The sequence below is a fragment of the Syngnathoides biaculeatus genome, chromosome 9, assembly GCF_019802595.1.
Source record: "Syngnathoides biaculeatus isolate LvHL_M chromosome 9, ASM1980259v1, whole genome shotgun sequence".
Classification (NCBI taxonomy): Eukaryota; Metazoa; Chordata; class Actinopteri; order Syngnathiformes; family Syngnathidae; genus Syngnathoides; species Syngnathoides biaculeatus.
This window is the reverse complement of record NC_084648.1, coordinates 22,130,333-22,202,421: the sequence shown is the minus strand read 5'-3', so window position 1 is coordinate 22,202,421 and position 72,089 is coordinate 22,130,333. Positions and strand designations below refer to the sequence as shown.

At 44.0% G+C, this 72,089-nt stretch overlaps 2 protein-coding genes and 1 non-coding gene across 5 annotated transcripts in view; all 3 read right to left on the bottom strand.

The window, feature by feature from the left end:
* Nucleotides 1-16,909, bottom strand: part of galnt7 (UDP-N-acetyl-alpha-D-galactosamine: polypeptide N-acetylgalactosaminyltransferase 7) — a 113,108-nt gene extending 96,199 nt beyond the window's left edge. For all 3 annotated transcript variants that reach the window (XR_009796549.1, XM_061830958.1, XM_061830959.1), the window contains exon 1: nt 16,585-16,909. Coding sequence is in view for 2 of the 3 variants with exons in the window: in XM_061830958.1 (XP_061686942.1) it covers nt 16,585-16,704 (120 nt within the window). In the remaining variant the exon portion in view is untranslated. The remainder of the gene's footprint in view (nt 1-16,584) is intronic.
* trnaa-ggc (transfer RNA alanine (anticodon GGC)) lies at nt 8,337-8,406 on the bottom strand. The gene has a single exon. It is a non-coding gene; the product is annotated as a tRNA-Ala (tRNA).
* A 19,607-nt stretch (nt 16,910-36,516) lies between the features above and the next one.
* Nucleotides 36,517-71,888, bottom strand: LOC133506765 (syntaxin-3-like). Its single transcript, XM_061831214.1, has 11 exons — nt 71,739-71,888; nt 71,184-71,223; nt 70,509-70,583; nt 70,321-70,420; nt 70,032-70,106; nt 63,288-63,358; nt 60,580-60,688; nt 58,620-58,693; nt 43,692-43,826; nt 42,219-42,329; nt 36,517-36,959 (listed from the first exon to the last, which is right to left on the bottom strand). The coding sequence occupies exons 2-11, from the start codon at nt 71,211-71,213 to the stop codon at nt 36,882-36,884; spliced, it is 858 nt and encodes a 285-aa protein (XP_061687198.1). The 5' UTR covers nt 71,214-71,223; nt 71,739-71,888; the 3' UTR covers nt 36,517-36,881.
* Nucleotides 71,889-72,089: the final 201 nt, after the last annotated feature.

Here is a 72,089-nt window from a genome sequence, read left to right as displayed (position 1 = left end):
TTTTGCTCGATACTAAATGGAAAAAAGGAACACCCTGCCAAAAGTCAAGCATGGTGGAGGATCTGTCATGGTTTGGGGCTGCTTTTCTACATCTGATAGTGGAGGGTCTAACTGTATCACACGAATCATGAATCCGTCTATCCATTTTCTTAGTCACTTATCCTCACGAGGGTCGCAGGAGTGCTGGAGCCCATCCCAGATGTCAACGGGCAGGAGGCAGGGTAAATTAATTAATACGACTCTTCCAATTCTGATTCATTTTTTTAAACTGATTCATGGTATACAGTGAAGAAAATAAGTAATTGAACACCCTGCTCTATTGCAGCTTCTCCCACTTAGAAATCATGGAGGGGTCTGAAATTTTCATCGTAGGTGCATGTCCACTGTAAAAGAGAATCTAAAAAGAAAAATCCAGAAATCACAATGTATGATTTTTTAACAATTTATTTGTGTGAAACAGTTGCAAATAGGTATTTGAACACCTATCAGCTAGAATTCTGACGCTCAAAGACCTGTTAGTCCGCCTTTAAAAGTCCACCTCCACTCAATGTATTATCCTGAATCAGATGCACCTGTGTGAGGGCGTTAGCTGCATAAAGACACCTGTCCACCCCATACAATCAGTAAAACTCAAACTTGTAACATGGCCAAGACTAAAAAGCTGTCCAAAGACAGAGACAAAATTGTACAACTCCACACGGCTGGAAAGATTATTGTGGGGTCTCAGTGATCCTGAGAAAGGTGAGGAATCAGCCCAGAACTACGCAACAGGACTTGGTCAATGACCTGAAAAGCGCTATGACCACTGTTTCCAAGGTGACTGTTGGGAAAAACACTAAGATGTCATGGTTCGAAATGATGCATGGCACGTAGGTTCCCCTACTTAAAGCAGCACAGGTTAAGGCGCGTCTTAAGTTTGCCAATGACCACGTGGATAATACAAAGGAGTCATGGGAGAAGGTTTCGTGGTCAGATGGGACAAAAATTGAACTTTTTGGTCATAATTCCACTTACCATGTTTGGAGGAAGACGAATGATGAGTTCAATCCCAAGAACACCATCCCTACTGTGAAGCATGGGGGTAGTAGCATCATGCTTTGGGGTGTTTTTCTGGACATAAGACTGGACGACTGCACTGTATTAAGGAGAGGATGATCGCGGCCATGTATTGTGATATTTGGGGAACAACCTCTTTCCCTCAGTCAGAGCATTGAAGATGGGTCGTGGCTGGGTCTTTCAACATGACAATGACCTGAAGCACACAGCCAGGAAAACCAGGAGTGGCTCTGTAAGAAGCATATTTAGGTTCTGGCATGGCCTCGCCAGTCTGCAGACATAAACCCAATAGAAAATCTTTGGAGAGAGCTGCAACTCCATGTTTCTCAGCGACAGCCCAGAAACCTGTTTGATCTAGACAAGATCAGTGTGTGGAGGAGTGGGCCAAAATCCCTCCTGCAGTGTGTAAAAAGCTGTTGAACAACTACAGGAAACGTTTGACCTCTGTAATTGCAAACAACGGCTACTGTACCCAATATTAACATTGGTTTTCTCAGGTGTTCAAATACTTATTTGCAGCTGTATAACACAAATTGTTAAAAAAGAAAAATCATACATTGTGATTTCTGGATTTTTCTTTTTAGATTATCTGCATCATGCACAGACAATGTAAATTCCAGACCCCTCCATGATTTCTAAGTGGGAGAACTTGCAATATAGCAGGGTGTTCAAATACTTATTTTCTTCACTGTATTAATTATCTTCTGGTAAATAGAGCAGGTAATAACAACCAAAATTTCTTATATATATTGCACAAAATTAAAACACGGTCCATATTTTCACGATTGTTGCCTGAAAAAACCTGCACTTCATGAAAGACACACCCAAATTTTGATCAAACTTGGCTCACTAACCTAACCCGAATCCTAACCCTCTCAATTTAAAAATCAACCGTATTAAGTTTTTTTAAATCAATAAAATTTTTGTACTTTCACAACAAATAATTTTTCAAACGGTTGCAGATGTTTGAGCTACAATCCATGAACCTTTTAACAACATTCAGTAAATGTTTGGGAACCGAGGACACTAGATATTGAAGCTTTGTAAGTAGAATTCTTTCCCATTCCTGCTTAATGTACAGTCTGGAGTTTCCGTTGTCAGTTTCACACTTCATAACACACCCCAGAATTTCAACGGGAGACTGATCTGGACTGCAGGCAGGCCAGTGTCGTACCTGCACTCTTTTACTATGAAGCCATGCTGTTGTAACACATGCATGCTGGTGTAGCACTAGTGACCTCCACAGTGCAACAACGCATGCTGGGAGCGTGTAAATAGTCTTTAAAGTGCATGTTTTGTGTCAATTCTTTTGTGAGTAAATTTTTTGTTTTAATATTTGCTTAGTTTTGTTCTTCTGTTTGCTGTGAAGTTAATATTTTAGTTTCGATTTGACACAGTAAGTGTGTAAAACATCAGTAAGGACCTGCCTATACACCAAGTGTATGGCAATGTAAGCTTCTTCTGTTGACAGATGTGAAATGCAAATTGTTACTCATCGGCTCGTGAGCAGCATGACATGGTAACTTACGTATATGCTAAAACACTTGCTGGCATACATGCAAACAGTGTAACCACAGTGTGTTTATGTGTACTTTGGAAGACAAGTCGTACAACATTTGCAAACCATGGAACTCAGTGTGCACATAAGGTACACTACATTGTTAGGCGGAGTGTCAAATGTGGCACCTTGTCTATGCAGAAGAGAATTTAAGACCTTTACTGTTGTGAAAATGTGGTAAATTAAAAAAAAAACTTGGGAGAATAAAATTCACGAATAAGCGGGGCCGCGAACACTGAACCATGAATGAGCAAGGGCTCACTGTACCTATTTGTTTTGTTACATACTTTTGTGCAAATAATTTGGTATTTTTCCCCCTCATTATTGCTTGTTTAAAGTTATTCTGCACTGTTGTTAATTAAAAAAAAAAAAAAAAAAAAAAAAAAGTTTACAACGCTGGGGGCCGAGTTTCTACAGATACGGGGCAATGCACTCCCAGCCTAGCATATTCGGCTAGGCTAAAGCATAAATTTTAAGCAAAAAATAAATATATTTCTTAAATGATTTAATTATCTAAAGTATTTAAACTATACATGTATTTCTACTATTCAGTTTATTATCAGGAAATGCTAAAAAAAAAAAAAAAAAAAAGTCAAGCCTAAAAATATTTTTTAGGCTTGAACGCATTTCATTTTCCATTCATTCTAATGGGAAAACGTGCTTTGGCTTTCAAACATTTTGGTTTTCAACTAGCCTTCTGGAACAGATTGTGTTCGAGAACCAAGCCACCACTGTAACTACTATCAAAAGTATCCAAGGAACAAACAAGGAACGCACTCACAAGAACAAAGAATAAGAGACATTCAATTCATAAGAACGGTTCCTCATAAGTCACAGATGTGCAAGATGCAGTCTTCATTATTTGGAACAGTTCAGATTGCGTCAACGCCCCACATTACATTAATCTTGTCCCCACATTACATTAAGCTTGTACAGAGTGCACTTACTTGTTCGCAGCTCCATTATAGACCACTGCAAGGCCAATGGCAATTGTGCAAAGACGCAGTCGTGCAGGTCTACAGAAAATAATACTAAGAATAATACTGATTGGATCAGCAGGATATGAGGGTGTGTCCCAACAATGGGACAAGGCAGAAAATAGGTCCGCTGATCAAGAATTTAATGACTTATTTGCCAGAGGGGAAAAAACTGTTTGAACGCCTGCTAGTTTTGACTTGTATTGATCGGTAGCCCTTACGCGACGGAAGGTGCTGGAAGAGCTCGTGGCCAGGATGTGGAGGGTCCGAAAGGATCCTACGTGCTCTGGACCTAGTTCGAGTGGCATGCAAGTCTTCAATAGTGAGTAGAGTGGTGCCGACATTCCGTTAAATGGTTTTGATTGTCCGTTACACTCAGTTTTTCCTTTTTTGTGGCAGCCTCAAACCAGACTGTGATGGAGGTACACAATACTGATTCGATGACTGGTGTGTAGAACAGTCTCAGTAGCTCTTGTGGGAGGCCATGCTTCCTCAGAAGCTCCAATAAGTACATCCTTTGCTGGGCTTTTTTGATAGAGTTGATGTTTATCTCCCACTTCAGGTCCTGTGAGACTGTAATTCCCAAGAACTTGAACGTCTGACACAAGACAGTTGGACAGTGTCAGGGGCAGATGTAGTGAAAGATGTAGTGAAGTACACAATCATCTCCACAGTCTTGAGGGCAGAGGTAGGGAATCTATGGCTCGCGAGCCATATATGGCTTTTTTGATGGTTGCATATGGCGAGCAGAGCCCTCATCACAACATACTGTACGAGTCATTTCAAAGTTATCTTCAGGTACCTTCCATCATACTGAGTCTGCCTGGTCTTCCACAGCCGCCGACTTTGTCTTTGAGCGTAGATCTGTTTTCTTTTGAATTGCTAAATAAAGCTCTGTAGCAAAGCATTTCTTCATTGCACAGCAAATCTGTGATAACTATATTTACAATTATTCCAACAGTGCCTTTCTTCCTCCTGAGTAATCATTGCCACTTCCTGGTCCTTCACTCTTGCCTCTTCTACTCTTCCTTTCTCTCATTTTCTTCATCGATCAACTTCTCAAAGTATTCTTTCCATCCATTTAGCACACTACTGGCACCAGTCAACATTCCCATTGCTATCCTTACCCACCCTTACCTGCTGCACATCCTTCGCATCGCTATCCCTCTGTCTGGCCAACCTGTAGAGATCCTTTTCTCCTTCTTTCCTGTATTTTGGGGTTCCACCACCACTTCTACTTCTCCCCTTACCTCCCAGAAGACATTCATTGCAACTCAACACTTTTTCCCGTTTTACGGTAAGTGTATTGTTGTTGTACCGTATTTTATGGATGACAAGCCGCTACTTTTTTCGTGGGCTGTGAACACCGCGGAATATTTCATGATACCGCTAAAATGTTTTTTTTCTGCGTGTCGCTCGTGCTTGTGAGTTTAAGAAAAAAACTTGTTCACTCAAAATGGTGAAAACATGGCTCAGGTTTGGGCATGCAAAGATTCCTCCATTGTGTACAAGACTTCATTTTCACCGCGCATAGAAAGATCCACCTCAATTGCGCGTAAAAGAACCATCTACCTCAAATGTACTTTAGAAGAAGAACCTACCGCTAGTCTGTGTATAAGAAGACTGCACTAGTATTTGGTTCCTTCAAAGCAGGATGCAGCACGACACACATTAATTTTTTTTTAAAAAGTTTTATTTAATTAATATAAAATCTTACACAGAAATTGGCCAGATACGAAGGAGTTCCTTTTCTGAGGTCTGCCATTGGACCTGAAAAGCATGGAGCTGTCTGAAAGCATAAACCATCCATCCATCTATCCATTATCTAACGCTTTTCTGGGTCGGGTCCCCGGGGAAGTAGCTTCAGCAGGGATACCCAGACTTCCCTTTCCCGAGCCACTTCTTCCGGAGGGATCCCAAGGTGTTCCCAAGCCAGCCGAGAGATAGTCTCTCCAGCGTGTCCTGGATCGTCCTCGGGGTCTCTTTCAGGTGGGACATGCAAAAAACACCTCACCAGGAAGGCACCCAGGAGGCATCCGAATCAGATGCCCCAGCCACCTCATCTGGCTCCTCTCGATGCGGAGGAGTAGCTCGACACTGAGCCCCTCCCGGATGCCCGAGCTTCTCACCCTATCTCTAAGGGACAGCCTGGACAACCTCCAGAGGAAATTCTACAGGTGAGGGTAGGAATGTAGATCGACTGGTAAATTGAGACCTTCGCCTTTTGACTTAGCTGTTTTCACCACAACGGACCGATACAAAGTCCACATTTCACTGCAGACGCTGCACTGATCCATCTGTCGATCTCCCGTCCCATTCTTCCCTCATTCGTGAACAAGACCCCAAAATACTTGAACTCCTCCACTTGGGGAAAGATCTCATCCCCGACCTGAAGAGATCACAGTTTGATGAAGCCAACAGAACCACATCATCTGCAAAGAGCAGAGATGCGATGCTGAGGCCACCAAACCGGACACCCTCCACGCCTCGGCTGCGTCTAGAAATTCTGTCCATAAAATTTATGAACAAAATTGGTGACAAAGGGCAGCCTTGGCGGAGTCCAACTCTCACCGCAAATGAGTCAGATTTATTTCCGGCAATAGGGAACAAACTCTGATAGCGGTCATACAGGGCCTGAACAGCTCGTATCAGGGGATTCGGTACCCCATACTCCTGAAGAACCCACACAGGACTCCCCAAGGGACACGGTCGAATGCCTTCTCCAAGTCCACAAAACACATGTGGACTGGTTGGGCGAACTCCCATGCACGCTCAAGGATCCTGCCGAGGGTGTGGAGCTGGCCCACTGTTCCACGGCCAAGACGAAAACCACATTGCTCCTCCAGAATCCGAGACTCGGCTTCCCAACGGACCCTCCTCTCCAGTACCCCTGAGTAGACCATACCAGCGAGGCTGAGGAGTGTGATCCCTCTATAGTTGGAGCACACCCTCCAGTCACCCGTCTTGAAAAAGGGAACCACAACCCCAGTCTGCCAATCCAGAGGCACTGTCCTCGATGTACAAGCGATCTATATCTTTCTAAAGCATGTAGAGGGTAAAACTTTTCAACTTCAAGTTAATGCGGTAGCACGGGAGAAAATGACCATTCGCATTTAGACAGGGTTCATACTCAGTCTGACTAAAAAAAATTAAGGGCTTTTTAGGGGCATTCTTAGGGGCTGACACAAAAAATTTAGGGCAGACACGATAAATTTAGGGCCATCGTGGGAAATCAAGAGTAGGGAAAAAAAAGACTCACCCAATGGTGCTATCAACCGTTCTTGGTTCATCAAATGTTCCAGTACCTCAGTACCTGTGACAGTGATCACCTGTCGCCCCTTGTGGTAGTTCTCATTGATATGACCATTGTCAATGTCTTCACATAGTCTACAGAGAAACAGATTCTAACTACAATTGCAACTATATACACAAATGTCTTCTACTGATGTCCGTCTCAGCACCCCTACTCTAGCTCCTTGAGCCTACTCAGTGCCTCCTCTATTTGTTGCTGCAGAGGTGCCAACGTTGCTCTCTTGTCCTTTGCTCTGCCTCTGAGTGCATTGACCTCGGTGATAAACCTCAGATTCCTCTTTTCTTCTGCCCCCTCACACAGCCTGTCAGCCTTCTCAATAAGCGTAGATATGTCTCTATTCTGGCTTTGAGGCAGTAGAGATGAAAAGTAGGCAGCGATGCCAAATGTAGCCAGGTACGAAGTCTTCCTTTCCCCACAGTGGTAGTTTTTAGCAATGTCACTGTCTGGGAACATGACTGCAAACACTTTCGAATTATTTTCACAAGATTTGTAACGGTAATGGCTGCAGATCACTTTTAAAGTCCACACGATCTCTGCCTTTAATGAGTCCGTCTTCGTGTATTGAACTACGTTCATAAAGCCTGACTTCTGACTGGTTGAAGTCGATGGCTGGACAACTGTAGTTGCGCATGCACTGCTAGTACCACTGCCTGAAGTTGATGCTTCACTATCTTGATATTTTAGGAACAGATTCATACCAACGGAAGATGAGGGAGTCTTCGCCAAATCAGCGTGTCTCCTGTTTTTCCGGTGCAACTCCAGCGCTTTGATGCCAATCTTTTGGATCTCGACGAACCCAGCTCCCAAACTCCTTACTTTCAACCCAAGCTTCTTGGAAAAATGCACTTCCCCGTGATACAAGTTGGATTGCTGAAAGAACTACGCTACGTCGTAACGAAGACAAAGTGAAATGCTTACTCACGCAAACAAACAATGGAATATCAACAAGATGGCGACTAGTTGTCAACACGGTGACTTCCGTTGACAATTTCCGGCTGTTTTGGACGCCAGACGGATCGCTATCTTTTTTTAAATAAAAGATCAAATTTTTTTTAAGGAGAATTTTGGCGTAGAGGTCCTCCCATTTATTTTTTTTAATTTAAGGCCTTTTAGGGGATTGGCCGGTTTTCGCGGATTTTTAAGGACTTTTAGAGCCCCTAAATACACCTTCGAAAATTTTGGGTTTTTTAGGGACTTTTCGGGCCGCGTGCGAACCCTATTAGATATATGGACAGACTAGTCTAACATTAGAACTTAGATCAAGTCAAAGTAAATCACAATCTCATTTATTATAGTTAGATAGTACCGAGTTTCTTTTGGCTTGTCCTGTTAGGGGTCGCCACAGCATGACATCTCAGATGAACGCTCATATTTGTTTGGCACATCTTTTACACCGGATGCCCTTCCTGACGCAACTCCACTTGGGGAATAGAGGCCCCAGCGAGATATGAACTCACAATCGGTTTGCCAGACCAATGCTCTAACCACTGAGCTATGGGGCCTCTGAGCTATGGTTAGATACTGAAACATTATCTGTTTTTTTTTCTCCCAGAAATGTTTTCAGTGTAACTGAATTTCCTTTGACATGGCTCATGATGTTGATGACTCTCAACGTAAATGCGCTCAGAGTACGTGAAGCAGCTCGGAACGTGTGCATTTGGCATCGCTTCGGAACATGCTCAGTACAGTTAACTTGCATTTCCTATTTCCGGGCGAATACTGACTGTTTCGGATCAGGCTTTTTTGTTACCAACGTTTATGGAATAAACCCGTAAACTAATGTCAAAACCAACGTTCCCTCTAATTGTTACGTGTCTGAGCAAAAACACTACGGCTGTGAGCGCCCCCTTTGACCACCGTGCGCAACATCAGACGTATGCACTGTGGTCAGATCACTGTCATCCATTGAAGTTACATGGCTCATTCAAAGATTCAGATTACAGCATTTACATCAGAACATTTCTAAGAACAATTTTGTTTTTGCAAACTTACAATGAAAATGTCAAACAAAAAAATACATTGCTAACTAAACCAAGCCAACTATGAACTATAAATTTCAAAGGTCGCTTGCAACTTTGTTTCACTTTTTTAACCCAATTATATCCCTGTCTGTTTTTCTTGGTGTAAAAAAACTGAATTATTGCTTCAAGAGTATCTTGAGCAATGCATGTTGAAAGCTGAATGATGCTCCCAAACAGTTTGAAGGTTAATGTTATGTTGCCTCCTATATTTAAAATACAGAATTTGTTTTTTGTGCACTGTATTGTCTGTGCTTTCATCCTCGATCAGGCTGTGCCTAGGTGGAATTTTAACTTCATACACCATCACATCCTGTACTTTCTACTTTGGCTTCAGTCCAGACCTTTTTTTACTGAAAAGAATTCATCCAGTTTCACCACTTTTTCTTCTATTATCAACACAGCCCGATATTCATTAAAGCAAGAGCACTTTTTTTTTACTCTTACCATTATTATTGAGAGTAAACACAAGCAGCATGTCTCACTCTCTGCTCTATGTTGCCGAGACTGTTTGGGTGGACGGTGTTTGTAATTGTGAGTGTACCCCTTTACGAGCCGAAAGCGGGGCGGAGTCAGGTAAACTAGCAGGACACCTGTGCTTCTGTCTTTTAAAAAAAAAAGAGTCAAGCTGTGGTTCACTGCGCTGGATTGTTTTCATGTGCGCTGAGGATGTCTAAGTATTTCTACTCGTAACAAATTTTACGTGCGTGATTTTTCGTGCTCGACTGAGCGGATTTGCGAGTGTGAAATGCCCGTCCAATCACAGTGAATGTAGCAGGGTGCTCAAATACTTATTTTCTTCACTGTATATATTTGTGGCATATGGTCAGGCACAGTTCGCTAATGAGAGTAAAAAAACGGTGCACACTTTTGTCCAGGAAAATACAGTACTTGAGATTAACTAGTAATACTAATACTAGTAGTTATTTGTTTTGTGAAAGTATTTTTTTATTTATTTATTTATTTATTTTTAAACAAAAATAGGTACAGTGAACCCTTGCTCATTCGCGGTTCACTGTTTGCAGCCCCGCTTATTTGTGGATTTTGGTCTCAAAAGACTTTTTTTTAAATTTTTATTTACCATATTTTCACAATTGTCTTAAGGTCTTAAATTCTCTTCAAATACTGTGTGACTTGTCCTACAAACAAACACACTTAAACACACTGGTTACCCTGTTTGCATGTACGCCAACAAGTGTTTTAGCATATACGTAACTTACCATATGATGCTGCAGTGAGTAACAATTGCATTTCACATCTGGAAACAGAAGCAGCTTACATTGCCATACACTGCCTGTGTAGGCAGGTCATTACTGATGATGTTGTACACACTCACCATGTCACATCAAAACTAAAATATTAACTTCACAGCAAACAGAATAACATAACTAAGCAAACATCAAAACAAAAAAATGACTCCCAAATAATCGACACAAAACATGCACTTTAAAGACTATTTAAATGCTCCCAGCAAGCATTGTGGCACTATGGAGGTCACTAGTGCTACACCAGCATAGCTTCATAGTAAAAGAGTGCGGGTACTACACTGGCCTGCCTGCAGTCCAGATCAGCCTACCGTCGAAAGTCAGGGGTGTGTTAAAAGTGTAAAATTGACAACGGAAACCCCGGACTGTACATCAAGCAGGAATGGGAAAGAATTCCTCTTACAAAGCTTGAACAACTAGTGTCCTCAGTTCCCAAACACTTGTTGAATGTGTTAAAAAGTTCAAAGATTGTACTTCGAACTTCTACAACCGTTTGAGAAAATTGTGTAGTTGTTGTGAAAGTACAAACATTGTATTGATTTTAAAAACTTTGAAGTTGATTTTTAAATTGAGCGGGTTAGGATTCGGTTTAGGTTAGTGAATCAGGTTTGCGCAAAATTTGGGTGTGTGTTCCACTAAGTACAGTTTATTTTTTCAGGCAACAATGATGAAATGTGTGTTATAATTTTGTGCAATATAATCAAGAAATATGGTTGTTTTTCCTGTTTTATTTTCCAGATGAGAATTAATACACCATGAAACAGTATCAAAAATGTAAACATAATTGAAAGAATCATATTAATTCCCATCTCTATTTCAAAACAAAACCAGAGATTTAAATGATTTTTCTTAATTTTATTTTGCATCTCAAAAACTTTTGCGAACACAGGTATTAACTCTTATGTGGAAATGTACCCTATGGGTGTCTGTGAAAGAATTTATGACTATTTTAGTTATTGTTCGAATTGTTTTATCATGCATTTGTTAGTCTTGCTCTGAATTGTACTCCGTGAGCTGCGTGCGAGACTTAAAAGTGTGACCCAGTGACACCTGGGAGGCGATGGCCCCCTTGCGACCTCAAGCAGATTCTCCCGTACATTGGGAAGTGATGTCTCCATTGTGACCTCACCGCGTTTTCCTGCTGACCTTAAACAGATACTCCTCAACACGGGGAGGCAATGTTTCCCTTCCACCACATGCGGATACTCCCAAACGCCATAAACATGTCTTTGAACAATGCCCTGTTTTCTTTTGTGGGTTTATCAGGACACTTTCCAACCTTGAAGAAACATGTACCTAGTGTTTATGTTGGGGTGGGTATAGTCATCTGTACTAAGTAACCATGTAACCTGAGAACGCAATAAAAAGAGCAACAATATTTAGCTGACTTAGAACATGGTTTGGTGGTGCAGCTGGTCAGCCAAACCCATTTTCCTCATGAGCCGATTAAAGACCTCTTCATTGTCCCTAATTAATTGCATATTCAGTCCTGCGGTTGGGTGTCGAACCTGACAGTGTTAAACTCATGTTTGTTGCAGGCCACGTTGTACTTATGGTTTCCCTCAGGGTGCCATTATGACTGAAATCATAAATATCTTTCATCACATCATCATATTTACATGTGAAATTTCTAACTAGTATTGGAATCAGAAACCGATTTTTTTTTAACCATTGTTCATGTTTTGCAACAAAAAATACTTATATCTTATATAATATCTTAACATTATCATTTATGACACATAGCAATTTTACATTTTCGTAAACATTTTCACAAGAATCATGGAAGTTGACACAGATGATTTGCTTCACAGGCCACATAAAATTATGTGACGGGACAATTCTGGCTACTGAACCTTGATTTGACAGCTGTTGTATAGAGTCCTGCTCACCATTATTGGTATGCTTTTTTTTTCCATTAACTGTATACTATCTTCAGAAATAAATTGAAATATGCCAAACATCATCAGGATCTTTTTAATTAGAGGTCCAAAGTATATATTTTTTTCATGTTGGACATTGTATATTCCAAGAACAAAAAAGAAAACAGTATCTTCGTCTTTCTTCTTTTCCTTTCGGCTTGTCCCGTTAGGGGTCGCCACAGCGTGTCATCTTTTTCCATCTTAGCCTATCTTCTGCAGCTTCCTCTCTAATCCCAAATGCCCTCATGTCTTCCCTCACCACATCCATAAACCTTCTCTTTGGTCTTCCTCTCGCTCTTTTGCCTTGCAGCTCCAACCTCAGCACCCTACCACCAATATACTCACTCTCTCGCCTCTGAACATGTCAAAACCATTGAAGTCTGCTCTCTCGAATCTTATCTCTAAAACATCCAACTTTGGCTGTCCCTCTAATGAGCTCATTTCTAATTCTATCCAACCTGCTCACTCCGAGCGAGAACCTCAACATCTTCATTTCTGCTACCTCCAGTTCTGCTTCCTGTTGTTTCTTAAGTGCCACCGTCTCTAATCCGTACATCATGGCCGGCCTCGCCACTGTTTTGTAAACTTTGCCCTTCATCCGAGCAGACTCTTCTGTCACATAACACACCAGCCACCTTCCGCCAGCTGTTCCAACCTGCTTGGACCCGTTTCTTCACTTCCTTACCACTCACCATTGCTCTGGATTGTTGACCCTAAATATTTGAAGTCCTCCACCCTCGCTATCTCTTCTGCCTGTAGCCTCACTTTTCCCCCTCCACCTCTCATTCACGCACATATATTCTGTTTTACTTTGGCTAATCTTCATTCCTCTCCTTTCCAGTGCATGTCTCCATCTTTCTAATTGTTCCTCTGCATGCTCCCTGCTTTCACTGCATATCACAATATCATCTGCGAACATCATGGTCCAAGGGGATTCCAGTCTAACCTCATCTGTCAGCCTATCCATTACCACTGCTAACAGGAAGGGGCTCAGAGCTGATCCCTGATGCAGTCCCACCTCCACCTTAAATTCCTCAGTCACACCTAAGGCACACCTCACCATTGTTCTCCTGCCATCATACATGTCCTGTACTATTTTAACATACTTCTCTGCCACACCAGACTTATGCATGCAGTACCACAGTTCCTCTCTTGGTACTCTGTCATAGACTTTCTCTAGATCCACAAAGACACAATCTAGCTCCTTCTGACCTTCTCTGTACTTTTCCACTAGCATCCTCAAGGAGAGTAATGCATCTGTGTTACTCATTCTAGGCATGAAGCCATACTGTTGCTTGCAGATCCCTACTTCTGTCATGAGTCTAGCCTCCACTACTCTTTCCCATAACTTCATTGTGTGGCTCATCAACTTTATTCCTCTATAATTCCCACAGCTCTGAACATCGCCTTTCTTCTTAAAAATGGGAACTACAACACTTTTCCTCCATTCTTCAGGCATCTTTTCGCCCGCTAGTATTCTGTTGAATAAGTTGGTCAAAAACTCCACAGCCATCTCTCCAAATTGCTTCCATACCTCTACCGGTATGTCATCAGGACCAACTGCCTTTCCATTTTTCATCCTTTGTAGTGCCTTTCTGACTTCGCCCTTAGTAATCATTCCCACTTCCTGGTCCTTCACACTTGCCTCTTCAACTCTTCCTTCTCTCTCATTTTCTTCATTCATCAACTTCTCAAAGTATTATTTCCATCTATTGAGTACACTACTGGCACCAGTCAACACATTTCAGTCTCTATCCTTAATCACCCTTACCTGCTGCACATCCTTCCCATCTCTATCCCTCTGTCTGGCCAACCTGTAGAGATCCTTTTCTCCTTCTTTCGTGTCCAACCTGGTGTACATGTCTTCATATGCCTCTTGTTTAGCCTTTGCCACCTCTACCTTTGCCCTACGTCGCATCTCGATGTACTCCTTTCGCCTCTCCTCAGTGTCCCACTTCTTCTTTGCTAATCTCTTTCCTTGTATGACTCCCTGTATTTTGGGGTTCCAACACCAAGTCTCCTTCTCCCATTTCCTACCAGAAGACACACCAAGTTCTCTCCTGCCTCTCTGATTACCTTGGCTGTTGTCGTCCAGTCTTCCAGGAGCTTCTGCTGTCCATCGAGAGCATGTCTCATCTCTTTCCGAAAGGCCGCACAACATACTTCCTTTCTCAACTTCTCTGCTCTACCTTTGTCTTCTTCATCTTCCTACCCACCACCAGTCATCCTACACACCACCATCCTATGGTGTCGAGTTACACTCTCCCCTACCACTACTTTACAGTCAGTAATCTCCTTCAGATTACATCGTCTGCACAAAATATAATCCACCTGCATGCTTCTACCTCCACTCTTGTCGGTCACTATATGTTCCTCCCTCTTCTGAAAATAAGTGTTCACTACAGCAATCTCCATCCTTTTTGCAAAGTCCACCACCATCTGTCCCTCAAAATTACTTTCCTGGATGCCGTACTTACCCATCACTTCTTCATTGCCCCTGTTTCTTTTACCAATATGTCCATTACAATCTGCACCAATCACAACTCTCTCGCTGTCTGGGATGCTCAGAACTACTTCATCTAGTTCCTTCCAGAATTTCTCTTTCAACTCTAGGTCACATCCTACCTGTGGGGCATAGCCGCTAACCACATTATACATAACACCATCAATTTCAAATTTTAGTCTCATCACTCGATCTGATACTCTTTCCACCTCCAAGACATTCTTAGTATACACAACAAAATTGGTCCCCATGTTTAATATTTTGTTTTACACCATTTGGCAGCGATGGCAGCCTCCAAATGTTTCTTGAATCCCTCTATAAGCTTTTTTAAATTTTTTACGTGGTATTTCCTCCCTCTCGTCCTTTGCTGTTTTTTTCAAACTCTTGAAAATTTGAGGGGTTCTTTTCCATGGTGACAGGATTCAGCTCCCCCCAAAGATTTTCAATTGCTTGAGATCAGGACCGATAGCTGGGCATTATAAAAGTCTATTTTTTCACTTTTCAACCATTGCTGTTCTTTTGGGGTTGTTTTGGGTCTTGGTCTGCTGGAATGATCCATGACCTTCACCTGAAACCAGATTTTCTTACATGAGGTAAGACATTTAGCTCTAAAATCTGTTAATAATGTTCTGATGTGGCGGCACAGTGGGTCAGCTCGAAAAGTGTTGGCCTCATTGTTCTGAGGTACCGGGTTCAATCCCGGACCCACCTGTTTAGAGTTTGCATGTTCTCCCTGTGCCTGTGTGGTTTTCCTCCCACATCCCAAAAACATGCAACATTAATTGGAAACTCTAAAGTGCCCCTAGGTGTGATTGTGAGTGTGGCTGTTTGTCTCTATGTGCCCTGCGATTGGCTGCCAATCAGTTCAGGGTCTACCCTGCCTCCTGCCCGTTGAAAATTGGGAGAGGCTCCAGCACTCCTCGCTACCCTTTTGAGGACAACCGGCTAAGAAAATGGACGGATGGATGAATGGAGACATCTCAATTTTAGAACCACTTTTTGTTTTTCTTGTTTATATTTAGCAGAACCAATCTCAATAAGGCTTACTTGTGGTTCATCACCACGTATTCAAGAATTTTGGAGTGTTATTTATTTATTTCCAACCAAACCATGTTCGGGGTTTAAGAATATTGTCGGCAGGCTGAACTCCCCCAATGAAGTCAAACGCTACTGATTTAATTATTATTTTTTGCATGGCACCACTATTAAAAGCGTAACATTGTCATTTTAGTAACATTAAGCAATGTGTTTGTTTTTTTTTTTTTGTATATTCCTAATATACAACAACTGCTGCGGGTTGATGTGATTTTGTATTTATGGATTAAAATATAGTATGCTGTACTGTACTGTATTCAGTTTTGTCTGCATCTACAAGAAAAAGAAGTAACAGAAGTAAAAAGTCTTAAACTCATGGTTCATGCCAAATAGCTGATTCAGATCTGCATTTTTGATTCAACTTCCTGATACAATTTGATTGTTCTTCTATCTTTTTTGTCATGGCCTGTGTTATTTTAAATTAGCATCATATACACATACATTCAGGACAAAGTGTCATGAATAAACAGAATATAACAATGGACAAAGACAAACAACAAAACAAAAACAGGACGTTTTTTTTTTATTAATAACTTCATGTTTAAGCATGTTGTGTCTGTCCGTTGGTTTTAAGCGGAATCCCTTTTATCAAGACAGTCACGGTCTAAAGCCGTTTTTTTAATATTGTTAAAATAAAAAAATGAATAAAAAAATGAAATATTGTTTAATCATTTGAGACGCTGTCTCACTTGACCCTCAATCACACGGCATGTGAGGATGTTAGCAAACTTACCAAGTCCAGTTCAGATAACCATAGGCATAATTTAAATGGGAAGTACTGATCTATCAAGTTTCACTTCGACGGTCTATTTGTGTATTTCGGTGTGATTGAGGTGTGTCGTTCTTGTTTAGGGAATATGAGTTCAATTCATTTACTCACCCGCGCTCCAGAATGATTCTCGGCGATCGGTTTGGTTAATGAAGACCACAACACGACTAATACAAAAAACGTAACAATGAGAAGTAAACAACGGAAGATAAATCCGACTTTTAGTCTCATTTTGGAAGATCTTTCTATGGAGTGTTGAAGTGAACACCTTAACACAAGTTGCTATTCGTTGTTCATGTGTACAGGCAGGTACTGTGTATGTCTCATTTCTATAATTATAACCTCGATCCTCCCTCCTCTGTTATACGTGCACTCTGTGAAACGGGAAAACGTACCATTGCCAAGAGAAATGAGAGGTAATGGAAATGGCGAATAAAGATGACGTATTTCCATTGCCAGATTTACGTCCCGACATGGCGGCCATATTGGAGAGGTGTAGGTTCCTTTCAAAGGCAATTCTTTCATTTAAATTAAAGTTGAACTAAATTCATTGTTGTGTTTTGCTTTTAAATACATGACATATGTTTGAAGGTATGTGCTGAGAACATATGTTAAGACTGAGAACACTATAGTACTGAATTGTTGCGATTGTTGAGGTTAAGTGAAGCCTGATGAAGCATTGATGCTTTCCAAACAATTGTTTCGAAAAAGAGTCAAAGCTTCAAGCCTTCGGTGGCGGTGCCAACTGGTGGACGACTTCAGGCATTCTATAGAACAAAGTTGAAGCAATGTCACTCTTTCCCATCAATTTTAGCTCCGTAAATGCTGTTCGTTCAACTCAGAAAATGGATAGATCATCATCCATGCATCCAGATAGAGCAGTACTTCCCATTAAAATTATGCCTATGGTTATCCGAACTCAACCTGATAAGTTTGCTAACATCCTCACATGCCGTGTGACTGTGGGTCATGTGAGACAGCATCTCAAGTGATGAAACAATATTTTATCAATTTTTTAAAAAACGGCTTTAGACCAAGACTGTCTTGATTAAAGTGGGATTCCGCTTAAAACCAACGGACAGACACAACATGCTGATAGCCTCTTGTCCTCACAAGGGTCGTGGGAGTGCTGGAGCCTGCCCCAATTATCATGGCAAGAAGCAGGGTATATACCCTGAGCTGGTTGCCTGCCAGTTGCAGTGCACAAAGAAACTGAGACAAATCACACTCAAAATCAAACCTAAGGACAATTTACAGTTACAGTTACAGTTTCCAATTAATGGATGTTTTTGGGAGGAAAGGTCCCCTTAGAAACCCCACACACGCACACAGAGAACATGCATACTCCACATAGGAGTACACCATCCCGGTCCTCAGAACTGTAACGCCAATGCTCTAACCAGTTGTTCCACCACTATTATGGACTTGTCACAGTTAAATCGTATTATGATGCAAGTGTATCTGGAAATGTAGACATCAACTAATCCCTGCTAATTCGGCGAGCTGAACAAATAATATGTAGTTAAAGGGCAAGTGTTTTATGTCCATAAGATGACGTTGTAGCGCCGGAGAAAAGGAGTCGGAGGCGGAGTGTCGGACACAGGAACAGAACTTGCTTTATTGTTCGACATCAAAAACACTACTCGCCTAACGGCGGGAACTTTGTTAACCTTTACTCCGGAAGCGCAACAACAAAAACAGTCCGTGCGGAACCCCGCACCCCAACTCAAGGTCCCACGGGTGAAATATGTAAACACCACACAAGCCCCCCCAGAATTCACCCATAGTCAAAATCCTCGTGCCGTGGAGGGATGACGACCCGACCCCGGCGGGTGTGCACTGTAGGGGCCGAGGGGGGCGGGGCCGCACTGTCCATTGAGTCATGGGACAAGGGCCCAGGCGGGGTCAAGGGCACCCCGGCAGGCGCAGGGGCACAGGGCAAAGGGGACGACCCCAGCGCGGGGGGAGGGCCAACCCCAAAGGCTGGGCAATGTCCAGGTGCGCGGGTTTGACTCTGTCCACGGAAACAGTCTCGGGTCTTCCGCCAATGTCCACGAGCAGGCTCTTATCCCCGTGCCCCAGGACCCTGAACGGCCCGTCGTATTGGGGGCGGAGAGGTCCACGGTGGGCGTCATGACGAACAAACACAAAATCCGCAGAGCGCAGGTGACGGGGCAGCCGGGCAGCTGGGGTGCCATGTTGCGACGTGGGAACCGGCGCGAACCCTTTTGCGGCCTCCAGCAGGGAGGACCGTTGCCTGGCTGCGGACCAGGGCGCTGTGGCGTCTGGGATGAATTCGCCGGGGACCCGCAGTGGCTGGCCGTAGACGAGTTCGGCGGATGAGGAGAACAGGTCCTCCTTGGGGGCGCACCTGAGGCCGAGCATGACCCACGGGAGCTTATCCAACCAGTTGCCGTCCATCAAGCCAGCACGCAGGTGGAACCGCTCGCAAAGACCGTTCGCCTGGGGGTGATAGGCGGTAGTGCGGTGCAGCTTGACCCCCAAATTCTCAGCGACTGCGTTCCAGAGTTCAGAGGTAAACTGAGGGCCACGATCTGAGGAAAGGTCGCACGGTGTCCCAAAGCGCGCAACCCACGTGCCGATGAACGCCCGGGCCACGTCTGACGACGTTGTCGAGGAGAGGGGAACGGCTTCGGGCCAGCGGGTTGTCCTGTCCACCATGGTGAGCAAGTAGGTGAATCCATGCGAGGGAGGAAGTGGACCTTCCAAGTCGACGTTGACGTGGTCAAACCTCCTCTTGGGGACAGCGAAAGGCTCCAAGGGGGCTTTTGTGTGGCGATGCACCTTAGCCCGCAGACAGGCCACGCATGAGTCGACCCAGGCCTGCACATCCTTCTTGAGACCGCGCCACACGAACTTCTGGGCCACCAGCCTCACGGACGGTTTCCTTCCGGGGTGGGAGAGGTTGTGGACCGCCTCAAAAACAACTCTTCGCCAGTTTGCAGGGACCAGCGGCCAAGGCTGATCAGCCGAGAGGTCGCACAGCAACCTGACGCCCGAGTCACCAACCGCGACTTCCTCCAGGTGCAAACCCGTGTCAGAAGTCTTGAGGGCCTGCACTCCGTGGTCCGAGGCCTGGTCTGCGCTCATGCGGGAGTAGTCGAGACCCAGATGCACAGTGCCGACGATCGCCCTGGAGAGGCAGTCCGCAACCGCATTGGATCTGCCGGCGATGTGTTGGATGTCCGTAGTGTACGCCGAGATGAACGACAGTTGGCGTTGCTGGTGGGCGGACCACGGCTCGGCCACCTTGGACGTGGCGAAAGTGAGGGGTTTATGGTCCACATATGCCGTGAACTCACGGCCTTCCAATAGGGAGCGGAAGTGGCGGATCGCCAGCCAGAGGCCGAGGAGCTCTCTATCGAACGTGCTGTATTTGCGCTCCCTGGGGACCAGCTGAGGGCTGAAAAAGGCAAGCGGTTGCCAGGCGCCGCCGACCCACTGTTCGAATACGGCTCCAACAGCGTAGTCCGATGCATCGGTAGTGAGAGCGACAGCGGCCCCGTGGGTCGGGTGGGCCAGCATAGTGGCACGACTCAGCGCGGCCTTCGTAGCCTCGAAGGCTTCCATCCTCTCGGCCGTCCATTCAATGTCCCGGTTGGGGGCCTTGTCTTTAAGAGCCTCATAGAGCGGGCGCATGATGTGAGCCGCCCGGCGGATGAACCGGTGGTAGAAAGTCACCATCCCCAGGAACTCCTGGAGGCCCCGAGCCGAGCGAGGTCGGGGAAAAGCGGAGACGGCCTCCACCTTTGCCGGAAGGGGGCGGGGCCGTTCTTGTCTATGAGGTGCCCAAGGAACTGGAAAGAGGGCACCCCGAAAACACACTTCGCCGGGTTGATGATCAGGCCATGCTGCTCAAGTCTTGCGAAGAGGTCGCAGAGGTGCATCAGATGTTCATCCTCCGAGGAGCTGGCGACGAGGATGTCATCCAAATAGACAAACACAAATGGCAAGTCCCTGAGCACAGAATCCATTAAACACTGGAAAGATTGTGCCGCGTTTTTAAGACCAAACGGCATCCTCAGAAACTCGAACAGTCCAAACGTAATGATTACAGCTGTCTTGGGAACGTCTGAGGGGTGCACGGGAACCTGGTGATACCCGCGCACCAGGTCGACCTTGGAGAACAGGATTTTGCCCGCCAGGTGGGCTGAGAAGTCCTGAATGTGTGGAACAGGGTAGCGGTCGGGCGTAGTGGCATCGTTAAGGCGGCGGTAGTCACCACACGGTCGCCACCCACCACTCGGTTTAGGAACGATGTGTAGTGGCGAGGCCCATGGGCTATCCGAGCGGCGAACGATGCCCAGACGCTCCATGTTGGCAAACTCGGACTTAGCGATTGCTAGCTTCTCGGGGTCAAGCCGTCGGGCCCTCGCGTGAATCGGGGGCCCTTGGTCTCAATGTGGTGCTCGACCCCATGTTTAGTCGTGGCAGAGGAGAAAGTGGGCCGTGTCAAGCCAGGGACCTCACCAAGGAGGAGTTGGTACTTGGTGCCGTCCAAGAGCGAACTGGAGACCACCATAAGTCGCCTCATTGCGGACGCAGGCGACCGTGGAAAATGTCAGTGCATCCACCAGACGGCCCCTCTTAACATCCACCAGCAGCCCGTGGGCACAAAAAAAATCAGCGCCGAGGAGAGGGAATGAGACATTGGCAGTGACAAAGTCCCATGTGAAGCACTGACTCCCGAAACACAAGTCCACAGTCCTCATGCCATAAGAGCGGATAGGGGAGCCATTAGCAGACAGTAGGGGTGGCCCATGAGTCCCGCCAGCGGCATCCTCCGCAGTGGCCGTCAGGACGCTCCTCTGGCCGCCGGTGTCGCAAAGGAATTTACGCCCGGAAAGGTTGTCCTTGACAAACAGCAGCCGGCTCTTCGCGCCCATGCTCACAGCCGCTGTAAAGCGTGGGCTTTGGCGTTTCCCGACGCGTCGTAGTTGCAAGGGGCGCAGCACCTCTTCGCTTTCGCACCGAAAAGGGCATGGAAGTAGCACAAGCCTGTGCTAGCACGGCCGTCGGTGGCAATGGGGCCCCTGCTGGATGCCAACCCCCGCGCCCGGAGGCGAGTAACTGCGCGTCGCGGCCAGCGTCTCAGGGGAGAAGCGCTGGGTTGCCAGGAAGAAACGGTCGGCCTCCTCGGCCAGGGCCCGGGGCTCAGTGACAGTACTGTTAGCGAGCGCCGTCTGAACATGCGGTGGCATATGCCTGATGTTGGAATTTTATTTCTAAATCATCATAAACTTAAGTTAGTAATCTGACTCCAATTTGTGACCTTACCCAACTGCCACTCATCCAACGATACGCGCGCTCGTTCTCCAATAGAAAGGTATCAGGAAGCCGGCATTTTCACACACGAGTGGATTTATTCCTTCAACAAACACCTGGGTCTTGGGTCCCTCTCATTACAACACTGTACGTCTCTGTTCCCTGCAGCCGACTTACTCTACATCCGAGTTGCCCAGAACAATTTTAAAGTACAATCTACTAATTCACTATTGGTTCTGTGTCTCCTGCAGGTATCCCTTGGCGCTCTCTCATTGGTCTCCTTTGGTCCGCCGGATGTTGGCCCTGCAGAATCGCGTGCTGGCTCCTCCTGGTGGTGGTTTCCTGACAGTAGTTTTTCCACCAACTGCCTCTGAGTCCTCTCGTCTCCGCACCCTCCTTGCAGTTAGCACCATCTGTTCGAAAACATTCCCTTCTTGCACATTCTTGCACCACATACTGTTTCATTCCACTAGTCACACACTCAGCACTTTACAGTCTCACACTTTCATACACAGGATGCAGCAACATCTAATGAACTACTTTAAGCTCAAACTCTTATATTCCTTTACTGAGAAACAGTTCCATGAAAATGAAATTGGGCTCTTCCTTGCCCAGCAGGTTTAGCATCATTTCCATGAGTTCGCAAGGTTTGCTGTCCCCCAGTCCATTAATAGCCAACAGACGTCGGGCACGCTCTGGCCGTGAAAGCTCAAAAACCTTGAGAAGGTGAGCCTTGATCCCAGCATACTTATCTCGGGGCCGGGGGAGAGGTGATGAAGTTCACTGCTCTGGCCGCCGTTGAGCTCCCGAGTGCTGAGACAACATGGTAGTAACGCGTGGAATCATCTGAGATCCCACGGAGGGCGAACTGAGCCTCTGTCTGTGCGAACCACGCTGCCGCGGACGTCTCCCAAAACTCCGGCAATTTGAGGATGGCGGTTGCCATGTTCGTTTCAGTCTCGAAAACGCCGGGACTGACGTCGGGGTCACCAGTGTAGCACCGGAGAAAAGGAGTCGGAGGCACTACTCGCCTAATGGTAGGAACTCTGTTAACCTTTACTCCGGAAGCGCAACAACAAAAACAGTCCGTGCGGAACCCCGCATCCCAACTCGAGGTCCCGCGGGTGAACACCACAACGTACGTGGGGAGAAGACGCAAAGTCCACACAGGCAGGGGTGTGATTTGAACCCCAGACCTCAGAGGCCAACACTCTGTTAGTTGTGCCACTGTGCCGAGGATGAAAGTCCATATTGTTTTGAAACATAAAACCTTTTCGCATGAGCAGAGGTCCAAGGACATGACTATAAAAAAAAGTCTATTGGTGACTTCACACTGCACGCAGACTTGTCTGGAAAAAAGGACCAGAAGTGGTGAGTTCAATCTAAAATATTCATTAAAATGAGTCTTGATTTCCTTTTCTTCATGTTTCTCTTTGATGGAAATTACTGGCAGTACACTTTCACAACACTACATACAGGTTTTATTTTCCACATTCCATTACAGATACACACCCAGCTCTTCTCACAAACAAAGGTCACGTTCAAAAATACACTTCATGCATGTACACTTCACTCTGGAATGTCTGGATATGTTGTTGGAGTGTGCCCTTTGGTTATTCAGCGCACCACACTCTCGGAGTGCTGGAGTAGATTCCTGCTGCTCTAAGAAGACAGAGTCAGGCCAGACGAGATGTTTATAGGTAGAACTGACACATTCAATATGGGTAACACACTATGTATGTCTGCCAATGGCCAGCATGCCTATTTGTAAATTCATATGTATTGCCAGATTTGTGTTTTGCATACATACCAAATATTAGTTCAATTAGTTCTACCTTCAACTTCATCAGGTTTTATCCTGTTATGGGTTGTAGTTCTCCTGGTCAGGCTGGCTTAAGACGGCGCTAGGGATCGCAACCGGTTACAAATAACCAGTTATAACCAGGGTTGACGATCAAGAAGACGGGAGTGCAGGAACGGGGCATGAGTTGCAATGATCTGGCGAAGACCAGTCGTCCCCTGGGTCCTATAAATACAGGGGTTACTCAACGAGGATGAGGTGCAGGTGTGCGCCTCCGAATCAGCGCTGGTGCGCTGGGACCCGCCCCGACCATGACAACGACATTCATGGCATCTTAAAGCAACACCATTTCTTTTCTTTTACTTTTGCCATTATTATCGAGAGTAAACATTAAGCAGGATGTCTAGCTCTTTACTCCACTTTGCCCAGAGTGTGTTGCTAACTAAAGCAGCGGTGGTGCGCGCTGTCATTAAAAAACATATTGATGGGCTGGGTAAATACTGTAACATTTGTAATTATGAGTGTACCACTTTAAGAACGGAGAGGGGTGGTGTCAACTAGGCAGCATTTCTCGTTGTTAGAGAAAGTTCAGTGTGCTCCGAAATGCCCGCCCCCAAAAAAAAAAAAAAACACGTCAAAACTGCCTGTGTTAAAGACTGACATGCAGCCCCACCCTCTTCTGCGAGGTACTCGCCTGCAGTATTGAAAGTTTGACAGTCACACAAGGCACAGTTTTGCTACAATATGTTGATTATTTGTTTATTGCCACTCTCACCAAAGAACAAAGTGAGATTGATGCAGTTGCTTTGTTAAAACACCTCTCAATCGAAGCCCACAAAGCATCCTTATCAAAACTGCAGTTTGTATCACAAAAAGGTAAGTTTCTAGGACACATCCTCACTCAAGTAATAATGCTTTCTCCAGCTAGAGTGCAGGCTAGGGATCGCAACCGGTTACAAATAACCGGTTATAACCGGTTTTCGTTTTTTTTAAAACTGAAACACTTTCGAAATTGGTTAAAATTTCCAATCATTTCTTCCGGTTCCGGTACTCCACATTGCGCTATTTTTTCAAAATCATTTCCACTTTTTTCAAGTTTCGCTGTTAGAGTAAAGTTGGACTCAAAAGAACATTCAGTTAAATCAAAGAAACATCAAACATGGGATCGAGGAAACGCTCGGTATACTTTCATGCCCTTTCTGAAAGTCCGAAAGAAGAATGTTAACATTAAAACATTTTTACAAAAAAAGTAACAAAAATTTAACTTGCACGAGTGCATTGTTGAAAGACATGAAGACATACACCAGGTTGGACACGAAAGAAGGAGAAAAGGATCTCTACAGGTTGGCCAGACAGAGGGGTAGAGATGGGAAGGATGTGCAGCAGGTAAGGGTGATTAAGGATAAAGATTGAAATGTGTTGACTGGTGCCAGTAGTGTGCTAAATAGATGGAAAGAATACTTTGAGAAGTTGATGAATGAAGAAAATGAGAGAGAAGGAAGAGTTGAAGGGGCGAGTATGAAGGACCAGGAAGTGGCAATGATTACTGAGGGGGAAGTCAGAAAGGCACGACAAAGGATGAAAAATGGAAAGGCAGTTGGTCCTGATGACATACCGGTAGAGGTATGGAAGCAATTTGGAGAGATGGCAGTGTAGTTTTTGACCAACTTATTCAACAGAATACTAGCGGGCGAAAAGATGCCTGAAGAATGGAGGAAAAGTGTTGTAGTTCCCATTTTTAAGAACAAAGGGGATGTTCAGAGCTGTGGGAACTATAGAGGAATAAAGTTGATGAGCCACACAATGAAGTTATGGGAAAGAGTAGTGGAGGCTAGACTCAGGACAGAAGTAAGTATCTGCGAGCAACAGTATGGTTTCATGCCAAGAAAGAGTACCACAGATGCATTATTTGCCTTGAGGATGCTAGTGGAAAAGTACAGAGAAGGTCAGAAGGAGCTTCATTGTGTCTGTGGATCTAGAGAAAGCCTATGACAGAGTAGCAAGAGAGGAACTGTGGTACTGCATGTGTCAGTCTGGTGCGGCAGAGAAGTATGTCAAAATAGTACAGGACATGTATGATGGCAGGTGTGACAGAGGAATTTAAGGTGGAGGTGGGACTGCATGAGGGATCAGCTCTGAGCCCCTTCCTGTTTGCAGTGGTAATGGATAGGCTGACAGATGAGGTTAGACTGGAATCCCCTTGGACCATGATGTTCGCAGATGATATTGTGATATGCAGTGAAAGCAGGGAGCATGCAGAGGAACAATTAGAAAGATGGAGACATGCACTGGAAAGGAGAGGAATGAAGATTAGCCAAAGTAAAACAGAATATATGTGCGTGAATGAGAAAAGTGGAGGGGGAAGAGTGAGGCTGCAGGGAGAAGAGATAGCGAGGGTGGACGACTTCAAATATTTAGGGTCAACAATCCAGAGCAACAGTGAGTGTGGTAAGGAAGGAGAGAAACGGGTCCAAGCACGTTGGAACAGCTGGCGGAAGGTGTCTGGTGTGTTATGTGACAGAAGACTCTCTGCTAGGATGAAGGGCAAAGTTTACAAAACAGTGGTGAGACCAGGCATGATGTACGGATTAGAGACGGTGTCACTTAAGAAACAACAGGAAGCAGAACTGGAGGTGGCAGAAATGAAGATGTTGAGGTTCTCGCTCGGAGTGAGCAGGTTGGATAGGATTAGAAATGAGCTCATTAGAGGGATAGCTAAAGTTGGATGTTTTGCTGACAAGGTTCGAGAGAGCAGACTTCGATGGTTTGGACATGTTCAGAGGCGAGAGAGTGAGTATATTGGTGGTAGGGTGCTGAGGATGGAGCTGCCAGGCAAAAGGGTGAGAGGAAAACCAAAGAGAAGGTTTATGGATGTGGTGAGGGAAGACATGAGCGCAGTTGGGGTTAGAGAGGAAGATGCAGGAGATACGCTAAGATGGCAAAAGATGACACGCTGTGGCGACCCCTAACGGGACAAGCCGAAAGGAAAAGAGAAGAAGAAGAGTGTGTCGTTGAAAGCCACATTCAACAAGCTTGTTTGTCAATCTTGTATACAAACTACCCCTTTACTGCGGAGTAAATTAGCAATCGATGGTGTAGCGCCGGAGAAAAGGAGTCGGAGGTGGAGTGTCGGACACAGGAACAAAATTTGTTTTATTGGCAGACATCAAAACAATACTCGCATAATGGGCGGAACTCTGTGAACTCTTCACTCCAGAAGAGCAACAACAAAAACAGTCCGTGCGGAACCCCCCACCCCAACTCGTGGTCCCGCGGGTGAATTATGTAAACACCACAATGGTACCGGTTTTAAAACCGGTTAATCGTTTTTTTGCTACAGCTGTTCAGTTAAAACCGGTTATGAAAGTAAGCGTTTTTTTGCGATCCCTAGTGCAGGCTATTGTTGACACACCCAAACCACTCAAAAAGAAACAGGTGCAGTTGTTTTTCCTTTTTTCCTTAGATCCTTCATTCTACCCCCCCCCCCCCATTCTCTCACAGGCTTCGCTCGCTTTCTATTCCCACTGAAGATGTTGTATGATGACGTTGTGGGACGACTTTCGAGAGAATTTGGATGGGCCCGGATGGTAAGCCTTCTCTCTCCCGACATCTTTTCTTTCGTCATGCAAAATGACGCATGGGTTGCTGCACAAAGTGGTTGATTCCACCTGCTGGATCCCAAAAAGGCTAAAAGTGCTTCCAAATAGGACCCGATTCCTTCCGGGGGATCCCTAAAAGAATAAACGTGCATAGTCACAACCTCTCGGGCGCCGGAGAGGAAGCTTTCGCTGGGGCACAACTCTGAGGTAGTACAGTATTGTAACTACATAATCAAAAAATGTTATTGCTTGAAAAAAAAAAAACATTATCACAAACACAACACTTAAGATACAAATCATATATGAGCCGGTCAACAGCCTGGACGACACAACGTGCACAACAAGGAAATAGGTTGGACAAGGAAAGTTGCCACTCATGCTCTCATTGGTCGATGTCACACCGGCAACCAATTTATTATCTTTTTTGTTTCATTGTTCCACACTTTTAGTTGGGGACCTGCCTTGTATCAATCCACTTTGTATCAATACGCATCACATGATATAGTACCAACTGTAAGCCAATGTGGCTTTTTTTATCATGGGTTAAAGTGATTTAAAAAAAATGTGATGCACTGAATCTGCAGTATGTGAATTGCGAAGTAGAGAGGGATTACTCTATATGAGGATGCGTGTGCACCCGAGGCAAAGTCTGTCTCTGTTTGAGCTCCTGTTTGCAGGCCCTCTGAATGTTGGACTGCATCCTCCAGGCTTGCTGATGGATACACACCTTTACAAGGGCAACATGATCAGGTATTGCAGATCTTTGTCTAACCGGCTCTCTCTTTTCAGTAAACAGGTTCATGCCGCACTACCGAGGGTGGCAGAAGTACCCCTGCATGACGTCAAACCCGGTGACATCATGCTGAGAAAGAACTTCTGGTGGAAAACGTGGAGGCATCAGCATTGGCTGGGCCCTTTTCTCCTTCTTTTTCTTTGTGACCAACACTGCGATGAAGGTTGCATAAAAGGCTACGTGGGTTCACGCATCACCCAAACTAATGTTTCATTGGCACCCAGTCCACAACAACCAATTTTCACTCATACTCTCCAGCAGCAATGTTCAACATGTGGCCGTCTCATGCTCATGCTTTGGTGACACCCAACCCGGGGCCGTTGCCAGGCTCTCCAGCAGCGGCCACCACCTCTTGCTCCCGTTTTTGCCGCACCAACACCCTTGCTTCACCAGCAACACCCAGAATGTGCAGTTCCCTATGTGCTCATGTCTCATCCATGCCCAGCACTCAGCACTCAGCATTCGCTTCATGTTCATGTTTCGATGGCACCCAGCCCACAGCGCTCCTTTGCTCGTCCACTCTAATGGCGGTGTTCAAACCGTGAGTCTCTTGCTCATGCTCTGTTGACGCCCGCAGGTGGTCCTAAGTCATATGTTGCTGCCTGAGAGTGAGGCAGCGGCCACGTGACTTACAGCCGCCCCCTTTCACTTCTGGTTCGATGGCTCAAGACCAGAAACCAGTCCTTTGTTCACGCTGTAGTGGTGTTGCTTTGCCCCGTGGCCGCTGCTGCCCACATATGCTCCCATTCCTGCTTCTGATCTGGTGAACCCTGCGCTGCGTCTGCCTCTTCCCCCTGCTTCAGCAGTACTGGACCAGCAGCCACTTTTTGCTCCTGCCTTGGCGGTGCCTGGCCCCCAGCCGCCTCTCAACCATGCCTCGGTGGTGTCCGAGCAGCAGCAGCCTCCACCTCTCACCCCATGCCTCGGTGGTGCCTGTCCAGCAGCAGCAGCCGCCACCTCTTACCCACGGCTCGGCGTTGCCCTAGCAGCAGCAGTAGGCACCGCCTCTCATGATAGCCTTAGCGGTATTCAACCAACAGCAGCAGCACCACTCTCCCTCCAATGTTCTCCATCGGGCAGCCAGCTCGAAAGCCTGCTCTCACCACTCCTGTACCTCTTTTACATCAATGACCTAACTACCAACCTCAACAACATGGAAGTTAGCTTGTTTGCAGATGACATCGCTGTTTGGAGCCAAGCTTGGACCTCCACCAGGCAGAATGTTCACTGCAACAGTGAGACATGGAGTCTTCTTCTTTTTGTTTCGGCTTGTCCCATCAGGGGTCGCCACAGCATGTCATCTTTTTCCATCTTAGCCTATCTTCTGCATCTTCCTCTCTAACCCCAATTAGCCTCATGTCTTCCCTCACCACATCCATAAACCTTCTCTTTGGTCTTCCTCTCACTTTTTTGCCTGGCAGCTCTATCCTCTGCACCATTCCACCAATATAATCACTCTCTCGACTCTGAAGATGTCCAAACCATCGAAGTCTGCTCTCTCGAATACCTCCAACTTTGACTATCCCTCTAATGAGCTCATTTCTAAACTTTGCCCTTCATCCTAGCAGAGACTCTTCTGTCACATAACACACCAGACACCTTCCGCCAGCTGTTCCAACCTGCTTGGACCCGTTTCTTCACTTCCTTACCACACTCACCATTGCTCTGGATTGTTCACCCTAAATATTTGAAGTACTCTACCCTCGCTATCAGCTGGCACCCATCTCTTTAGCTAAACGGCCAACTGTTGAAGTGCAATCCCTACCCTAAGTTCCTTGGCATGACGTATGACCGCCAACTGACCTTTAACCACCATGCAGCAACCAGAAGCTGCGACGCCAGGCTGGAGCCCTGTGATGCCTTGCGACAACCAAGTGGGGCTACGAGAAGTGGACTCTACGCTCAACTTACATCGCAATGCATCGGGCACAGGTCGAATACCCAGCAGCATCTTGGCTCCCATGGATCTCCTAACCACGATGGAGAAGCTAGAAATGTGTCAGCGCTTTGCAGGTCGAGCCATCAAGAGCCAACTCAAAACCACACTGGCAGAGGCCATCCTGGCAGAGGCTATCCTGGTGGAGGTGGACATTGCGCCATTGCAATTGAAAAGTCAAAACGGTTTGAAATTGCGCAGAAAGAAGTGAAACAACTAATCAAAAAGACCGCCTGGGGCCAGAAGGATAGTGAGACCTGGAAATCCATTGTTGGAGCATCCAATCCCCCCCATGAGCCAGAACTTCTCCCACCCTGATTGGAGACAGGTGGACTCGTCTTCGAGACCACCACCAGCAAGGCAGGAGATGTGAAAGCTGACAAGAAGTGGGTCCTTCAACGACTGAACATGGTCCTATACACAGACGGAGCAGCAATGAGTAGTACCACATCAGGCAGTGATGGAATCGTCGCCACCACTGGCCATCCAAGTGACCCCTAAGTCCATTGCTCCTTCGCCATTCCAACAGGCTGATGGTGTTCATCCTTCCAGACGGAGATCAAAGCAATAGTCAAGGTGTTGCAGTTCATTTGGGCTGACGACACCATCCTGAAAACCTGAGTGGTCAGTGTCAGCCTTTTCTGCCTCCTTCACATCCAGACAATATACCCGCCGACCACCTTCAAGAACAACGGTGAACGAAATATCCTCATACTCCTGTCAGAGTTTATGGAGCGGGGGTGCTAGGTGACCTTCACCTGGTGCCCTAATCATTGCGGTATTGTTGGTAACAAACTAGCAGATGCCCAGGCAAAAGCTGGATTGGTCACGGACCAGACTGAAGTTGACCACCATTACGACACGGTAAAAGCAATGATCTGTAGGGCGACAAGGGGCATCCCGGCATCCCATGAATGAACGCAGCGAATCTACGATGACCAAGGCAGCTAATCGACCGTCAAGCAGAAATGACCTACTGACGCAAAGACCAAATGACATTTTTTGACAGTTGGCTCCGGTGTGGTCAACACCCTACCCTGAAGTACTGTTTGGTATGATGTTCGCAGATGATATTGTGATCTGCAGTGAAAGCAGGGAGCAGGCGGGGGAACAATTCGAAAGATGGAGGCACAGGAAAGGAGAGGAATGAAGATTAGCCGAAGTAAAACAGAATATATGTGCGTGATTGAGAGCGGTAGAGGGGGAAGAGTGAGGCTACAGTGAGAAGAGATAGAGAGGATGGACGACTTCAAATACTTGGGGTCAACAATACAGAACAATGGTGAGTATAGTAAGGAAGTGAAGAAACGGGCCCAAGCGGGATGGAACAGTTGGCAGAAGGTGTCCGATGTTCTCTGTAACAGAAGAATATCCACTAGGATGAAGGGCAAAGTGTCATGATCCTGCCGTTCCAGCCCGGGCTGTGTGGGTGCCCCTGCAGCCACGCTAATTGGGAGGCACACCCCTGCGCCTCATGTGGGCTGATTATCCCCTGTATATATAGGACCCCGATGACGACTGGTTCTCCGCCAGATCGTTGAGGTTCATGTCCCGTTCCAGCACTCTCGTATCCCTGATCGTCAACCCTTGTGTACCGACCTTCGCCTGTTCTCCGACCGACCCCGTAAACCAGACTCCTTTGACACTTCTGCCTGCTTTGATCGTTCTCCCGTGTACCGACTCCTGCCTGCCCGCTCATCTGCTCTCTTCGCCCGACGTCCCAACTACCGCTGCTGCACCTGACTGCCTGCCCGATCCCCGACCATTGAATAATAAACGTTTTGCCAGATTTACATCTGCGTCTCCCGTGTCCCCCTGCATTTGGGTCCACCCTCCGTTCCGATGGGTCGCGACAGAACGATCTGGCCAAAACAGGACCCAGCAGGAAAGACCCGGCGTCGCCGGGACCGACGCCAGGTAGACCGACTGCTGGAGGACCAAACCTGTCCGATCCGGGTAGGCTCCATGACGTCCTCCGCTTCCGTGTCATATGCTCCACCGGCGAGCTATGAATACGTCCCGACCACGACTCGTCCAGCACCGCATATTCTTTTGGACTCGGATTTTTCGGACTATAAGGAGGACCTTGATTTATATGACCAGCTGCCTGAGTACGACTCAGATTATTTTGATTATGAATCTCTTCGCCTGATCTTTCATCCCAGTCAGTTTGCTTCACCTCCCCGCGTTTCCAGCAACCGAGCGTCTTCGCCCGGTAGGTCCGAGTACACCAACCCGCTTGTGGGAACCCGCTTGGCCATCTACCCGAAACCTCCGCGTGGCAGAAAGTGGAGACGCCCAGGCCGGGCCCTCCCTTGTGCCTCCCGCTGCGCGGCAACAAAGACTCCGTCCTTGTCCTCCCACTCCTCACCGGCAACGGCAGACCCGCAGCTGGTGGCGAAGTTTCCAGCCCAGAGGGAGGAGGGGCCGCCAGATCACGAGGTGTTCTGCCGTGAAATGTGGGCAGAGATAGAGCGGCAGAGCGCCGAATTGGCGGCTCTTACGGCTCAGGTCCAGCAAGGATTAGAGAACCAACCGAGCTACGCTGACATCGCGACTGCGATGGACTCGTCACTGACTTTTGCTCACGCGGCAGTGGCAACGGATCCACTATCGAGCAAGGCTCATGTCGCTGTCGCAATGGATTTGCTGCCGAGACACTCCCACGTTGAAGTTTCGACGGACTCATTACGGATTTTTGCTCACGCGGCAGTGGCAACTGATCGGCGACCAACCCAAGCGCATGTTCCAGTGGGAACGGATCCCCCACCTCGCCACGCCCACGTTGCAATTTCGACGGACTCGTTACTTGACTTATACTCATGCGGTGGTGGTCACTGATCCGCTGCCGAGCAGAGCTCACGTGGCAGGGGAGACCGATCCGCCGCCGCCTCACCTTGGTGTCCAGGAGGTGGCGATGTCTCCCCAGCCGCTTCTCGTCCGTGCCCAGGAGTACTGGTGGCGACCGGTCCGTGTCTGCTCCACGCTCCTGCTTCGTCGGCGACCGGTCCGCGGTCGCCCCCCCCCCCCGTTCCTGCTCCGACGGCGATGGTTGCGCCGCCGCCTTCTCACGTTACTGTCCAGGAGGAGGTGGTGATGCCGCCGCCTTCTCACGTTGCTGTCCAGGAGGAGGTGGCGATGCCGCCGTCTTCTCACGTTGCTGTCAAGGAGGAGGTGGCGATGCCGATGCCGCCGCCTTCTCACGTTGCTGTCCAGGAGGAGGTGGCGATGCCGCTGCCACCGCCTTCTCATGTTGCTGTCCAGGAGGAGGTGGCGATGCCGCTGCCGCCGCCTTCTCACGTTGCTGTCCAGGAGGACCAGCGGCGACCGGTCCACGGCCGTCCCACACGGGGAGTTCTGTTGAGCCACCCCGGAGCTGGAGAGACTTTGGGATGGTTGTGGTCCTTCTCTCCATCATCCTCTTCGCTCCTGATGGATCCCAGCCGCTTCATGATCTGGCCTCGTTGGTGACCAATCCAAGGCTGCCTCCTGACCAAGCCTAGATGCTTTTGACATGTACAGAAGCGAGAGAGTGAGTATATTGGTAGAGGGGTGCTGAGGATGGAGCTGCCTGGCGAAAGAGCGATAGGAAGACCAAAGAAAAGGTTGATGGATGTTGTGAGGGTGGACATGAGAACAATGGATTTTAGAGAAGAAGATGCACAAGATAGGCTTAGACGGAAAAAGATGACACGCTATGGCAACCCCAAACGGGACAAGCCGAAAGGAAAAGAAGACGTCTTAGGGAATCCTGGGACTTTGGTGACATCATTGGAAACTTACCCATAAGAAGTTATCCAGCGAGAAATCGCTTGCATGAGTGTTTGGATTACGAGAGACACTGCAAAGATTTCTCTCAGAAAATAAGTCGCCACCGGCAGCACATTCATTCTTCGACCTCGTCCACGATCACCTGTCTTTGCTATTAAAACAGTTCGAGTGCTACTTCCCAACCAAAGAGGATCAATAAACTGCTAAGGGATGGATCCGTGACCCATTTATCAACAAACCAGGTGAATCCAGCATGTTTGTGCAACAAGAAGAGCAACTGCCTTAGATCGTAAATGACGGTGGGTTTTATATGTATTTTCGAGACAACAACTCTGCCCATGTTCTGGTTTAAAGTCATGGCAGAATACCCAGAGATAGCCACCAAAGCACTGAAAACCTTGTTGCCATTTCAAACATCTTACCTGTGTGAAATGCAGTTTTTTGGAGTAACAGCAACCAAAACAAAACAACGGAATAAACTGGAAGCAACACATTTCGGGTGTCATTGTCTCCCATTATCTGCAGATGAGACCATCTCATTGCAGAGAAACAAGCTCAGGTGTTAGGGTTATGGTGAGTTAAAATTTTCATGCACTTTAAATTCATTTTTGTGGTGTATGTATCTTATTTTGAAGGCATATTTAAATGTTATTTCACTCTGTTGGCGACCAGTCAGAGTGCTCTGGTCGCCAACAGAGTGAAATGAGGCAGAGGGGAGAGGAGATGGTTCAAACTGAAAACTTTATTTAATCTGTTGAAAAATGGAGTTTAATAATCCATCCATCCATTTTCTTTACCACTTATCCTCACGACGGTCACGCGGAGTGCTGGAGTCTATCACAGCTTTCAAGAGGCAGGAGGCATAGTACACCCTGAACTGGTTGCCAGCCAATTGCAGGGCACATGGAGAGAAACAGCCGCACTCAGAATCACACCTAGGAGCAATTTAGTTTGCTCAATTAATTTGCATGTTTTTTGGCATGTGGGAGGCAGGCACATGGAGAACATGCAAACTCCACTGGGTCCTCAGAACTGTGAGTCCAGGACTTTACCAGCTGAGCCACCGTTCCACCGGAGTGTTTAATAATTAAAAAAAAAAAATTGAACTGTTGTGTAGATATGTATAGATGAAAGAGAAAGAAATGTGGAATTGCTTGTTCTTGTTCATTATTTTTACATGTGTATTTTTGTCTCTTATTTTATTTCATTATTATTATTTATGATTATGTTTATTATATTTGATTGTCAATACAAACGATATTCAATATAAAAAATCTAACATACCCCCTGACTCCCAGTCCGCGGTAAAAATTGTATTGCATCGTATTGATCGGTCCGCGGTGATAAAAAGGTTGGGGGTCACTGCATTAAAGGTATTAGACAAGATATCGAAATCAGTGTGCATTTGCATTTACAGCGCAGCAAGAGAAAAGATGAGAGAGAGCTCAGGATGATAATGGTAATGGTTTTCGGAAAAAAGCTCCTCCTTTGTCTGTTGGTCTTTGCTTTTGCACATCTCCATCAGCTTCCAAATAGCAGGAGCTCAAACAGTTGATAACCTGGGTGTGTATTGTCCTTAATAATGTTCTGAGCACTGCTGAGGCACCGAAAGGAATCCATGGACGGGAAAGGGCAGCCAACGATCTTCAGTGCTGATTTTATTGCCTTCTGAAGCCTTACTCTGTTTGCCTCAATGTAACTCCCAAACCAGATGGATACATAGTACATCACCAGGCTATTGCTGGATGAGCAATAGAAGGCCATTTGCAACTTTGTGTCCAGGTTATTCTTCATGAGAACTCTTAGGAAGTGGAGAGGCAATTGAGCCTTCTTAATTTGTGATGTTGTCTCTCCAGGAGAGGTCTTCAGAAATCAGGACTCCCAGCATCCTGAATGTGTGGACTCTCTCCACACACTCGCTGTTGATGAAGAGCGGAGCCAGTTCAGTTTTGTTCTTCCTGAAGTCCACAATGGATTTCTTTGTTTTTGTAGTATTCAGTGCCAGACGATCTTTCCTCAAGTGGAGGACTTCAAATATCATGTGGTCTTGTTCATGAGTGAAGGAAGAATAGAACCGGAAATCGACAGGTGGATTAGTGCAGCATCTGCTGTAATGAGTTCATTGTATCGGTCCGTTGTGATGAAGAAGGAGCTAAGCCAAAAAGCAAAGGTTATATTTACTGGTCAATCTATGTTCCTACCCTCACCTATGCTCATGAGCTGTGGGTCATGACCGAAAGAATAAGATCCCTGATACAAGCGACAAAAATGAGTTTCTTCCGCAGAGAGTACGACATCTCCCTTAGAGATAGGATGACAATGATCTTAACCTGTTGCAGGTCACTGGATTCCTGCCTGGTCTCCTAAAAATTAGTTAGAAAAATGGATAGAAAAAACACGTCAGAAATAACTAGGAGTATTTAATATACATTTGTTTTATATATTTTTTCTTCATCTTTCAAATGTAAATCTAAATTTGTAGATTTCTAGAGTTTTTTTTTTAACAATGCTCAATATGGCTCACAACTGCTGATGAGTGATACCTGCTACAATGATATATTGACGTTGACATTGATGATCTATTCAACCACCAATAGGTAAACTCAGGATCAATGAAAAGATAAAAAAGATTCTGAAAAAAATTGAACGATTAATGCTATGCAACATGAACTCAACAATGTTCATGCCTCACAAATAGGTAGCTTACAATTGTGTGTGAATACAAAGGTGATGCCTTACAGCCCAATACTATATGCTGAAGTTCAGGAAGAAAAAGAACATAAACCAGTTAAAATAAATACTGTAGTTTAATTGGCTGTTATTTTCCAAATATATATTTTAGATTGTTGCATGAAATAGTATTTTGCCAGTTGACAGTCCACAACGGGTGGATAATTTAGGTTTGACTTTAAATTCATGAATACAATAAGGACTCAAAAAAGACAAGATTTTTTTTATTTCAAAAGTAAGGAACTCAACTTGCATCTAAATGTTTTTGTTACATGCAGAAATATATGTTTTTGTTCACTGGACCAGGTCCTTGACTTCATAAATGTAACACATACTCTTTGATACAAAATGGTTAAAAAACAACATGTGCAGTCTTATCCTCACTTGAGATGTCCAAAGGGTTTCCTGGGTCCAGTGTTGTTGTTTTTCTGTAGGGGACGGTACAATTTTATGTTGCTCACCTTTGGTTTGGACTGGGCAAGTCAAAGAAGGCTATTTTATAAAACTGTAGACAAATGAACCCAGGACGACAGCCAATAATACACAGCAACAGAAGATCATCATTTGTTTCTTCAGACCATGAAAGAGAAGATATAAACAAAAGTTATGTCAGTGTAATAAGAAAGATTTAAAACATGTAAATGTACTATGTCAAAAAATACAGTAATATCTTGACTTTGTTGTGTTGTTTTTTTATGTTTTTAATAGAGATAAACAGCACAGGTTGACTGAGGACTCAAAATTGCCCATAGGTATGAATGTGAGTGTGAATGCTGTTTATATACCCCCGATTCTAGCCACTGACCCCACTAAGGATAAGTACGGTATTGAAAAGTTGATAGTTGGATGGATGGATGGATGGATGGATGGATGGATGGATGAATAGCACTTGTGTAAAATGTAAGCACACAAAAACAAGACAATACGATTTTATGACTATAAGTGAGTTGAAAGTAACACTTGCACATGCACGCACACACCAGACACACACTCATGAAGTAGTGTATTGATGCTACCTTAGTCTAGAACAGGGGTCGAGAACCTTTTAGGCTGAGAGAGCCATAAACGGAAAATATTTTAAAAGGTAATTAAAAAAGAGCCATCCAATATTTTCAAAACTGAATACAAGTGTATTCATGGATTTTATGTAACCCAAACACTTTAAGAGTACAATAAGTCTCTAATTTCATTGAAATAACATTATGCCGTTGCTAACCAATGATGACAAAAGTACTTTTTACCATTAATGCGACTTCTTTGCTGATGGCTTAGTTGTCTGTTTCATACGTCATTAAACTCAACTTCATGCGGCCTTTGAGACTTCCATCCATTATTCATGAACGTAAGTTGGTCTTAATGTTTTTTTTTTTATGTGAGAAAGACTTTTCATATGCCTTGGTATAACCAAATATTGTCAGTACAGCAATTCTTACTTCCCGCAGTGTGTGGTTTGTGCCGTTCCAAGTTTTCACAATCAGCTGGTCAGAAAATTGAATTTTTTTCATTTGTCCAGACTTATGTGCGCCTGCCAACAATGGTTGCCGACAGAGGCATGTCTTTATGTAAAAAATGTCCGGTAGTGGGCAGTGCATAAGCACGCTGTCATTATAAACCACATTGATAGGCTGTGTAAGGACTATAACATTTGTAATTATGAGTGTACCCCTTTAAGAGCGGAGGAGGGGGCAGTGCAAGGTAAACTACGAAGAGGAGTGTGTGGCCGACATTGGAGGCTGTGTAGCAGCTCGTTGTTAGAGAAACTTACGTGTGGTGCCAAAATGTTCAAAAGAAAAAAAAAAGATGCTGACGTCTTTTTTTTGCTTTCTTGGCCACGCGGTTACGCGATCAACCACAACTTCCTCGCGGCCGACCAGGGACACATTGAGCACTCCTCCTGTATACAGTATGTTGTTATGAGGGCTCTGCGAGCCATGCGCAACCACCAAAAGAGCCAGGTGTGGCTCGCAAGCCATAGTTTCCCGACCCCTGGTCTAGAGATTGGTGTCTCCCCCTCCTGAGAGCGAAACAATTCCAGCTGCAACTGATGCTACAGCTCTGACTCTTGGTTTCTTTTTCAGGGATTCCAATTATATTCCAAAACGGTATTTGTACTTTGGTCCTCTGTTCATTTCAAGTTTTTATGATGGTCAAAGATTGACATAACATAAACTGCCAAAAAGTGGCTTTTTTTCTAGTTGCAAGTCATGGTTGAAGATTTTAAGTTATGGGTCTGGAAAAGAAAAATCATTCATTTGTTCTACAATTAACCTCTCATGCAGAGTTGGCTCGTGCCATTTTTGTGGGTCTTATTTTTGTCACGTGGAGTTTATGAAGCTGTTATTTTTTTTGACTGAATTGTTTGCCCATGCATCTCATGACAGCAAATTATTACCATCACTAAAATCTGCACAATTCACCCAGATGTTTGCTTGGCACCATTTTATGCTTCAAGCTAGTGTCCCCCCTGGATTTGTCAGGGGTGTGGCCAGGCCACTGCCCTATGCTCAGCTACCTCCAGCAGCAGCTGCTCACCTGCGGCTTATTGTCGCGAATTATGCCATGTATTTAAAGCCCCACTGTCATGTGTGAAAGAATTAATTACTATGTTAGTTATCATGATAAAAGCATATCATTACTTCTATAGTTACTGTTAGAATTGTTTTATCATGCGTTTGTTTCTGTTAGTCTTCGTCTGAATTATTTTCTTTTCGAGCTGTGTGCGTGACTTAGAATGTGACCCAGTGACACCTGGGACGCGATGCCCCCCTGCCGATCTCAGGCAGATACTCCCGAACACTGGGAAGCGATGTGTCCATTCTGACCTCAGAGTGTTTCCCTTCTGACCTTAAACAGATACTCCTCAACATTGGGATGAGATACCCCTCTTTCTACTACAAGAGGATACCCCCCCAAATGCCGTAAACATGTGCTTAAACAATGCCCTGCTTTTGTGCTTTTGTGGGTTTATCAGGACATTCTTGGAGCCTTGAAGAAACATGTACATTAGTGTTTATGTGCTGATGGTGTAGCCATCTGTTTCAGCATTTTTACTAAGTGAGCTTGAAACCATGTAAACTTTTGACCTCAGAAAGCAATAAAAAAAGAGCAGACGGGGACTACCACTTTGGCAGTCTGAGGGAGAGCACTCACGCAGTGGGTCTCCCAGCCTGTCCCTCGCAAGCTCAGAAAGACAATCTTGGTTGGTTTGAGTTTACTCACTACAGCCCTCCAGGCTTGTCTTAGCTGTTTTTCTAGGAACATCTCTGACATCATGAAATGCATGATTTTTAGTATGTTATTAATGGAAAAAAAGGCAGCCAGAATGGACCCATCTGTTTTTTCATCACAAAACATGATTTTGACATATATGGCTTTTTGTAACTCCCGCCATGAAAATCCTCTCGAGGGATTGGTTTTGGAGAAGCTCGTGCGGGCTCATGTGTTTATACTAGTTTTACCTGCTGGAAGGTAGCTTTTTGATCCTATGTGTTAGTCAAAATGCCGACTCGTATTGCTGGATATTATTTGAAAACTTGGGAGAATGGATTTACTCTACATATTTTTCAAAAAGACCCGGTTAGTCATAAAAAATGGATTGCACAGGTGCAAAGGAAAAGCGCTTTGTGGGTCCTAAATGACAGGTAGGTGTGTATAGAGCTATTAAAAAAAAACAATAGTTGGGGGGGAACAGATGTAATTCTCTCAGAACGTAACAAAAGATCCGCGTATGTAAATCAGGTGTGCTAAATGTGTCAACGTTAACCGTCGGCGCCCAGGTGGCTCATACATACTGTCTGTTGTTAGTTAGAAGTGATCTGCATATCATCTAAATATGGCTCAAAACGATAGGGTAATATTGCCCCAGTCACTTCACTCCATTGTGAGATGTTCTCTTCTTTGAAAAGAGCTTCCGTGTCCCATAGCAACTGCCACTCTGTGTTTTCAATGGTGAATATCCCAGTGTAAGATCAGCTAATGACGTCGCAGACTACGTGGCTACCACTTGGATGTCGGATGAGACTTACGCAACTTTACACATGGATCACACACTCTCCGCTCATATTTATTTTTTCATATAGACTGTATTTTTCATGACAATATGTATTTTAGAATGTTTATAGGCATGACAACGGGCTGTTAGCCTTGTGTGTTATATTGCCAGTTGTCAGTTTGTTGCATGAGGCTGCATTAGTCTGCGTGAATATACAAGCCTCTTGTTGTGTATTCGCCTTGTTGTCACGGCCAGCACTCCTGTGTGACCATAGCTAAGTCAAATCTTGTTTTTGCCAAGAAGTTATTCAACCTCGTTTTCATGTTTTTGGACCTTGACTTTTACCCCATGCTTTTGTGCCTTTGCCTTTTTTGGACTGCTTACCTGTGTATGCCTCGGAGTCCTGCATTTGACTCCTACCCCTTGTCACATGATTGTGACGGAACAAACTGTCCAGAACAGGACACAACAGGAAAAATATGGTGTCGCCGGTCACACCACCTCCAAGCACATTCAGTGTGCCGACCAAGCATCCCCTCTCCCAGTGGGCTCTGTCTTTTTGTTCTCTCCTTCCTCGTCCTCTGCGCCACCCATATGTCAAAAAATTATTGTTGGCTTTGCAGTTTATTTTTTCTTCTCCCCTATCAGTTGTATTTATCCTCAGTTTGGTCATACAGTGGTGATTCAAATTGTTGTCTTTTAACACCTGTGTACTACAAGTTAAGCAGACAGGTTTATTGTTAACTTCTTTCAAGAAGTAATTGGCAGTCCATGTTTTGTTGAAAACACAGCATTCATTATCAACTTTTCTTTTTTTTTGTTGTGATTTGACATCTTGAGGGTAGCCTAGCTAGCATCATTTGTTGCTGATTACCTACACTCACCGCTCACACGTGCATCCATAAGAAAGTAAATACAAACATAATGCTTAAAAAAAGCAGCAACACAGCTGTACTGGATGCACGATATACATGTATAGTTTTTTATTTTCTAATTTATGATTGGCCTCATGCGGCCTGGACAGGGTCACCCATTGGGCCGGATGTGGCCCTCGGGCCGTAATCCCCCGGTCTGGAATAGACTACTCCTGAGCTGAGTATTTGGGCTCTTCAGAAGAAACAATTGAATAAAAAAATTATGCGACCGAAAGTTCTCTTCCTCGCTAGCCACTCTGAAGCCACAAACCCAAGAGCAACACATTCCACGGCTTCTTAATAGCACAATACACTGCAATACACAGTACAGTACACATTCTTGGGAGCCATGCAGAGAGCTAATTTACAGCAACCATACAAGATTATTAAATTATGTGTAGTCCAGTGCATGTAAAGGCCATGAGAGAAAAAGCTGAACTGAGTGTGGACGATGAAAAGCATAGTTTGACAAACATCCAAGCAATATTTGTCCAAAATTGTTTGAAAACTGAGGTGCCCCCATTTCTTTGTCCATTTTTATTAACCTCACACATGTGTCTGAATCACGCCGAGTCACACAAAGGGGAAAAAAATCAATTGATGTCAGGCTGGTAAATTTAAAAACACGGAAGTTGGACCATTTGTAAATCAAGGTACCACTGTGTAGAACAATGTTTAGTGTACCATGATACAGTAGTACACTATTTTAAATAGTAGTCTACATTTTTTGTAGAATAACTTTAAATGCTTGTTTTCATAATATTGTCAATGCAAGTGATATTAAAAAAAACACTACATTTGTCTGCAACCATCTGAAATAGTATTTATACATGTTATGATTGTCTGCTTTCATCAATGTAAGATGTCAATTAGCTATAACATATGTTATATGCTATAACTCGATGAAAATCAACCCACGCTCACCCTGCGTGCTTCCTGTTGAAACTTGGCAGCTTTCTTGGTGTCAGCCACAGCTCTTTCTACAAACCCCACCGATTGGTCCATGTTACTTTCAATTCTGTCAATCATGCCACCCTGAGAAATGGCAAGCCAAGAAAGGAATAGAGTGAATACAAACACATTCTGTAATCAGTAGTTCTCAACTGTTGTCACCCTGAGACTTGCATTTTCCTCATGTTATCATGTAACAACCCAATTAATGGAATTTAAGAAGAAAAATGAAAATGCATTCTTAAAGAATAATCTTTGAAAACATACAGTAATCTACAGTATATCATATTGGAACTACATTATTACATTCTTTTATGTTCAAAGTACCTTTCACAGACTAATGATGAACATGACCCTTAGAATGTACGTACAATAAATAATCAAATTAAATATCAAAACTGCCCATAATGCAGACACAGAATTTAAATATCGGAACTGATTTTTTCTTTTTAGGAAAGTCCCTGAACCAAAGTAATAACTTTTAACACAAGTACATGTCAAAATAATGTTTAATTTTGAAATAAAAGGCAAGTCCAACCCGGGATGCACGTTAAATATTTCACCACACAGTGGGAGTGCTCCTCCTACTACTCCAGTTTAACCAGAATTTGTCTGTTTATGTGGAATGAGCCCACAGTCCATCAATGTACCCATATTATATAATATACCTAGATTACCAATATTGTCTATGTGCATCACAACACAGACAAATAAAACAACAAAGACTATTAACTTAATTGTCGACTATTTTGATCATCAACGTAGTCGTGCCGAGAGGACTAATCTTGGCAGCCCTACTGACCTGCCCATTATTGGTCCACAACTTCCCCAATGACCCACCAGTTGAAAATCACTCTTCTAGATGACAGATAATCATGATGCATACAAAACATTTTTTAAGACATTCATTTACGATAGTCAAGACAGTATGGTTGATTACCTTTGATGGGCCATGATAAAATTATTTAACTGAAACATAGACCAAGTGATGATTTTCGTTTAAGCTTTTCCTCGTCACTTTCCTCACTGTGTTGTGTTTCTGCCAATGATTGTAATGGTATAAAAATAAATTTAGTTTAGGCTTTATAGATTCCTTTGGAAATCATTAGTATATGGATGTTTGATTATTAATACCAAGAGAGGAACTGTGGTACTAAATGCTTATGTCTGGTCTGGTGGAGAAACATGTTAGAATAGTACAGGACAGGTATGAGGGCAGCAGAACAGTACTGAGGTGTGCCGTAGGTGTGACAGAAGAATTTATGGTGGAAGTGGGACTGCATCAGGGAACAGCTCTGACAAGACAAGCCAAAAGAGAAGAAGAATACAGCAAATGCATTCGTACAAAATTCTAAACAATGTTTTTTCTTAACAAGAGCTTTATTTATTTATATAAAATGCTAATTTGTTTTTATCTTATCTTTATCTATTTTGTTTGACACATACCTGGTTCTCAACTAGCATAGCGATATCAACAAACATGTCATGGAGCTCCTTGATGCTACTCTCCAACCTAATGATGTCTTTGTGACGAGCCTCAATCTCGTTCACGGCCTGCTGGTTTAACTTTGAATCCATAATCTGTGGAAACAGTTCAAATTGTTATCAAAACTGAAAAAAGACAGTTTATTCTATTTGAGAGCACTATAATGCAAGAGCTACCTGTCTCAAGCGAGTGCCAAGGCCTGGCAAGGGTTGTTTGTTAACTGTTAACAAAAGTGACAATAACATTCCTGACCATGCACAGCAACCTCCATCAATTTCTACTTTTCCACTTCAGGGTATCAACACCGTTTAACTCCCTTGAGTTGTGGCATTTTTCCAGTACAGTTGGAAACAGAAACTAATGTACAGTGAAGAAAATAAGTACTTGAACACTCTGCTATATTGCAAGTTCTCCCACTTGGAAATCATGGAGGAGTCTGAAATTTTCATCATAGGTGCATGTCCACTGTGAGAGAGATAATATAAATAGAAAAATCCAGTAATCACAATGAATGATTTTTTAACTATTTATTTGTGTGATACAGCTGCAAATAAGTATTTGAACACCTGTCTATCAGCTAGAATTCTAAACCTCAAAGACCTGTTAGTCCGCCTTTAAAAGTCTACCTCCACTCCATGTATTATCCTGAATCAGATGCACCTGTGTGAGGTCGTTAGCTGCATAAAGACACCTGTCCACCCCATACATTCAGTAAGACTCAAACTTGTAACATGGCCAAGACTAAAGAGCTTTCCAAAGAGACTAGAGAAAAAATTGTACATCTCCACATGGCTGGAAAGGGCGACGGAGAAATTGCCAAGCAGCTTGGTGAAAAAAGGTCCACTGTTGGAGCAATCATTGGAAAATGGAAGAAGCTAAACATGACGGTCAATCTCAATCGGAGTAGAGCCCCATGCAAGCTATCACCTCGTGGGGTCTCAATGATCCTTAGAAAGGTGAGGAATCAGCCCAGGACTACACGAAAGCACTTGGTCAATGACCTGAAAAGACCTGGGATCACCATTTCCAAGGTCCAAGGACGTCATGGTTTTAAAGCACGCATGGCATGGCAGGACTTGGTCAATGACCTGAAAAGAGCTGGGACCACCGTTACATAATTCCACTAACCGTGTTTGGAAGAAGACCAATGATGAGTTCCATCCCAAGAACACCATCCCTACTGTGAAGCATGGGGGTGGTAGCATCATGCTTTGGGGGTGTTTTCTGCACATGGGACAGGACGACTGCACTGTAGGAGAGGATGACCACGGCCATGTATTGTGAGATTTTGGGGAACAACCTCTTTCCCTCAGTCAGAGCATTGAAGATGGGTCGTGGCTGGGTCTTTCAACATAACAATGATCCGAAGCACACAGCCAGGAAAACCAAGGAGTGGCTCCGTAAGAAGCATATCAAGGTTCTGGCGCGGCCTAGCCAGTCTCCAGATCTAAACCCAATAGAAAATCTTTGGAGGGAGCTGAAACTCCGTGTTTCTCAGCGAAAGCCCAGAAACCTGTTTGATCTAGACAAGATCTGCGTGGAGGAGTGGGCCAAAATCCCTCCTGCAGTGTGTGCAAACCTGGTGAACAACTACAGGAAACGTTGACCTGTGTAATTGCAAACAAAGGCTACTATACCAAATATTAACATTGGTTTTCTCAGGTGTTCAAATACTTATTTGCAGCTGTATCACACAAATAAATCGTTAAAAAAAATCATACAATGTGATTTCTGGATTTTTCTTTTGCGATTATCTCTTTCACAGTGGACATGCACTTACGATGAAAATTTCAGACCCCTCCATGAATTCTAACTGGGAGAACCTAGAATATAACAGGGTGTTCAAATATTTATTTTCTTCACTGTATATCATTAAATGCATCAGTCAGATGCCAGACACGCTAACAAAAATTAACAAAACAAGCAAAAACTAAAAAAACAACAAAAATTAGGATCTTTAGTATTTCAAGACAGGCAACTGTTGAGAATTATCATTTTATCTAGGTCAGTGGCTTTCCAATTGGTGTGTCCCGTCATGACAGGGGGGCTGCAAATTGTTTATTTCAGCCCGCCCGCTTGAAGCCCCCCCCCACCTCCCACCCATGCTTTCAAATTTTCAGCTCAATCACCCACCCCTGTTTGTAAATTTTTTTGTGCTAACACCCCCCACACTCCACACTCCCATCAGACAAAATTTCATGCTGCGGATGGGTGGAGTGTTAAAGGTTCCTCTTCAAAAAGGGGGCGTGTCCAAAAACAGTTTTAAAACTATTGAGCTAGGGTTTGGTTCTGGAGTGGTGGAACGGTGGACAAATGATTAGCAGATCTGCCTCACAGTTCTGAGGATCGAGGTGTAAATGCTTTTGCGCAGTTTGTACGTTATCTATGTGCCTGTGTAGGTTTTCCCGAGGCACGTAGAAAAACTCTGACATCCCAAAAACACACATGAAATGTCATGTCATTATCCAAGCTGCTTATCCTCACAAGGGTTGCGGGAAAGCTGGAGCCTATCCCAGCGAGCTTCGGGCAAAAGGCAGACTACACCCTGAACTGGTCTCCAGTCAGTCACAGGGTAGATATCGACACCATCACTGAGCGTGAATCGATCCCACGCTGCCCGCACCAAAGGCAGGCATGTGTACCCCTACACCATCAGTGACTCCACACTTTACATGAAGACTCTAAATTTCTCATAGGTGTGAATGTGAATCCAACTTACTACCAGCAATGTGGACCAAACTCTGAGACCAGTTATACAGGGACTGAACAGCGTGTATAAGGGGGTTTGGTACCCCATACTCCCAAACGATCTTCAATAGGACTTTGCGAGGGACACAATCAAACACCGTCTTCAAGTCCACGAAACATAAATGTTGGGCGAACTTCCATGAACCCTCGAGGACCCTGCCGATGGTATAGAGCTGGTCCATTGTTCCACGGCTAGGACGAAAACCCTACCTCACCAGGGAGACCAAGGAGTGTGGTCCCCTGTAGTTAGAACACACCCCAGTCTGACAATCCAGAGGCGCTGTCCCTGATGGCCGCGCGATGTTGCAGAAGGCATGTCAACCAGGAAAGCCCCACAACATCCAGAGCCTTTAGGACCTCCAGGTGGATCTCATCCACCCCCAGGACCTTGCCACAGATGAGCTTTTTAACCACCTGGGTGACCTCAACCCCAGTGAAAGGAGAGCACACCTCAGAGAACCCAGACTCTGTTTCCTCATGGGGATGAGTGTCGGTGGAATTGAGGAGGTCTTCCAAGTATTCTCCACACCAACTCACAACATCCCAAATCAAATTCAGCAGCACCTCACCATCACTATTCACAGTCTTGATGGTGCACTGCTTCCCCTCCCTGAGACGCCGGATGATGGACCAGAATGAAATCTTTCTCCATGGCCTCACTTGAACTCCTCCCATGCCCAAGTTTTTGCTTCAGAAACCACCAATGCTGCATTCGGCTTGGCCAGCCGGTACCCATCAGCTGCCTCATGAGTCCCAACTCCAAACATGCCTGATAGCACTCCTTCTTCAGCTTGACGGCATCCTTCACCGTTGTTGTCTACCAACTGGTTCAGGGATTGCTGCCACATGATTTACTGACCACCTTACGAGCACAGTTCTGGTTTGCCGCCTCAGCAATGGAGGTGTGGAAAATGGTCACTCAGTGTCGCCCGCAGCTCCCAAAATATTGTAAACACAAAGTTCTTTTGGAAGTGGGATTTGAAATTCTTTATGACAGAGGAATCCGCCAGACATTCCGTATGTTTGGGCCTCCCATGTCAGACCAGCATCTTCCTTCACCAACGGAGCCAACTCACCCACAGTGATCAATTGACAGCTCAATCCCTTTTCACCTGAGTGTCCAAGGCAGTGTCCAAGTTACCCTTTTGGGCTGAGCAGGCACCATCGAGCACCAACTCCAGGCCTGGCTTTAGAGGGGGGCCCCGGTGACCTGTGTCTGGGCAAGGGAAACCTAGATCCTATATTTGTATTCGTCATAGGAGTTTTTATCAAGCTGCACTTTGTCTGGTCCCTCACCTACGAGCAGAAATGTCACAAAAAGAGGCTGTTGGATGTTGATAAAAATTCAGCTACTGTGGGTTGAAGACAAAGAAGAGGAGGAAAACAGATTCATCGGCAGAAGAAGAAAAGGAATGTCCCTCGGCTAAGCGGCTCAGAAAATGGATGGATGATTAAAAATAGGGAAGGGAAAACCAAAATCTATATCTGAGTCAGAATCGGGCAGGGTGTCATATAACTCAAGGTGCTCCTCAAAATTTGAAAAATCAGAGTAATTAAACTTATGCCAGTGAACATGTCGGACATGGAGGATAATCATCACATATGGGGGACAGGGGTGCAAGTGACAAGGAAGGAGAGGATAAAAAGACAAAGCCCACTTTGAGAGACGATACTTGGTCAGCAGGCTGAGTGAACTTGGAGGCATACCGGTGGCGCAACCAACGGCGGTGCGTTTTTCCTGCTGTGTCCTTTTCAGGCCACTTTGTCCTGTCACGAGCATGGGACAAGGGGTCGGACCCAAATGCAGGACTCTGAGGCAATGAATGTTAAGGGTGGTTTTATTCCAGGCAGAGGTCATACACAGATAAGCAGTCCAAAAAAGGCAAAGGCACAAAAACACGTGGCAAAAGGCAAAGTCCAAAAACATGAAAATGAGGTCAGATACCTACTAGGCAAAAACAAGGCTTAAGTAAACTTGGCTGTGGTGCCACAGGAACGCTGGCCATGACAACGAGTCAAATACACAAGAAGAAGCTTGTATACTCATGCAGATCAAACAATGAACTGGTAATACAACACGTAAGGCTTGAATACATGGCATAATTAGCGAGAATTAGGCGCAGGTGAAGAGCTGCTGGTGGAGGCAGCTGTGCTGACATTATCACACCTAGGGTCAATTTAGAGTCACCAATTAATGTGTGTTTTTGGTTGTGGGAGTAAACCAGCGTGCCCGGATAAAACCCATTCAGGCACGGCGATAACATGCAAATTCCACATAGGGGGGGGGGGGGGGGGGGGCTGTAATTAGAACCCCAGTCCTCAGAACAGTGAAGCCAAGACTCTTCAGCTGCACCACCATTCCGGCTGAAAGATTTTAGATAAAAATGAAACACATATTTTGCGTTTGTGCCTGTTTTGCCACGTTTGGCTTTCAGTGCACAATAAACAACTAGTGCCATCTGTTTCTACACATGCTCGAAGTAAATTCTTATTGTTCTATGTGTGTTTGAAGTAATGTCTTCTTCTTTTACACATTGGAGGCATCAATCTGCACAGCCCCAAACCCGAGAGCATTAAAGTGAACGGACATGTTTTAACCATTACATTAGAAGTTTTTGTTGTACGCTTAAACTTCACAAAAAATATATATTTTCGTTAAATATGCTGCAGGGTTCATAGCGCTGGGAAAAAAGTAATGGCTTTTTTCCCAAAAATATGGTACAACAAAACACAGCTACAACTAAAAACTTCAAGGAAAAAAAGAAACAAACACTAATTATAAAAGAAATAAAGAAAATCAGGTCCATGAAAATGGAAAAGAGGACATTTGGGGCCTCTGGGTTAGGATAAATATGTATTGCCATTTCATATCTTCAGTCCGAGGGGAAGAACGTTAGGGTTTCGTTTGAAGCTAATGATTTCCCCCAAATTATTTGGTACTTCTCTTGTTCCCCTTTAGCAAGAATTGCATTGTGTGACAGCATAAAGGTCAGTTGTTTTTTGGGAGTGGTCTTCCTCACAACCTCTGGAGCATTGAGGAAGATTTGTTCGAAGCAAGAATAATAATGGAGAAAAATAAAACCAAAAACAAAAGAAGCAGAGGCAACATTGTTGTCCAGTTTGAATAGCTCGCTCCAACTATGCCAACCAATCGTGGCCGGGAAAGACAATCAGAGCTGTATGGCTAACTTCTATGATTGAAAAATGCTGCCGGGTTGGCTTCCAGTGGGCGCTCGTGGACGTGGTGATGCCAAATGTGTCCATGGACGACACAGGAAGAAGGGGTTGGAAGTGGGAGGTGTATGGCCAAGGCCGTTCGGCTGGCGGGCTGCCAGCAGGACCAGAGTAGATATTCAAACACAACTAGATGTAAATTAGTTGACAACCACTAAAAGAATCTCCTTGGAGACCATCTCCCAGCAGCACCCGGGATCTGACAGTTTACGTAGTTGTTGTGAGTCTGTGTCACCTCAGTTTGCAGGGTGGATTTCCACTACTACCCCCTTTTTGACAGCTGGATCCAGCTTGATTGGAGGTCCATGCGGCGATTACTTAGAAGGTGGCACAGGTTGGTAGATACACACACTAATACTTAAATACTAAGAGTTCTGGTCACCATTCATCAAGATGCTAAGTCTACATTCCTCATTCCTTTGCCTGGGTTGGGTGCCTTCTGACAACAACGAGACTATTTCCTTAAGTTTGAAAATAAACTTCTGATGTCAATCAAGTTATAGATGTTGTTGTTGTTTATCATTCTTCTACTTAGTTACAGTTCTTTTCCCACACATTCGAGATCGGTTAGTGTGTGTGGGGTCCGGGCTCTGTGCTGTGGGTTCGGGTGGTGCAGTCCCCCTCGCCGATGGTTGCCCAGCCCGGTGGGCCTCACCTTCGAGCAATGCCTCTTAATCACTCATCTAGCACACACTCACAATTCACTCTACATACCTTTCTCACTACAGTGGTACCTCTACTTACGAATGTCTTTAGTAACGATAAATTCAGGTTAGTAAATGCCTCTTCAAAAAAATAGTCTGTAGTTAAAAGGGAAATTCAGAATACGAAAAGGAAAAAAAAGGCGCTGGATTCCACAAATTCCACTAAATTTCCCATGATGAACATCTTTTATCTTGGTTTGTGTGGCGTGATAGAGCTGCTCTCCCATTGACAATCATCGTAGCATCTTCATGGCATCCCAGTGACTAGGAGGGACGTCAGTCTTTACCCATGATGCCCCCTCCTATATCTTGGTTTGTGTGGTGCGATAGAGCTGCTCTCCCATTGGCTCTCACAGTTGTATCCTCCTGACATCCCATTGACTAGGAGGGACGTCACTCTTTACCCATAATGCAGTTCCTGTATCTTGGTTTAAGTGGCGTGATAGAGCTGCTCTCCCATTGGCTATCACCGTTGCATCTTCCTGGCATCCCTTTGAGTAGAAGGGATGGCAACTCCAAAATTCGAAGGTAACCTGCTCTCAAGACGACTGATACCAGATACCTTGATGCTTTTTGATTCTCTTGGACACTTCACTGTCACCAAATCACGCTAGCGCTGTCACACGCTGTCACAAGCTAATGCACAAAGTACAACTTGTTCGTTTGTTTCTTGCTAGTTTATTCATATTATATCATATCACCAATGGCCCAAAGAAACCTTAGTGGAATTCCTTTCCAACAAGTGTGTGTGTGTGTGTGTGTGGGGGGGGTGTTCTCCCGTCGTTGGACTGGGCGGGGACTGTCTACACTTCTGGTCCTTCTAAATACACAAGTTGTTTCTGTACCCCCCACTTATCGTTTTAATTTATAGACTTATATAATTTACTAAATTAATCCTAACATATTTCATCTTAATCGACAGATTCATGACCTTCTTCTGCATGCTTTTTTCCTGTTCTGCTCCTGTCTTCACAGGTCCTGTCACCTGCCGCCAGCATTCCTCTTCTGCTTAATGTCTTTAGTGTGGTCGAAGTTGCCAACTTTTCTTTTGACCTTTCTGTGGCTCACCTTGGCACTGCGCAACTTTACCTCTAGTTTCACCTTGACTTTGCCCCTGGTCATTTACATTCTCGTGTGCCTTTCTTACCTCTGTGGGGCACACTTTTCATCCTCTCTGTCCCCCACAAGAGAAAAGGGGTCACACAAGACTTTGCCTATGAAGCACCATGCCAAAGGATGCTCAACACAGTGAGACCAAACCAGGCAAGCCACTCCAACCTCCGTGACAGCAGCTTTGAACCACCAAGTCCGCTGATACAGATGCAGGTGAAATGGAATGCGCTGCTCAGCTGCAAACCGCTAACATAATGAAAGAAATAAAATGCATCCACACCACCCCACCGGTGATGTGTGTAGCCTTGCTATTATCCCTGACATCTTGCCATGTCACCCCCCTCAACCCTACACATTGCAGAGGAGGTCAAGCAGTTGTCATTCGCCTAGCAAGTCTAAACTAGAAACATAGTTTGGGGATGTAATCCTGGAGATAATAAACACATCTGTCTCAATACCAACCAAGACCCAAATCAATGACAGAACAGAGTGTGAAAGAGTGATAGGAAGATTTGCCATCAAGGCAGTGAGGCCCAAGTGGTGGAATCAGTTCACAAAGGAGAGCACAGCTGAGTACAGTGTAAATGACGGGATGAATAGTGTCCAATTTTTTCTCACATGCATTATTCTGAGAAAGCTACCTTAAAAGCAATGTGGTTTGGCACAGGCGGATGAGACATGAAGGCACTGGTTGGGAACACAGGTAAGCCAGAGGTGACACCAGAGGCAGACAGGCGAAAATTGTACACCCCGGTGTTTAGTTTTTGTCCAGGAGAGAGTAGGGGAGGTCCAAGATCCAAACATTCTAATCCAATTTCCAATTCTAATGATCACCAAACAAGACTGGGTGGCAGACAGAGGCAGCAGTTAGAATAACAAGCAGGGTCAGCGAACAGGTTGGTTCAAACGGGCATTGGCACTGACGTAAATGTCAGAGTTGGTAAAATAGATCAGGAAATGGTTGAAAACAATGAGGTTGTAATGAGGCATGTAGAGATGAGGGACAAGAAGTGGGCCACATGAACTGGCAGTTCAAAATAAAAAGGTGAACAGGAAATGAACAGAACATTTAAAAAAATCAGTCATTTTGAACTGTTTTGGGTTTGAGGCTGCAAAGTGCACCTGAGAAATCTCTACAAACCCATCTTCTATTGCTTTTACAAGGTCAGATTGCAGCGGAAGTAGCTTTAGCAGAGAGACTTCCTCCTCCCCAGCAGATACGAAAAGATACTTGAACTCTTCCATTTGTGGCAGGATCTCATCCTTGAACTGGAGATGGCACGCAACCCTTTTTGTGACTGAGAACCATGGTCTCAGATTTGGAGGTGCTGATTCTCCTCCCAGCTGCTTCACACTTGACTGTGAACCGCTCCAATGAGGGGGGGAGATCATAGCTTGATGAAGACAACAGAACGGCACCATCTCCAAAAAGCAGAGATGCAATCCCACCATCAACTTGGAGCCCTTATATGCCTCAGCTGCACCTAGAAATTATGGCTATAAAAGTTATAAACAGAATTGTTGACAAACGGCAGCCTTGAGATAGTCCAACTCTCACCAGAAATTAGTCCAACTTACTCCCGGCAATGCGCACCAGCCTCACCCAAAGCCCGTATCAGGGGGTTCAGTACCCCATACGAAGGAGGCACCCTCACACAAACCTCCCTGAGGGACACGGTCGAAAGCCTTCGCCAACTCCACAAAACAAAAGTAGACTAGCTGGACGATGATCCTGGTGATCAATGATCCTACATCAGGTATAAAGCTGGTGCTCTGTTCCACAGCCAGGACAAAAAAACCCCGATGAACTCTCCCCTCCGGAACCCCTGAATAGACCTTGCCAGGGAGGCTGAGGAGTGTGATTTCCTTGTAGAACACACCCTCCAACCCCCCTCTTAAAAAGGGGGACCAGTCTGCCAATCAAGAATTCCTGTCTCCAATGTTCATGTGATGTTACAAAGGCATGAGGACAGCCCTACAACATCCAGAGCCTATAAGGAGCCTATAGGAACTCTGGGCGAATCTCATCCACCCCTGGGGCCTTGCCACCAATGAGTTTCAGTAGGTGACCCCAACCTCAGAGATTTGAGAGCCGAGTCAATGTAAGCAGCACCCGATCCTCACTATACACAGAGTTGACGGGCCACTGCTTTCCCCTCCTGAGATGGCGGATAGTGGACCAGAACTTCCTCAAGGCCATATGGGAGTCTTTTTTCCAGGGTCTCACCAAACACCCTCCATGCCTGGGTTTTTGCTTCAGCGACCACCAAGCTGCATTTTGCTTGCCCAGACGGTACCTATAAGTTGCCTTTGCCATAAGTCAAAAATACCAGATAACAATAATGCTCCCTCTTCAGCTTGACGACATGTCTCTAGTTTCGAGGATTTGCTGCCACCTTACGGCCATAGCTCCGATTTGCTGCCTCAGCAATGGAGGCGTGGACCATCCACTCGTCCACATGGACTCAATGTCCCCTGCCTCTCCTGGAACATTAACAAGTTCTTTCGGAGGTGGGAATTGAAACTCCGTCTGACAGGGAATTCTGACAAGATGATCCCAGCAGACCCTCACAATACATTTGGCCGTGCCACATCAGACAAGGCATTTTCCCCCACCATCAGTGCCAACTCACCACATGGTTGTGATCAGTTGACAGCTCCGCCCCTCTCTTCACCCCAGTGTCCAAGGCATGTGGTCGCAACTACATTGACATTAGCACAAAGTCAATAACCAAACTGCAACTTGGGGTGTCCTGGTGCCAAATGCACATGTGGACACCCTTATGCCTGAACATGGTGTTTGTTATGGACAATCCATCATGAGCACAAAAATCCAGTCACAGAACACTGCTCAGGTTCTGAAAAGGGGATGTTCTTCCCAATCACACCCTTGCAGGTATCATTGTCATAGCCCATGTGCGTATTGAAGTCCCTAAGCAGAACAATGGAGTCCCAAGCACGAGAGCTCTCCGGCCCTCCCCTTAAGAACTCCAAAAAGGGTGGGTACTCTCTACTTTTGTTTGATGTGTAGGCACAAACAACAGTCAGGACCCATCCTCCCACCCGAAAGTGCAGGGAGGTTAGCCTCTCATCAACCAGGGTTAACCTCAACGTACAGGCATCAAGCTAGGGGTGGGGGCAATAAAAATACCCACACCTTCTCGGCTCCTCTCACTGTGGGCAACTCCAAATTCGAAGGTAACCCCCTCTCAAGACGACTGATACCAGAGCTCAAGCAGTGTGTGGAGGGAAGCCTGACTACATCCAGTCAAAAATTCTCAACCTCAAATGCCAGCTCGAGCTCTTTCCCTGCCAGACAGGTGACATTCCACATCCCTAGAGCCAGATTCTGTTGCAGGCCCGGCCAACAGGCACTCTCCTTAGAGCCCCACCTCCAGGTCTGGCTCCAGAGGGATGCCCCAGTGACCCATGTCCGGGCAAGGGAAACCTCACTCCATTAGTTTTACTCATCATTGATGTTTATGGAGCAGTGCTTTGTTTCTTCATGGAGCATTTTGCCGTGGGTGACCCCACCAGCGGTCACTCTGCAAAATTTCTCATGCAAAGTTGTAACATTCAGCAGAAACACAACCAATTTACATTTAAAACCACCACAGGCATTTGCATTAGAAGTACTTGGCGAAAAGGTCAGGTGAAATCCTACTTAATATGATGCTCAGGCCCTTTAGTAAACAGAGCACAATTGCACCATCTTTAACACTCTAACTCTGTTTGGGAAGAGCATCTATAGACACCAGATGATAACTATTATAAAACACTAGATTAGCTGGCTCACATAACGATAACGCTGACCATGTCCGTTGGCAAAGAACCGATTACAATGGGTTTCAAGAAGCCCATGAAGAGTCTAGGTCATTGGTTTGATGCCTCCCTCAGTGACAAACAGCAAGTAGAGGAGCTCAAGAAGGAGGTAACCAGTAGCCTGGACAATATTGACAGCAATCTGCTTTATGGTAAACTGAGTGTCTGATCTTCTCCTGTGGCCATTGTGTGGCCTCGATGAAGTCCGCTGTCAAAAGTAGAAAAGGTTGAAAGATTGGTTAACTCATATGGAGGGAAATGGCTTGACCTTTGCACCTGCCCATTTCCAGTCTGGTAGAGGAGTATAAATGTACCAAAGTCAGAGTGGAAATAATGTTATTGGATTCAAATGATTCTGCCTCCATCTTGGCCACTGCGATTTAGTAGACCCTACGTGCTCCGATAGCGCAGACAAGTGCAGCACTCAGACACAAGGACATCTTGGGCCAAGTGCAGGTGGTTAAGAGTGGTCTTGTCCTCTTCAACTCAGAGGCGCACACTGGTTGTCCTGGAGCGCCATCAGGAAGAGGAAGTGGGAAATTATGCACAAGCTTTGATGCAGGTAAAGTAAGAGCAGTGGATGACATGAGGAGTGAAAAGACCTAGGGGAGCTTTACCATCAGGGCTGCCTAAATTTTCTTGACTTTTACTGCAAACCTAATGCAGTACAGTATATTGAAAATCCCATATCTATATGCAGCAACAGGGAAGGACATTCTTGTGGAATGCAAGACCAGCCTCACCCAAAGCCATAATACCGAGCAGCACAACCAACTACTAAAGTGTCTTGCAGCAGCGTTGGTAAGTTGACAGACAAGCCTGAATGCCCTGCTTGCCCTGTCACCGGGTTCGCAGCCAACATCATTCTCATTTGGAGAGGGTCAAGGCAGCCTCACCATGATATGTCCAAACATTGGACAACTGATCAGCAGTGGACTTGAACCTTTTACGGTCCACTGCGGTCTTATAGGATCATGCTTGATGTAGCAGCATATGCCAGGCTTGGACCCAGGTCTGCCTGCTGTGTCTCATCAAGGCCAATGCAGAAGGAACCAAAGAATCTGAGACTATGATAGGGAAAAGAGAGGGTTGGTAACCATGCACTATATGGAATGGTGAAAAACCAGTAGACACTAAGGGGAGTAGTTGTGAGAATACTCAACCCAAACTAGTTTCTGACTCCAGGTGTGTGGATCCTGGGAGTTGAGACATCGGAGCCCCGTCTCCGGGCCCCGGTTTAGTCTTTTGGTCTGCCCATTGAGTTCCACATGGAAACCCAATGACGGACTGACAGGCTCCTATTACCAAACAGAATTCTTTCCAGAACTGCAAGACAAACACGGGACCCCTATTAGATATAGATATATTGGTGGTGCTCAAACATCAGCAGCAGCAGTTTCCCGACCATGCCTCGGTAGCCCTCGACCAGCGTCAGCAGCCGCCAGCTCTCAACCAAGCCGCAGCGGGGTTTTGTCCTCAGCTGTCACCTGCTCCTGTTTGGTTCCTGCGTTGCCATTGGACCCCTTTGTGAATGTCCGCCTGACTCGCCCTGTAAGGACCCTGGTGACCTCCTGAACTACTCAGCCAAGCTCCTAGTTTTGGGTGGCCTGGACGGCCACCAGACAGACTGGGATGGGGTTTGTGCCCTCCTCCGGGCCCCCTTCCGGTCCCCCCTGGTCATTTGTTGTTGTTTTGCCGCGTCTGGGATCCGCACCTCGGGAGGGGGCTCTGTCAGGGGCATGGCTCGGCCACTGCCCTGGGCCAAACACCACACTAATTAGGCTTGGCATATATGCCTTGAGTTTGTCATTCTCAGTTGCCAGTTCGTTGTGTTTGAAACTACAGTAGTCTATGTGAGTATCCGAACCTCTTGTTATGTATTAGCCTTGTTGTCATGGCCAGCTTTCCTGTACCACTACAGTTAAGTCAAGTCTTGTTTTGTGCGTAAAAGTAATTCGAGCACATTTTCATGTTTTTGGACCTTGCCGGTTGCCTTTTGTTTTTGTGCCTCTGGCTTTTTCGGACTGCTTACCTGTGCATGACCTTTGCCTGGAATAAACCCTCCCTCAACATCATGTCACTGCCTCTGAGTCTGGCGTTTGGGTCCAGCCCCAGGTCGTATGATTGTGACAACTACATTCCTTTCATTTTTACTTTTGCATGTGTCATATCCAGTCAGCCATCTGCTTCATAAGAGAAACATTTTTGTTATTTGAGGGTTGTAAATTATTCACAACAACCAGAATACAGTGGTGTCTTCAGAAACAAGTGACTCGACATACGAGTTTTCCAAAATACGAGACACCGTTCAACTCAGTTTTAGCCTTAACTTGGGAGCACAGACTTGAGATTTGAACTTTGTACTTGTAGTGCCAGTGAGCTCAATTCGACACACTTTACAATAAGCAGCAATGTGGCAAATTGTGAACAGGTTACCAAAAAAGTGGTCTTGAACGACACGGCAAGTTGAAGTTTACTGTAAAACTGGTTAAGGAGAAACAGACTTTTACAAATCGGTATTTAAAACATCAATTTCCAAGCCGCTTAACCTCACAAGGATCATGGGAGTGCTGGAGTCTATCCCAGCTGTCAACAGGCAGGAGACAGGGCACACCCTGAACTGGTGGTTGCTAGCCAAACGCGGGCCACATGGAGACAGACAACAGTCGCACTCACAATCACACCTTGGGTCAATTTAGAGTCTACAATATAATACAGGGGATCCCCCAAAAATGTATACATACTTTAACCCTAGAGAACCCAAAACATCCAAGTTCTCTTTTAAAATTTTATGTACTAACAATGAATTAGCTATGATTAATCAATAAGCATCAAAGGAACGCAAAAACATTTGGAAAAATTTACCAATTTATTTCCGGTTTTGGAAGAGGGATCCCTCTGAAATATGGATAGGGGAATCCCACTAGCAGTCACTGTTAGGTGGACACATGTGAGACGTTGGGCTTTAAGGGTACAAAGAGTAACTGTGATGCGTTGTGTTAATAAAGTGGGCCCTTAATTACACTGGGTCATATGTGACCCCATGGGTTCTCTAGGGTTAATTAATGATATTTGAAAATTCTTTTATATGTTGAAAAATATTCTAATTATAATAAACATCAACTTTACAATTACTGGCTATTTTTTGGGCCAGCGTTGGCACAGATTACAATTATCTAAATCATAATCAGAATTAAACTCATATCTGAAGGCACTGCTCTACATCTACAACATATAAGTCAGCCCATAAGTACAACATATAGTCACCCCAGCAGTGAAGACAGCAGAGTTGCCTCCCTCTAGCATCTCTTCCAGTTCCTCATCAGTTGTCACTTTGCCGGCTATAATTGGGTATCAAGAACAATAAAATAAAAGTTTAAAAAATACAGCAGCCTGGACCCTATTCTGAACAGAAACAAGAAAAATGGATATATCTGCTTTTGCTTCTGAACTCTTCATATACAGTGAACAAAATAAGTATTTGAACACCCTGCTATATTCCAAGTTCTCCCACTTAGAAATTAAGGAGGGGTCTGAAATTTTCATCGTAGGTGCATGTCCACTGTGAGAGAGATAATCGAAAAAGAAAAATCCCGAAATCACAATGTATGATTTTTTTAATGATTTATTTGTGTGATACAGCTGCAAATGAGAATGTGAACACCTCTCTATCAACTAGAATTCTGACCCTCAAAGACCTCTTAGTCCGCCTTTAAAAGTCCACCTCCACTCCATGTTTTATCCTGAATCAGATGCACCTTTGTGAGGTCCTTAGCTGCATAAAGACACCTGTCCACCCCATACAATCAGTAAGACTCAAACTTGCAACATGGCCAAGACCAAAGAGCTGTCCAAAGACACCAGAGACAAAATTGTACAACTCCACATGGCTGGAAAGGGCTATGGAGAAATTGCCAAGCATTTTGGTGAAAAAGGGTCCACTGTTGGAGCATTCATTAGAAAATGGAAGAAGCTGAACATAACCGTCAATCTCAATCGGAGTGGAGCCCCATGCAAGGTATCACCTTGTGGGGTCTCAATGATCCTTAGAAAGGTGAAGGATCAGCCCAGGACTACATGACAGGACTTGGTCAATGACCTGAAAAGAGCTGGGACCACCGTTTCCAAGGTGAGTGTTGGTAATACACTAAGACGTCATGGTTTGAAATCATGCATGGCACGGAAGGTTCCCCTGCTTAAACTAGCACATATCAAGGCCCATCTTACGTTTGCCAATGACCATTTGGATGATACAGAGGAGTCATGGGAGAATATTTTGTGGTCAGATGAGACCAAAATGGAACATTTTGGTTATAACCTAACCGTGTTTGGAGGAAGACGAATGATGAGTTCCATCCCAAGAACACCATCCCTACTGTGAAGCATGGGGGTGGTAGCATCATGCTTTTGGGGTGTTTTTCTGCACATGGGACAGGACGACTGCACTGTATTAAGGAGAGGATGACCACGGCCATGTATTGTGAGATTTTGGGAAACAACCTCTGTCCCTCAGTAAGAGCATTGAAGATGGGTCATGGCTGTGTCTTTCAAAATGACAATGACCTGAAGCACACAGCCAGGAAAACCAAGGAGTGGCTCCGTAAGAAGCATAGGTTCCGGCGCAGCCTAGTCAGTCTCCAAATCTAAACCCAATGGAAAATCTTTGGAGGGAGTTGAAACTCCATGTTTCTCAGCGACAGCCCAGAAACCTGTTTGATCTAGACAAGATCAATCTGTGGAGGAGTGGGCCAAAATCCTGCCTGCAGTGTGTGCAAACCCGGTGTACATTTACAGGAAACGTTGACCTCTCTAATTGCAAACCAAGGTTACTGTACCAAATATTAACATTGGTTTTCTCAGGTGTTCAAATTGTTATTTGCAGCTGTATTACACAAACAAATTGTGAAAAAAAATCATACATTATGATTTTTGGATTTTTCTTTTTAGATTATCTCTCTCACAGTGGACATGAACCTACGATCAAAATTCCAGACCCCTCCATGATTTCTAAGTGGGAGAACTTTCAATATAGCAGGGTCTTCAAATACTTATTTTCTTCACTGTATATATAATATTTTATGTATTTATTTATTTATTTATTTATTTATTTATGGGGGGGGGGGTTGATTATGACAAAAATTGTTGAAACTAGCATTCTCATGCGTTATGCATCCTGATGCTTTATGAGCCTTATCTTTAACGTACCTAGACAGAGAAAGTCACTTACTGATCTCGAGCTGTCGGGCAATCCGTCCTTTACTCTTGTCTCTGAAGTCAACTTGTGCTTCATTGTATTTTGCCATTACCTCTACAAATTTCTTCGCCAGGATAGCATGCTGGGAAATTTAAATAATTCCATGATTAGATAATAACCATGAGCATTTTAATGAGTGAGAAATCAAGACTTGATGGGCCATATTATCCCATTTGTGCTTAGAGTCTTTTTATGCACTTGACTTGCATGCTGTCAAGGTGCCCTGATTCACCAGTAATGACTTTTGTCACCTCCCCTGTCCATTCTGGGTGAGTATGTGCCCAACCGGCCATGAAGCAGGACTCAGTGAAGTCTTCGAAAGTCTTCAAATCTGGCAAGTGGAGTTTCCCTGAGTTTCCCTAATATCTTGACACTTTCAACATGAAATTAAACGAAATAACAGATCCAGAGGTTTGCCATCGTCAGCGAGACGTAAGCACCACCCGTCTAACAGGCTTCTTTGAAGGAGCATGTGTTTTTGTATTCCCTCTCAGATTACTAATGTTATGTTTTAACTATGCTGATTAATGAGCACAAGTTTGTATAGCCAGCTATCATGCCATCAACAGGAAAGTGAGTCATATGTCAGTCTTGCCCACCATACGAGCGCCATAAAAGCACAGCCAATGATGACATAGATGAACGAAAAAACGTTTTGAAAAACCAAATGATTCCAAATCTAACACACCATTGCACCTTTAAAAATACTAGAGTCGTGCAGTGTTGTATGTGCCACTTTAAGACAAGCTCCAAGCAGTCATGGAGCTTGCTTGGAGCAAAAATGCCCCTCTCAAGTGGTGTTGGTGCTGTATCTGTCTTCGCCAATTGATAAAATATAACCTGCGGAAATTCATCTATCAATCGGTGTCACAACGTAGGAACACATTTAGGGGGGCTGGGCAGTCAATGAGCCTATTTGGGTGTGGTGGCAACCCAACATTAAGCAGTGCCAACCATCAGAGGGTCAGAGCATGGGAGTAAACCACCTTCTTAGGGTCCTAAACTTACTCAAACCTCTGGAATACGGATGAAGAATAGCCCTTAAAGTCTATAGCAGAATGAGCGTTCTACCAGATATGAGAAGAACTTACCCATACTGAATTTGTTGTTATGTTATTTAATCCAATGTGCGTAAATGACAGGAGTAAAGGCACAACACCACGCTTTTCTGACTTAAACATGCGGGAAAATATGCCCTGATATCAATATATTGTCTGAGACAACACTGACAAACTCAAGTAAAGGTCACTATGGGCCTGATTTTTTACTAAGATCCTAAATAGCTAAATTGATTGTCTGCTGTTGTGCTGTTGCCCATGATCTATTTAAATTGAAATCTTCTACTAAGATTCAAATCAGTGGGTGTTTAATCTTTAATCTTCATTGATCAATTATTCTTGAGAAATTGCCCATGCTGGTGGAAATGGGTCCGAAAGTGATGGAGACCACCTCAAGAGTTTTGCTCTTTAGGTCGCTCTTTTCATGATTGATGTTTTGGGAGAGCATCGCAGGCAGAAAATGAAGTTTGAAGTCATGGAATTGGAAGTGTTAGGATGAAGAAAAGAAGTGTATTATGTATTGAGTTATTGAAAAGAAATTCATCCATCCATTTTCTTATCCACTTATCCTCACAAGGGTCGCGAGAATGCTGGAGCCTATCCCAACTGTCAACGGGCAGGAGGCGAGGTAGACCCTGAACTGGTTGACAGCCAATCGCAACGCACATAGAGACAAACAGCCTCACTCACAATCATACCTAGGGGCAATTTTGAGTGCCCAATTATTGTTGCATGTTTTGGGGATGTGGGAGGAAACAAGAGTGCAAAGAGAAAACCCACGCAGGCACGGAGATAACATGCAAACTCCACTACATTACTCTGATATAGAAGCCATCACATCAATCCATGTTTCGTTTTATTTAACGCATCTTGAATGTGTGAAAAATATAATGAAATGCATTTGTTCCTCCTGTGTAAATTTGAGATACAAATTTGAGTACACCACAAAAAAATGGTCTGGGAAAGACCCACATCATTTTATCCAGTGCACAAAAATTTGTCAAACAAAATGCTAAGTGGAAAGGGAAGCTTGTCAAACGTGTTCTTGTGATCGGCTCCAATTCGGCTCAAATATCATTCAGAAACCCCCAAATTTCTTACTGAATAGACAATGTCATGCTATTTTTTTTTTTTTAATTCTGGTATTTCAAAAATCTTGACACAAGCAAATTTCCTTTCATTGTACTTGTGTCACTATGGTGGGGCATTTTTTTCATCTGGCTCTCTATTGCTATTTAAAGAAGCAAAATCAGACATCTCAAATTCAATTGTCAATCAAGTTTGACAAGAAAAAGAGATTTCATGTTTTTGTGTGAGGAATCAGTGCATCTCTTTCCCCAAATGTACCTGTGAATTATTGAACCAAACAAACTTACTTGTGCCATTAATTAAAAGAGGAAAGACAAAGAAAATGGATCAAGAAAATATACTGTCATATGTGACATAAATCATGGAAACACATCAAACTGTTCTGCAATCACATCATTTGGTGCATCATTCCAATGTTTGAAAATCATAGTAGCAGTAATGGGTTACACATACAGAGAGTGATGCAGCACTGATTTTTATTGTTCAATTTCATTAGATCATGTTGCTTTTCTTTAGAAATTTGATTTTTCTAACCTGTGATTTTCTTATCCTGAGGTCAGCAGAGGCCCTCTCATCTTTGTTTGTCTCAAGTTGGTTTTCGATGCCTGTTTGAATATTGGGGCATACTTTCCATGAGTACTCAGACAAACAAGCAAGCAAAAAGACATTTTCAAAATTTTTCATCAATCAACATGAAGATCACCACATTTCTGGTAGAATTACTGTTGTGTACATAGAGATGATGGTAAAAATTCTACACAACTCTGTTCAAATGCTAGGTATAAAATAAATCAAACCACAATAAATAATTTCAAAACTTTTTCTACTTCCGTCACCAATAGCTCGTGGAACTTTTTCTTCTTTTTCTTTCGGCTTGTCCCATTAGGCAATTAGGCAGCATGCCGTATTTTTCCATCTAAACCTATCTCGTGCATCCTCCTCTCTAACACCCACTGTTCTCATATTCTCCCTCACAACATCCATCAACCTTTTCTTTGGTCTTCCTCTTGTTCTTTTGCCTGGCAGCTCCATCCTCAGCATCCTTCAACTAATATACTCACTCTCTCGCCTCTGAACATGTCCAAACCATCTAAGTCTGCTCTCTCTAACCTTGTCTCCAACACATCCAACTTTGGCTGTCCCTCGAATGAGCTCATTTCTAATCCTATCCAAGCGAGTACCTCAGCATCTTCATTTCTGCTACCTCCAGTTCTGCTTCCTGTTGTTTCATCGGAGCCACCGTCTCTAATCTGTACATCATGGCCGGCCTCACCACTGTTTTATAAACTTTGCCCCTCATACTAGTGGATACTCATATGTCACATAGAACATCAGACACCTTCCGCCAACTGTTCTTTTAAATAAGTTGGTCAAAAACAATACATTGCCCAAAAAGCAAATTCTGCATTTTAAATATAGGAGGCAACATAACATTAACCCTAAAACGATTTGGGAGCATCATTCAGCTTTCAACATGCACTGCGAAAGATATTCAGGAACCAGTAATTCAGTTTTACACCAATAAAAACAAAAGATATTCTGGAACCGATAATTCCGTTTTACATCAATAAAAACAGACCGGAAATATTTTTTGTGGGTTAAAAAAAATGAAACAAAGTTGGAAGCAATATTTCACATTTATAGATAATAGTTGGCTTGGTATGTATTTGTAATGTATTTTTTTGTTTGTTGACATTTTCAGTGTAAGCTTGCAAAAACATAAAATTGTTCTTCAAAATGTTCTAATCTGAACCTTTTAATAAGCCTTCTTATTTCAGTGGATGACATTGATCTGACCATAGTGTTTGATGTTTCTCACAGTCATCAAAAGGAGCACTCATGGCCTTTGTGTGTTTGTTAAGTTACGTAAAAAATGAGAGGGAACATTGGTCCAGACAAGGGAAACCTATTTCCATTTTTTTTAAATCTTCATAAGGATTTTAGGATATGTGCTTTGTCTGGTCTATCACGTAGGACCTGTTTGTCATGGGTGACCCTGCCAGGGGCACGAAGCCCCAGCCAATTTAGCTTTAGGATTATTACGACACACTAACCTCTCCACCAGAATAAGGTGATGGCTCAAAGAGAGGTTTATGTTTGTAGTGTGTGTGTGTGTGTATGTGTGTGTGTGTATATATATATACACACACACACATACACACACACACACACAAACACACAGCCTTGTGAAAGTATTCGGCCCCCCTGAACTTTTCAACCTTTTGCCACATTTCAGGATTCAAACATAAAGATATAAAATTGTCATTTTTTTGTCAAGAATCAACAGCAAGTGGGACACAATCATGAAGTTTAACGAAATTGATTGGATATTTTGAACTTTTTTAGCAAATAAAAACCTGAAAAGTGGGCCGTGCAATATTATTCAGCCCTCTTGCATTAATACTTTGTAGCGCCACCTTTTTCTACAATTACAGCTGCAAGTCGCTTGGGGTATGTCTCTTTAAGTTATGCACATCGAGAGCCTGAAATTCTTGCCCATTCTTCCTTGCAAAACAGCTCGAGCTCAGTGAGTTGGATGGAGAGCGTTTCTGAACAGCAGTCTTCAGCTCTGCCCACAGATTCTCGATTGGATTCAGGTTTGGACTTTGACTTGGCCGTTCTAACACCTTGATACATTTATTTGTGAACCATTCGATTGCAGATTTTGCTTTATGTTTTGGATCATTGTACTGTTGGAAGATAAATCTCAGTCCCAACCTCAAGTATTTTGCAGACTCCAACAGGTTTCCTTCCAGAATGGTCCTATTTGGCTCCATCCATCTTCCCATCAATTTGAACCATCTTCCTATCCCTGCTGAAGAAAAGCAGCCCCAAACAATGAGGTTGCCACCACTATGTTTCACAATGGGGACGGTGTGTTCAGGGTAATGACCTGTGTTGCTTTTATGCCAAGCATATTGTTTTTCATTGTGGCCATAAAGTTCAATTTTGGTTTCATCTGACCAGAGGACCTTCTTCCACATGTTTGGTGTGTGTCCCAGGTGCCTTGTGGGAAACTTTAAATGAGACTTTTTATGGATATCTTTGAGAAATGGCTTTCTTCTTGCCACTCTTCCGTAAAGGCCAGATTTGTGCAGTGTATGACTGATTGTTGTCCTATGGACAGACCCTCCCACCTCATCTGTAGATCTCTGCAGTTCATCCAGAGTGATCATGGGCCTCTTGGCTGCATTTCAAATCACTCTTCTCCTTGTTTGAGATGAAAGTTTAGAGGGACGGCTGGGTCTTGGTAGAATTGCAGTGGTGTGATACTCCTTCCATTTCAATATGATTGCTTGCACAGTGTTCCCTGATATGTTTCAAGCTTGGGAAATCTTTTTATATACAAATCCGGCTTTAAGCTTCTCCACAACAGTATCTCAGACCTGCCTGGTGTGTTCCTTAGTCTTCATGATGCTCTCTGCACTTTAAACAAAACCCAGAGACTATCACAGAGCAGGTCCATTTATACGGAGACTTGATTACACACAGGTGGATTCTATTTATCATCATTGGAACATTGGATCATTCAGAGATCCTCACTGAACTTCTGGAGTGAGTTTGCTGTACTGAAAGTAAAGAGGCCGAATAATATTGCATGCCCCACTTTTCAGGTTTTGATTTGGTAAAAAAGTATAAAATATCCAATAAATTACGTTCCACTTCACGATCGTGTCCCACTTCTTGTTGATTCTTGACAAAAAATGAAAATTTTATATCTTTATGATATTTGTTTTGAAGCCTGTAATGGGGCGAAAGGTTGAAAATTTCAAGGGGGCCGAATACTTTCACAAGGCACTGTATATATATATATATATCCACCCATTTTCTTAGCCACTTATCCTCACAAGGGTCGCAGGGAGTGCTGGAGCCTATCCCAGCTATCAACGGCCAGGAAGCAGCGCACACCCTGAACTGGTTGCCAGCCAAATGCAGAGCACATCAAGACAAACAGCCACACTCACAATTTTTGGGATGCGGGAGGAAACCGGAGTGCTCGGAAAAAACCTACGCAAGCCAGGAAAACCAAGGAGTGGCTCCATAAGAAGCATATCAAGGTTCTGGCATGACCAAGCCATTCTCCAGACCTAAACAATAGAACATTTTTGGACGGAGCTGAAACTCCAGTCCAGAAACATGTCTGAGCTAGAGAAGATTTGTGTGGAGGAGTGGGCCAAAATCCCTCCTGCAGTGTGTGCAAACCTGGTGAACAACTACAGGAAACATTTGACCTCTGTAATTGCAAACAAAGGTTACTGTATCAAATATTAACATTGGTTTTCTCATGTGTTCAAATACTCATTTGCAGCTGTATCACACAAATAAGTCGTTAAAAATCATACATTGTGATTTCTGGCTTTTTCTTTTTAGATTATCTCTCTCTCACAGTGGACGATGAAAATTTCAGACCCCTCCATGATTTATACGTGGGAGAACTTGCAATATAGCATGGGGTTCGAATACTCATTTTCTTCACTGTATTTTCTTCACTGTATATGCGTGAATGAGACGTGAGTAAGAGGCCTGAGGTTTGCTGACCTCCACTTATTTTTTCGCTTGAATTCTGAACCCAACTACTTCCCAGTGATGAGTGTGTTTCTTTCAATGGAGTGGAGGTTCTAAACACATGGTTGCATGCACACAGACAGCCACACACACACACTAACTTATCTATATCTATCTATATATATATATATATATATATATATATATAATATATATATATATATATAAAATGATGAACAGTTTCCTGTATGTTTGTCAAATTCTGACATTGTAAAAGAACTTTCCCTGGGTGGCTTCAGATGCCGTTTCATTGTATCATTTTACTGATTTGTGGTGATATTTAACCTGATGGATAGTATTTTTTTCACAAAAATACCTCATTGCATTTATCAGCAGTTTGGAGTTCTGGAGCTATCTGATTCAGGGAGTGGGGAGTCGGGGGTGAGCTTGTCCATCACAGCAACCAGAGTGCGAGTATCGTTGAGGTTTTTACTGATGATTTCAGAAGTGTTGCTGTCCAGCCCTTGCTAACTCTTGTTTAAAATTACAAAGACGCTGCCTGTAGACATCATGGTCAATTTGAAGTTTAGTTTCTTTCTACTTTCGTTCTGCTTTCCTACACTTTGATTGAGGGATCTTGAACATCATTGTGCTCCTCCATGGTGTTTTACGTCACTTCAAGATGGTCTTGGTTTTAAAGGGAACGACAACATTCACGGCATTTGAGATTTTCAAGGTGAAAAAGTGCATCAACTGTCTCAGCATTCACAGTAAGTGGCAAAGTTACATTCTCTATAAATTAAGTGGTAGCACTCTCATTTATGTACATTTTCTTAGTAGAAATTCAAGTTTTCTGAACTTTTAGAAAAATCTGTAGTTAAAAAAAAAATAAGGTGGCATCGTAAGGCAGCTGCAGAGTTTTGACGTCACAGTTCTGAGGACTGGGGTTCAAATCCCAGCCCCACTTGTGTGGATTTTGCATGTTCTACCCGTGCCTGCATGATTTTTCTTCTGGCACTCTGGTTTCCTCCCACATCCCAAAAAGATGGATTAATTGGCAGCTCTAAATTACCCCTTGGTGTAATTCTTAGTGTGACTGTTGTCTGTCTCTATATGCCCTGTGATTGTCCGTCAACCAGTTCTGGTTGTACCCCACATCCTACCCAATGACAGCTGGGATAGGCTCCAGCACTCCTGCGACTCTCGTGAGGATAAGCGGCTCAGAAAATGGCTATATGAATGGTCAGAAGTAGCCATATCATTTATATGAAGTGATAGAATCTCAACATCCTTAGAGATGACCAGGTCTAATGTGACCTTGAGTGTGAGTTGGACTTTTAATAAGTTCAGAGAGGTCAAATGTGTTTTTTCTGGCAAAGAGTATCCTGTTATGACAACATAGTTGTAGGCAGTAAAAATAAGTGACAACAGTTTTGAAAAGTCTTCCATAATTTTTCTATGATATCTTGGAGGTGTATAAATTATAACAACAATAATCTCTGTGTCCTCCCACATCGCAAAGATATTCAAAGGAGCTCAAATCACCAAGTATAATTTATTTATACAGAAATAATGACTAAAAAATAACAGCTATACCACTGCCCTTTTTCCCTATTCGACACTCATTCATGAAATTAAAAAGACCTCCGAAGTCCTGCAAAGAATGCTGGAAATGTGTAAATTGCATTTAACGTGCATATTTTGTGTTAATTATTTATTTTTATTATCATTCTTTTATTATTTGTTTGATATGCTATTGTTTGCTGTGGTGTCATAATTTTTTTTCAATCTTACACCGTGAGTGTGACCAGCATTGTCAGTAATGACCTGCTTACACAGGCAGTGTGTGGTGCAATGTACTGTAAACTTCTTCTGCTGACAGATGTAAAATGCAATAGATCCTCACTTCTGTGTGAGCGCCATCATATTGTAACTTTTGTACAGTATATGTTTAAGTGTATTTTATTGGATAAGTCACACAGCATTTGCAAATGTTAAAGGTGCACCACATTGTAGGGCACCATGTTAGACATGGTGCCTCATCTATTTAGAAGAGAGTTTAAGACCTCTGTCATTGTGAAAACACGTTGCCTTAAAATAAAAATATTGGAGAGCAAAATCTGCAAAAATGCAGGGCCGCCGAAGTCTAATCGCTCTAACTTTCTCCAAAACATCTAACCTTCGCTGTCTCTTTCATGAGCTATTTTCTAATCTAATCCATCCTGGTCACTTTTAGACCAATTTTCAAAATCTTGATTTATGTAACCTCCAGCTGTTGTTCCTCTTGTTGCTTCAGTGCCACTGTCTTTAATGTGTACATTATGGCCACTGTTTTATAAACTTTGCCCTTCATCCTCACAGAAACTCTTCCGTCACATAACACACCTGACACCCTCCGCCAGCTGTTCCAATCTGTTTTGACTAGTTTTTTCGCTTCCTTACCACACTCACATTGCTCCAGATTGTTGATCCTAAGTTTTGAAATCATCTACTCTTGCTCTCTCTTCTCCCTGTCGTCTAACTCTCCCCGTTCCACACCTCTCATTCATTTGACTTGGCTCGTAATCGAACCCAGTGCTCTGTCTTAAAAGTCTGATGTGATACAAATAGGCAAATCGACATTTCTCTTGCATGACATCGTGCATTTATATATCACTAACCCGACTCTAAAGACATATATTTATCAATTTAAAATTCATTCACAAATATGCAGATTTGTAAAACGTCTTAGTTAGTATCCAAACATACATAATTACAAGGTAAAGTACTGACTCTTGAGTTTGTTTCTTGCATTGTTGGCAGATTTCTTAATCGCATTGGTGACTGCTTCAAGATCATCTTGTGTTTCTAAAAATATAAATAGGGTGGGAAAACAAAATGATCAATAACACTGAAAATTCAAAGTATTATCAGGAGTAAAGTACAAAGTACGATAAGTATTCGTAAGATTATTAGATATAGATAATGAATAAATAGATCAATGAGGTTGAAAGTGATTGTGAATTTTAGCCTCTGGATGTGTGAGCGTGTGTGCATTTGTGTAAAACCGAAGGCAGTTTACTTTGGTCAGATGTGGGGGCGGACAAGATGGTGGAGTACAGTTTTTTAATTTCTGTTACACTCTCATCAATCTTTTCAATACTGGAGCGGATATCCTCGGTCTAAAACAAATAGAACCACATACAGCTCATAAAAATTATATCTTAATCAAACTGACATTGAGTGAGAAATATGTTGAGATTATATTACCTGAGCAAAAAAATCTTCCATAAAAACCTCATTCTCCACTGGAACCTCAATATCATCCCCTCCAACATCACTAGTCTGTTCAAAGCACATATTAATAAAATAAAGAAGAGATAAGGATGCAAAAGAAAAAAAGGAAGTGAAGGAAAATGGATAAGAACTACACAGCATTTGCATCAGGTATCTACATCATGAGACAATACAGGATTTGGAGAAGGTATCAACTTAATTTGGGTAATCAAAATGTCTTTGAACAAACTTGATCAAACCACACATTGACAGGCCTTGAGTCATTCATTCGATGAGGTTTGCACTTCTGAACAGAAAGGATTGTGGAAAGCTTCAGCCCAAGACTAAATGAATTAGGTTATATTAACATTGAATTTCACCACGTCTTTTCTAACTAGTCATACGTTTGTGAAATTTTCTTCTAGCTCAAGTTTTTATTATTTATGATTATGAGTTTATTGTTTAAATGTGATATGCATTATGGATAATATAAATATTGATCGAAGGATACGTTTTCTTGCATTATAATCATTTTAATTTCAGACACCTCTAAGACTGCAATAACATTTAAAAGTGTCAATAAGATTTTAAAAAGGCTATGAGAACAACACAAAGGTTGTAATCACAAGGGGATAAGCCATAGGTTACAATAAATGAAATTCACCCTACCTCTTGGAGCTGAGCCAGTCTGTCCTTCATTGTGAAAAATCTGTAAGTATTACAAGGAGAAAAATGAAAGTATGAGGAGGGAAGAGACAAAGACAAGTCTTGCAAAAACTGCTGTCCCCTCTGTAACTGCAATTGGCAAATCTGAATAAAGTAACCAGAACGTAAACAACACTTAGAAATGCAAAAATAAAATGTAATTATTAAAACGAGGATTAAAAGCAGAAAATTCTGTGAATTTGAGTGGATATTTAAGTAACAAAGGAATAAATGCCAGAGAGGTAAAGGATTTGTTTGGGTCCCCCTCTTAAATGACACATCACAGTCAATCTACCCTGAGGTCTCACTAAACCTCTAAGAACAGATTAGGGCAGTGGCTCATGATGACAATCCTGTCCCTCCCCCACTTCTTCCAAATACAAACTGTAGTATTACTGGATGCCACATAGAATGTATGGTTTGAGCTCAGTGTGTGCGTGTGTACAGCATGTATTGTATAAGTGTGGACAGTATATATATATATACTGAATCCATGTAACTTCAATGGATGACACTGACCTGACAACAGTGCACGCGTCTGATGTTGCTCGCACTGGTCAAAGGGAGCGGTCACCCAGTGACGGAAATAAGTATTTGAACATCCTGCTATATTGAAAGTTCTCCCAATTAGAAATCATGGAGGGGTCTGAAATGTTCATTGCAGGTGCATGTCCATTGTGAGAGCAATAGTCTAAAAAGAAATATCCAGAAATCACAATGTATGAATTTTTAACAATTTATTTGTGTGATATAGCTGCAAATAAGTATTTGAACACCTGTTTACCAGCTACAATTCTGATCCTCAAAGACCTGTTAGTCCACCTTTAAAAGTCCACCTCCACTCCATGTATTATCCTGAATCAGATGCAC

Excerpts from the sequence above, each read along its gene's own strand:
- LOC133506765 (XM_061831214.1), bottom strand. The coding sequence starts at position 71,213 with ATGAAGGACAGACTGGCTCAGCTCCAAGAG. Across the intron at positions 58,694-60,579 it reads TGCCCGACAGCTCGAGATCA|CCGGCAAAGTGACAACTGAT; the intron begins GTAAGTGACTTT and ends ACCCAATTATAG. Across the intron at positions 42,330-43,691 it reads CTATGCTAGTTGAGAACCAG|GGTGGCATGATTGACAGAAT; the intron begins GTATGTGTCAAA and ends GCCATTTCTCAG.